The 72,089-nt window shown below is 46.3% G+C and overlaps 2 protein-coding genes across 2 annotated transcripts; both read right to left on the bottom strand.

Moving 5' to 3' along the window:
• Nucleotides 1-4,579: 4,579 nt before the first annotated feature.
• Nucleotides 4,580-10,138, bottom strand: LOC311108076 (serine/threonine-protein kinase pdik1l-B-like; the record flags this gene model as incomplete). The annotated part of the gene is made up of 3 exons (XM_084150722.1): nt 4,580-4,839; nt 7,551-7,791; nt 9,308-10,138. The coding sequence occupies 3 exons, from the start codon at nt 10,136-10,138 to the stop codon at nt 4,580-4,582; spliced, it is 1,332 nt and encodes a 443-aa protein (XP_084006848.1).
• A 22,302-nt stretch (nt 10,139-32,440) lies between these two features.
• elp3 (elongator acetyltransferase complex subunit 3) lies at nt 32,441-57,044 on the bottom strand. The gene is made up of 14 exons (XM_084150964.1): nt 56,898-57,044; nt 56,531-56,630; nt 54,092-54,230; nt 53,896-53,966; nt 53,663-53,726; nt 53,471-53,539; nt 53,129-53,283; nt 47,239-47,400; nt 45,042-45,168; nt 36,961-37,154; nt 35,101-35,191; nt 33,935-34,228; nt 33,576-33,657; nt 32,441-33,313 (listed from the first exon to the last, which is right to left on the bottom strand). The coding sequence occupies exons 1-14, from the start codon at nt 56,917-56,919 to the stop codon at nt 33,201-33,203; spliced, it is 1,683 nt and encodes a 560-aa protein (XP_084007090.1). The 5' UTR covers nt 56,920-57,044; the 3' UTR covers nt 32,441-33,200.
• Nucleotides 57,045-72,089: the final 15,045 nt, after the last annotated feature.

Below are 72,089 nucleotides of genomic sequence, written 5' to 3'. Positions count from 1 at the left end.
TCAGCCACCAATTGTGCAAGTTCTCCCACTTAAAAAGATGAGAGAGGCCTGTAATTTTCATCATAGGTACACGTCAACTATGACAGACAAAATGAGAAAAATAAATCCAGGAAATCACATTGTAGGATTTTTAATGAATTTATTTGCAAATTATGGAGGAAAATAAGTATTTGGTCAATAACAAAAGTTTCTCAATACTTTGTTATATACCCTTTGTTGGCAATGACACAGGTCAAACGTTTTCTGTAAGTCTTCACAAGGTTTTCACACACTGTTGCTGGTATTTTGGCCCATTCCTCCATGCAGATCTCCTCTAGAGCAGTGATGTTTTGGGGCTGTCGCTGGGCAACACAGACTTTCAACTCCCTCCAAAGATTTTCTATGGGGTTGAGATCTGGAGACTGGCTAGGCCACTCCAGGACCTTGAAATGCTTCTTACGAAGCCACTCCTTCGTTGCCCGGGTGGTGTGTTTGGGATCATTGTCATGCTGAAAGACCCAGCCACGTTTCATCTTCAATGCCCTTGCTGATGGAAGGAGGTTTTCACTCAAAATCTCACGATACATGGCCCCATTCATTCTTTCCTTTACACGGATCAGTCGTCCTGGTCCCTTTGCAGAAAAACAGCCCCAAAGCATGATGTTTCCACCCCCATGCTTCACAGTAGGTATGGTGTTCTTTGGATGCAACTCAGCATTCTTTGTCCTCCAAACACGACGAGTTGAGTTTTTACCAAAAAGTTATATTTTGGTTTCATCTGACCATATGACATTCTCCCAATCCTCTTCTGGATCATCCAAATGCACTCTAGCAAACTTCAGACGGGCCTGGATATGTACTGGCTTAAGCAGGGGGACACGTCTGGCACTGCAGGATTTGAGTCCCTGGCAGCGTAGTGTGTTACTGATGGTAGGCTTTGTTACTTAGGGCCCTGCTCTCTGCAGGTCATTCACTAGGTCCCCCCGTGTGGTTCTGGGATTTTTGCTCACCGTTCTTGTGATCATTTTGACCCCACGGGGTGAGATCTTGCTTGGAGCCCCAGATCGAGGGAAATTATCAGTGGTCTTGTATGTCTTCCATTTCCTAATAATTTGCTCCCACAGTTGATTTCTTCAAACCAAGCTGCTTACCTATTGCAGATTCAGTCTTCCCAGCCTGGTGCAGGTCTACAATTTTGTTTCTGGTGTCCTTTGACAGCTCTTTGGTCTTGGCCATAGTGGAGTTTGGAGTGTGACTGTTTGAGGTTGTGGACAGGTGTCTTTTATACTGATAACAAGTTCAAACAGGTGCCATTAATACAGGTAACGAGTGGAGGACAGAGGAGCCTCTTAAAGAAGAAGTTACAGGTCTGTGAGAGCCAGAAATCTTGCTTGTTTGTAGGTGACCAAATACTAATTTTCCACCATAATTTGCAAATAAATTCATAAAAAATCCTACAATGTGATTTTCTGGATTTTTTTTTCTCATTTCGTCTGTCATAGTTGACGTGTACCTATGATGAAAATTACAGGCCTCTCTCATCTTTTTAAGTGGGAGAACTTGCACAATTGGTGGCTGACTAAATACTTTTTTCCCCCACTGTACTGATCATTTCTTTGTCAGTGGGCAAACGTACAAAATCAGCAGGGGATCAAATACTTTTTTCCCTCACTGTATGCTGAGCACTTGTTGGCTGCTTTTCCTTCACTCTGCGGTCCAACTCATCCCAAACCATCTCAATTGGGTTGAGGTCGGGTGATTGTGGAGGCCAGGTCATCTGATGCAGCACTCCATCACTCTCCTTCTTGGTCAAATAGCCCTTACACAGCCTGGAGGTGTGTTTTGGGTCATTGTCCTGTTGAAAAATAAATGATAGTCCCACTAAGCGCAAACCAGATGGGATGGCGTATCGCTGCAGAATGCTGTGGCAGCCATGCTGGTTAAGTGTGCCTTGAATTCTAAATAAACCACAGACAGTGTCACCAGCAAAGCACCCCCACACCTCCTCCTCCATGCTTCACGGTGGGAACCACACATGTGGAGATCATCCGTTCACCTACTCTGCGTCTCACAAAGACACGGCGGTTGGAACACAAAATCTCAAATTTGGACTCATCAGTCCAAAGGACAGATTTCCATTTCCAAGGTCTAATGTCCATTGCTCGTGTTTCTTGGCCCAAGCAGGTCTCTTCTTATTATTGGTGTCCTTTAGTAGTGGTTTCTTTGCAGCAATTCAACCACAAAGGCCTGATTCACACAGTCTCCTCTGAACAGTTGATGTTGAGATGTGTCTGTTACTTGAACTCTGTGAAGCATTTATTTGGGCGGCAATCTGAGGTGCAGTTAACTCTAATGAACTTATCCTCTGCAGCAGAGGTAACTCTGGGTCTTCCTTTCCTGTGGCGGTCCTCATGAGAGCCAGTTTCATCACAGCGCTTGATCGTTTTTGTGACTGCACTTGAAGAAACTTTCAAAGTTCTTGACATTTCCATATTGACTGACCTTAATTAAAGTAATGATGGACTGTCGTTTCTCTTTGCTTATTTGAGCTGTTCTTGCCATAATATGGACTTTGTCTTTTACCAAATAGGACTATCTTCTGTATATCCCCCCAACCTTGTCACAACACAACTGATTGGCTCAAACGCATTAAGGAAAGAAATTCCACAAATTAATTTTTAACAAGGCACACCTGTTAATTGAAATGCATTCCAGGTGACTACCTCATGAAGCTGGTTGAGATAATGCCAAGAGTGTGCAAAGCTGTCATCAAGGCAAATGGTGGCTACTTTGAATAATATAAAATATATATTTGATTTGTTTAACACTTTTTTGGGTTACTACATGATTCCATATGTGTTATTTCATAGTTTTGTTGTCTTCACTATTATTCTACAATGTAGAAAATAGTAAAAAAAATAAAGACAAACCCTTGAATGAGTAGGTGTGTCCATACTTTTGACTGGTACTGTGTTTATGTTGTTAACTAAATAGTGTTTGATAGGATGGTTCATCTCTGTTCCGTCTTCCCTCCCCGAGGTTTACAACTAGACTGATGACCATTAATAACACCTCCAGTCACACAACGGCTATATCATCCAGACTGATCAAAATTGATGGGTTTCATTTCCTGTTGATGATGGAATGCTTTTTAAAAATACAGCCAGTGAACCACTGCAGTACGTTGGAAAAAACACACACACACCCCAAAAATCCAAACCAGAAAGAGAGAGAGAGAGAGAGAGAGAGAACATCGTTTTGGTGAGATGAGTTTAGGATTTATGTAAAATGGTGGTGATAATATCTGGGTGATTATTGCACACAGTGTACTCTCAGGCTTGCTGTGATTGGCCGAATCATAAAAACTAAAGCATAGCCCGGAGGGGTTGATGACAATAGCCCATTAAACACTATTGGACTCTCACAATGTCTGGGTTGCTCAGCAACAAGAGTTCATGACAGGACCGAAAATGTACTCGATCTAAACTGATACATTGAAAAAGACATGATGCTCGACTGACATAATAATAAAAAGACATAATAATAAAAAGACATGATGCTCGACTGACACAATAATGCCATTCTAAATATCTCAAATGCAAGAATGAACTGAGTATCATATCGATTAAAGTCACTGACAGACTCCATAAATACGTATTTATTAAATCACATTCCCTTAAAATAAAAATGTTACAGTTCAACACATGCACAGAAAGTGGTAGCTTCAAGCATCGCAATACACATATACTACGTCAATACATGTACACCATGATTAATGAAATAGTTGATGAAAGATCAAATATTTGGTGCAGATTGGGACAATTTCTGACCACAACGTAAGCCTATAGGCTAGCGAGCCAAAACAGTGAAAGCATACATACTGTTTGTGGCGTCGAGGACAGAAGTCCACTGACTCCCTGATACATACCTGGGGCGGCAGGTAGCTTAGTGGTTAAGAGCGTTGTACCAGTAACCGAAAGGTCGCTGGTTCTAATCCCCGAGCCGACTAGGTGAAAAACCTGTCGATGTGCCCTTGAGCAAGGCACTTAACCCTAATTGCTCCTGTAAGTCGCTCTGGATAAGAGCGTCTGCTAAATGACCAATTTATTTATTATTTATACATTAGTTATGTTGTCAGTGGTAAGCCGAAACAGCAGTAGCCCCCCCCCCTCAGTCAGTAGACTAGCACAGTGCGTCGGTTGCTGACGACTTGGTGCACGCATGCATGGTGTTGCTTTTGTGTTTTGAGATGACTAGAGCATTGGTCACCAAGGTTGTGGGTTCAATTCCCATAAAAAAGGACCACATAAGACTGAATATACTGAAAAGACAAAAAGAGCATCAGTTAGTTAGCGTGGCAACACCAACCCAAGGTTGTGGGTTCAACTCCCTCGTGGTCCCTCCTACAGCTAGTAGATGAGACTGAATATGAGTAGCTTTGGATATAGATGCCCTGTCACCATCACTGCATCCCAAATGGCACCCTATTCCCCATCTATTTCACTTATTTTGACCAGGGTCCATATCCCTATATGGCTCACTACTTTTGACAAAGATCCTATAGGGGGCCCTGGTCAAAAGTAGTGCGCTATGAAGGGGACTAGGTTGCCATCTGGGATGCTACCCGCGAGTCCTCCTCCATGGCAGAGCGGACCCCGTCTTCCAGCTGGGCGGCGGTGGGCCGGGCGTCAGGGTCGGAGGCCAGCATGTCCAGTAGCAGGGTGCAGACAGCCTGGCCAGGAGGGGGCGGTAGAGGTGGGGCGCGGCGGGACTTCATGGGGATACACACCTGGAGGTCCGGGTTCTCACACAACGCCTCGCCCAGGGGCATCAGCCAGCGGGCCTTACACACGTACGCACCTGTAGGCAGACACAGGTACAGGACAGATATCAGTATTACTGTCTGTGAGACTACAATCTTTGTATTTTGGACCAACAACCATCAACAAATCAAAATCACATTTTATTTGTCTCATACACGTGTTTAGCAGATGTTATTGCGGGTGTAGCGAAATGCTTGTGCTTCTAGCTCCGACAGTGCAGTAATATCTAACAAGTAATATCTAACAATTTCACAACATATACCCAATACACACAAATCTAGTAAGGAATGGAATTTAAGAGTATATACATATATGGACAAGCAATGACAGAGCGGCATGGACTAAGATACAGTAGAATATTATAGAATAGAATACAGTATATACATATGAGATGAGTAGTGCAAGATATGTAAACATTATTAAAGTGACTAGTGTTCCATTTCTTAAAGTGGCCAGTGATTTCAATAGGCAGCAGCAGCCTCTAATGTGCCAGTGATGGCTATTTAACAGTCTGATGGCCTTGAGATAGAAGCTGTTTTTCATTCTCTCGGTCCCAGCTTTGATGCACCTGTACTGACCTCGCCTTCTGGATGATAGCGGGGTGAACAGGCAGTGGCTCGGGTGTCCTTGATAATCTTTTTGGCGGGTAGTTTGCCCCTCGATAATGCGTTCGGCAGACCGCACCACCCTCTGGAGAGCCCTGCGGTTGCGGGCGGTGCAGTTGCCGTACCAGGCGGTGATACAGCCCGACAGGATGCTCTCAATTGTGCATCTGTAAAAGTTTGTGAGGGTTTTAGGTGCCAAGCTGAATTTCTTCAGCCTCCTGAGGTTGAAGAGGCACTGTTGTGCCTTCTTCACCACACTGTCTGCGTGGGTGGACCATTTCAGTCTGTCGGTGATGTGTACGCCAAGGAACTTGAAGCTTTCCACCTTCTCCACTGCGGTCCCGTCGATGTGGATACGGGGGGTGCACCCTCTGCTGTTTCCTGAAGGTGGACAAGCCATCAACTTGATCCTTCAACCAGGAGAACATGACCAACTGTAATAATGACTGTAGCAGAACTATCATCCATCCATGGGCTCTGGGAAGACTAAACTAAAGGAGGCAGGGGAGTAATGTGCCACTACTTTACCAGCCTGGGAAGTCTCCCTCCCTCCCTAACTTACCCACCAGACCACGGGGCAACATAATGGAGCCCTGGTTTCCCGTTTTATATTCAAATCCAGTATTCCCTCCGGTAACAGGGCCGTTTCCATTCAGGTTTTAATAACACACTTCAAACGAGGTGGGGAAGGAAGGTATTTTCTGTAGCAGTGTTTCCGTCCAACAGAGCTACTCGGAATTAAATCAGTCTGATTTATACGACGTCATCATCCTCAGAAGAGCCAAAATAACAGCAGAGCGTTCATATTCAGGGCTTTGCATAACTAACCCCTCTGAATCTAGGAAATAACCAACCTCCCTAGACATCGTTTTCTTACAGATATTCAACATAGATGAGTTTAGCATAGGGCACCACGGGTCGAGACGACACACACACACACACAAATACAACACACACACACACAGACACAAATACAACACACACACACACACACACACAGAGACACAAATACACCACACACACACACACACACAAATACAACACACACACAGATACAACACACACACACACACACACACAAATACAACACAGATAAAATCAATACAGTTACATATCCGGATATTACTATCATTTTGACAATATCCCAGTGCTAGTCGGCTGCACCAAAACTCCAGTATTTTTCTTTCATAGTTTGTTCTCCATCTTCTTTTTTTGTTTTTCATTTCCATAACTGATCAAAACCTGTTAAATCATGGCTCTCCTGTCCCTCTGCAGCAGACATATATACTGAGGACAAAACATTAAGAACACAGAGCTCTTTCCATGACATAGACTGACCAGGTGAAAGCTATGATCCCTTATTGATGTCACTTGTTAAATCCACTTCAATCAGTGTAGATGAAGGGGAGGAGACAGGTTAAAGAAGGATTTTTAAGCCTTGGGACAATTGAGATTTAAGTGCCTTTGAACAGGGTATGGTAGTAGGTGCCAGGCGCACCGTTTTGAGTGTCAAGAACTGCAACTCAATATTAGAAAGGTGTTCTTAATGTTTTCTATACTCAATGTGCAGAGCAATAGGTTTGGAACATCGAATCGCAATAAATCACAGCATTGAATCGCAACACATAAGTATCGAGAGGTCCCTGGCACTTCCCAGCTTTACTTCCCACCCTCCCCAACTCACCCAGTTGTTCCTGTGTGGAGCCCTCCCACCCTCCCCAACTCACCCAGTTGTTCCTGTGTGGAGCCCTCCCACCCTCCCCAACTCACCCAGTTGTTCCTGTGTGGAGCCCTCCCTCCCTCTCCCCAACTCACCCAGTTGTTCCTGTGTGGAGCCCTCCCACCCTCCCCAACTCACCCAGTTGTTCCTGTGTGGAGCCCTCCCACCCACCCTCCCCAACTCACCCAGTTGTTCCTGTGTGGAGCCCTCCCACCCTCCCCAACTCACCCAGTTGTTCCTGTGTGGATCCCTCCCTCCCTCCCTCCCTCTCTCTAACTCACCCAGTTGTTCCTGTGTGGAGCCCTCCCACCCTCCCCGTTGTTCCTGTGTGGAGCCCTCCCACCCTCCCCGTTGTTCCTGTGTGGATCCCTCCCACCCTCCCCGTTGTTCCTGTGTGGAGCCCTCCCACCCTCCCCAACTCACCCAGTTGTTCCTGTGTGGAGCCCTCCTCCAGGAAGGTGAGTCTCTCCAGGATGGCCCAGAACATCACCCCTAGGGAGAAGATGTCTGCCTGGGCCGTGTAGCTGAGGCCGCCCCACACCTCTGGAGCCATGTAGAAGTCAGAGCCACACGTAGAGGAGAAGTGCTGTCTGGTCAGACTAGTGTCTCCTTCCATCCCCAGGTCCCCCTCAACACTCATCTTGCTCAGGCCAAAGTCAGCCACCTAGAAGGAGGTAGTGTGGAATGGAAAAACAAAGTGAAAGACAGTGAATATTATTACAGTATCAAGATCAGGATTTAAATTAACCCATCCATGTCTTCGGCTGTTAAAAACATACACTATATATATATATATATATATATATATATATATATATATATATATATATATATATATATATATATATATATATATATATATACAAAAGTATGTGGACACCCCTTCAAATTAGTGGATTCTGCAATTTCAGCCACACCCGTTGCTGACAGGTGTATAAAGTCGAGCACACAGCCATGCAATCTCCATAGACAAACATTGGCAGTAGGATGGCCTTCCTGAAAAGCTCAGTGACTTTCAACGTGGCACCGTCATAAGATGCCACCTTTCCAACAAGTCAGTTCGTAAAATTTCTGCCCTGCTAGAGCTGCCCCGGTCAACTGTAAGTTCTGTTATTGTGAAGTGGAAACATCTAGGAGCAACAACGGCTCAGACGTGAAGTGGTAGGCCACACAATCTCACAGAACGGGACCGCCGAGTGCTGAAGCACTAAGTCTGTCCTCGGTTGCAAAACTCACCACCGAGTTCCAAACTGCCTCTGGAAGCAATGTCAGCACAAGAACTTTGTCGGGAGCTTCATGAAATGGGTTTCCATGGCCGAGCAGCCGCACACAAGCCTAAGATCACCATGTGCAATGCCAAGCGTCGGCTGGAGAGGTGTAAAGCTCGCCGCCATTGGACTCTGGAGCAGTGGAAACGTGTTCTCTGGAGTGATGAATCACGCTTCACCATCTGACAGTCCGACAGACTAATCTGGGTTTGGCGGCTGCCAGGAGAACGCTATCTGCCCCAATGCATAGTGCCAACTGTAAAGTGTGGTGGAGGAGGAATAATGGTCTGGGGCTGTTTTTCATGGTTCGGGCTAGGTCCATTATTTCCAGTGAAGGGAAATCTTAATGCTACAGCATACAACAACATTTTAGACTATTCTGTGCTTCCAACATGGTGGTAACAGTTTGGGGAAGGCCCTTTCCTGTTTCAGCATGACAATGCCCCTGTGCACAAAGCGAGGTCCATACAGAAATGGTTTGTCGAGATCGGTGTGGAAGAACTTGACTGGCCTGCACAGAGCCCTGACCTCAACCACATCGAACAACTTTGGGATGAATTGGAACGCCGACTGCGAATCAAGCCTAATTGCCCATCATCAGTGCCCGACCTCACTAATGCTCATGTGGCTGAATGGAAGCAAGTCCCCCGCAGCAATGTTCCCACATCTAGTGGAAAGCCTTCCCAGAAGAGTGGAGGCTGTTATAGCAGCAAAGGGGGGGGACCAACTCCATATTAATGGCCATGATTTTGGAATGAGATGTTTGTCGAGCAGGTCTCCACATACTTTGGTTTATGTAGTGTACTAGCCAAGGAACCTTTCACCCTTTTAGTATTACTTTTCTTACAGTCTGTCATCATACTTTTCAGTAAGGACCGTAGTAACACTGAAGTGTTCAGTCGGTGCACCTACCTTGACGAGAGGCCCGTCAGGGGTGAGAGAGACCAGCACGTTGTCTGGCTTCAGGTCTCTGTGTACGATGCGGAGGCGGTGGAGGAAGGCCATGGCTGAGCTGAGCTGTTGGACCACGCTGTGGTTCCGCTGGCTGTCTGGAGGTCTGGACAGCAGGTAGTGGTTCAGGTCTCCCCCATCACAGTACTCCATCACCAGCCACAGGGCCAAGCAGCGCCTGGGACCACGGTTCTCCTTCTCTCTTCTGGGGGCTGGTCTCTTTCTGGGCCTGGAGAGGCCAGAATTTGTCCTCACAGGCGTTTTGGACATGGACAAGTCAGAGTTAGTTCTTTTCTTGCTTTTAGACCTGGACAAGTCTGAGTTAGTGCTCTCCTGGGATTTGGACCTGAAGATGTCGGACTCTGAGTTAGTCCTCAATCTGTCCTTGGTTCTGTACCTGAAGAGACCACCTGAGTTAGTTCTGTTCTTAGTTTTAGACTGAGATGAGTGTGAATTTGTCATTTTCTCCTCCTGGTTGTGCTCTACCCCCACCACACTCCCCTTCAGGGCGCTCTCCACCAGGTTCAGAGGCAGCCTGCCTGGCCTGAGGGGCTGCAGGGTCTTGGGTCCAGTCTGCAGCAGGCAGCCATGGAGGGCGATGACGTTGGGGTGGATCTTGGCCGTAGCTCTCATGGCCCACAGCTCCTGGAGGTAAAGCTCGATGCACTCTGGGCTACTGCAGGGCAGGTGTTTTATGGCAACCCGCTGGCCTGTTCTGGCCATGTGGCCCTGGAAAACCACCCCGTAGCTGCCTCGTCCCACTTCCCTCTCAAGGGTGTACAACTCCTCCATCTTCTGACTCACTATATCAACAGGAACTTGGATTCGTCTTAGATTCTTGGTTTGAAGCCAGTGTTTGAGTTTACCCTGTTGTCTGCAAAAGGAAAACATTGTTGGCTAGCTGTAGCTATCATTTGTATTTATTACAGAACCCCTATTAACTGCTGCCAAGGCAGAAGCTACTCTTCCTGGGGTCCAAACAAAATGAAGGCAATTACATGTCTCGTCATGAAATTGATGAGACTCGTTATGATCTCAGTCTGGCCTGTTTGAGCAAATAAACGGATTAGACGTGTTATGATCTCAGTCTGGCCTGTTTGAGCAAATAAACTTAGCTAGTAGCTCTCCAGAACTCAATGGGGGCTTACAGATTTCCCCGTTTGGGTTCTCAGCTGATTGTATGAAGGACTGCTGGCTCCATGGGAACTTCAATTCAGATGCTCAGTTTTAAAATTTAGAAACGTTAATAATTGTTGGTGAAACCATACAGGAGAGGAAGTACAGAACCAACGACGCTAGACGGAGAGGAATATGTTTAAGCAAAAGGCAGTTTATTAAACACAGAGATAGCTGGTACTGCTCAAGCTACATGCATGGACCCATTCAGTTGCCTCTTATCGAGACAGTTGAAAGGGATCAAAAACAGAGTTTTCAGCATTACTTTATACAATGCAACACAAAGGAAGGGGTCCTTCTTCTAGTCCCTTGATTGGTTCCGGAGGCGTAGGAGGCGGGTCTGCTCTGTCCAGAGTAGAAGCCCCATTTTGTGCACGGCTGAGTCCTCTGCCCTAGGCACCCGACCAGTAGAAAAAAGTGCAGTGTGTGTGTGTGCGTAACTCGTGAGGCATGAGGATGAGTGTGCGTATGCATGGAGATGTGTGTGTGAATGTGTGTATGTTCTCAAAGGAAAGTCTCGTGGGGAGCAACCAGATTGTGGCCTGTGGCGTGGGAGTTGTCCTTGAGAAGATATTGGCTCTGTCCATTGTTCTTGCATAGGAACAGCATTGATTGAAAACAAGCTCCTAACATTAAAATGGGTCATGCACAAGATTTTAGTCAGACCAAGCTATAACATTTTAATATTTACTACGACATAATCCTCATTGCAATACGGTTTTGTAAACATTTGGAACTTAACTTTCATAACAGCGAAAAATAATATTTCAAATATAAAAGATTTTCCAGAGCTATGGATGCAAGGATTGACCATCCATGATATCAAATGTATAGTTGAGCATGTTTTGAGGCTATAGCTATATCATTAGTGCGTTTACTTTTTCTTCGCTTACAAACATTGGAGCAAAACAAGCCTACACTATATTTTGGGTTCTGATGTCGTACGATAGTTGAACTAAGCTCATGAAGCATTTATAAAAGTTATATTCTTCAAGAATCAAAGAGCACATATAATTAACGTATAAGTCCCAAAATGGATGTAGTAACCGCTGATTACTAAGGAGTAACGGTAGGCATCTTCTTGGGCTACTAGTGAAATGTGGGAAGCTACTGTAGCTATCAGTTTCTAGTTGAAAAGACCCTAAGGTTTTTCTTTCAACCGACTTCCACTTTTCAAAAATAATTTCGCAGTAACGTTATGATCGAATTTAGCACCAGAATTGCACATTTTAAATGGCTTGCCTAGGCAAACATTGAGCGTGTTTCTATGCTTGGAGTTACAGCTGGCTGGTTAGCTTGCTACACTTATCGTAACTTTAAATACTTAGCTACATTACGTAAATGACACTTACCCATGGAATTGATAGCTACATTTTTCACTAACAGTGTGTGTATCTGTTTACTTGGCTAAAGGATTCATCTGTATGAAAAATGTATGCACTCACTAACTGTAAGTCGCTCTGGATAAGAGCGTCTGCTAAATGACTAAAATGTAAAATGTAAATCTGAAACGGAATAAACGCCATCGTCGAGTCAAATGAAAACAACAAAGTTGGATTTGCAGAATTTCCGTTTCCCCTTTGAACTTCCCGCTTAGAAAGATCTGCGCTGTGATTGGCTACAGAACCGTACGTAAAAACATTTACTTGCATCATTGGCCAATCAACGAAGACGCATTTTTTATATAATTCGAAATGACCAAAATCAGAACAGTCCGTGCTATCCGGAATACTTGGGATGTCCCTACCCCATTGAAGTTACAATTTGAAATGGGTTAGGGATGTCCCAAGGATTCCGGATAGCACTGACCATGTCAGAACGTTTTATATAATTTAATCAAAGATGGTGGATAAATGAAGATACTGTAGCGACCCGCACAGACAGCGGTGTGTTATGTGTTAGGCTAGTAGATGGTTGTGTTGTACCTACCAGTACCCAGTGTTCGCGGGGTCCGACATGTCAATCAACCTGCTATCTTCCAATCACGGGAATGCCTGGAATGTTCTGATGCCGGGCATCCTGGCGGTTGGCGGAGTGGCGTGGAGGGGGGTTGGGCAGGGGGATGGAGCGTTGGAAGTTAAGACCAGGGTTAGCCTTTGTTCTCTCTCTTTTTACGTCTGGGCTTCACAAGAGAAGGTCACGATTGGCTTGTGGGTTATCTTACATTTTTATTTGGCGTGGGCTACGGCCAAACAGTAGCCTGTGTAAAGTTGGTTTAATAAACCGTCCATTCGTAAACTCAAGCCTCTGTCTGGACAGTTGTTCTTTTATGATCTAGTCAGGTCATTACATTGGTGTCAGAAGTAAAAACGTTGATAAAAGTTATCCAGCTAGCTAGCTGACTTCTGTGGCTAGCTACCGTAGGTGAGAACGGGGGTTGAAGATGCTTCGAGGGAATCCGAAAGTGAAGGTGGAGGTAGGGGACGATTATGGCCAAGGAGGTGCGTGTGCATGGACGTCGGGGGTTCTGGCTGAGGAGATCGCCAGGGCATCGGAGCCCAGAGGCCGCTTGAGGGAGGATGTTAGAGTGATGGCGGCTGAAGCGGGCATGAGTGCTTCGTCGACTGCGTTTCGCGGGGATTCTGGTGGGCGGACCGAAGGGGTGACGTCGACGCGGCGGGACGAGGAATCGGGGGCTCAGAATGTAAACAAACATGGCGGCGCCCAGTTCCCGGCTGCGCCCGTATCTATTAAGACCCCGAAGTATTCCGGTAAGGCGGATTGGGAAGCATTTCATGCTCAGTTTGAACTGTTAGCTCATTGTAGGGGGTGGTCGGATGAAGAAAGGGCACTGCAGTTGGCTTTATGCCTCACGGATGAAGCTCTGGCCTGTTTGATATTGATTAGCCCCGAGGACAGACGTGATTATGGTGCTTTAGTGGGAGCACTGAGGAGGCGCTATGGACAGTGTGTACAGCCCGGGCTACTGCGCTCCGAACTGAGTAATAGACGCAGGCAGCCTGGAGAGCCTCTACGGGTGCTAGCTAATGACATTGAGAGCCTCTCTCGGCGGGCATATGCTCACATGCCCCCCTCCGTGCAGAGCGAGCTAGCACGGGACCAGTTCATACAGGCGCTCTCTCCTACGGAGCTGCGCATACAGACCCAGCTGGCTCATCCTGAGTCATTGCAGGTAGCCTTGGAGATGGCTTTAGAGAGGGAGCTGGTGTGGGCTGGGGCTTCAGCTGGGGCTTTGGTGGGGGTGCAGGGAGACAGACCCTCTGTGCGAGCTGGGGGGCAGAACAGCCCGGAGCCGGAAAAGCCTGCATGGGTGGCTGAAATGACAGAACTCATTCGTGCTGTGACGCTACAGGCGGCACGAAACACATGCCCTGGTCCCAGGGTCTGCTGGGGTTGTGGCCAGCCAGGCCATCTGCGCAGAGATTGCCCCATGTCCTCCAGAGCTCAGGGAAACGGCTCGGGGTCCGCATAGACCGGGTAGTGCGGACCCCTGGCTTTCTATCCCAACCACCATCTTCTTCAGGAGGAGCCCACCGGCACAGACGGGGAAGCAAGGCTCCACTTCCCCCAGAAGCAGACGTGGACAAGCGGATGGAGCCTGTTGTTGTGGTGGGCCGGACCTGTGTTGGGGACTTTTGTCATGTCCCTGTCACTGTGGAGGGGGTGCCCTGCTCCGCCCTGGTGGACACTGGGTCCACAGTAACCCTGGTGAGGCCAGATATTGTGCCAGGTTGGACTCAGTGTGAGCCTACAACTGTGCAGCTCCGCACAGTCACAGGTGAGCTGGCACCCATGAAAGGGAAGGGAATAATGACTCTGACAGTAGGGGGCAGGACTGTGCGTCATCCTGTGTGGGTGGCGGCGGTGCAGGACCCTTGTATCCTGGGGTTGGACTTTCTTAGGAGCACAGGCTGCCAGTTAGACCTAAATAGGGGCACACTGAGCTTCCAGGGAGGGCCGGAGGTCACCATGGCCCCTAATGTCACATTCACTCAACCCAACAAACCCTTTACTCCAACAGTTAAAGCAGCAGAGACTCATGGCTGCCCCCCCTCCCCCACATCTGTGTGTGACTTTTCCCCAGCCCCCCTGTCACCTACGGCGTTGCGTTACATTCCCCCAGCTACCTCCACGACACAGCCCTCTGTGAGCCCGGGCCGCGCCCCCCCAGCCCAGCTACCCCAGATGGGAGGGGAGGGGACACTGTCTGCAGTGAGGGAGATATGGGGGAGGAACTGTGTTGGTCTTGACCCCGAGCAGCAGGAACGGTTGTGGCAGTTGCTGTTTGAATTCAGAGACAGCTTTGCGCTGAGTGAGGAAGAGGTGGGTCAGACTCATCTGGTGCAGCATGAGATCGACACAGGTGATGCTCGACCTATCAAGATGCGTCCCCGCCGTATCCCGCTGGCACGCCAGGAGGCGGCAGACAAGGCTGTGTTGGAGATGCAGCGGGCAGACTTCATTGAGCCCTCAGACAGCCCCTGGGCGGCGCCAGTCGTCATGGTTCCGAAGAAGGGGGGCAAGCTGAGGTTCTGTGCGGACTACAGGCGGCTGAATGAGGTAACCAGAAAGGACTCATACCCCATACCACGTATCGATGAGTCGCTGGACCTGGTTAGGGGGTCCTCCTGGTTCTCCTCACTAGACCTCCGCAGTGGCTACTGGCAGGTGCCCCTCTCCCCAGAGGCCAGAGCCAAAACTGCGTTCTCCACTAACAGAGGACACTGGCAGTTCAAGGTCCTGTGCTTTGGCCTGTGCAACGCTCCAGCTACTTTTGAGCGTTTGATGGACAGGGTGCTGGATGGCATCCCCCGACAGCAGTGTCTGGTATACCTCGATGACATCCTGGTCCATGGCAGCTCCTTCCAGTCAGCCCTGGGGGCGCTACGGTGTGTGCTGGAGAGGGTGGCTGCCGCAGGTCTGAAGCTCCACCCCGAGAAGTGCCACTTCATGAGGAGAGAGGTGTCCTTCTTGGGCCACCGAGTGGGGAAGGAGGGGATCAGCACCATGGAGGACAAGGTAGCGGCTGTCAGAGACTGGCCCACCCCCACCGACCAGCGTCAGCTGAAGAGCTTCCTGGGCCTGGCCTCGTACTACAGGAGGTTTGTACGGGGCTTCTCAAGCGTTGCTGCTCCACTGAACCGCCTGCTGCCGAAGGACAAGGCTTTCACTTGGACAGTGGAGTGTGAGGAGGCGTTCAACACCCTCAAACGTGCACTGATCGAGGCCCCCGTGCTCGCCCCCCCTGACCTCACATTGCCCTTTATCCTGGACACAGACGCGAGCAATGTGGGCATGGGTGGGGTGCTGGCCCAGGTGGGGCCAGAGGGGGAGAGAGTGGTGGCGTACTTCAGCAAAACATTTGACAAACATGAGCGCCGCTACTGTGTCACCCGGCGGGAGCTCTTGGCTGTTGTGGCTTCCGTCAAACACTTCAAGTACTACCTGGGTGGTCTGCCCTTTACTGTAAGAACTGACCACTCTGCTCTCCAGTGGCTCATGTCTTTCAGAGAGCCAGAGGGGCAGGTGGCACGCTGGTTGGAGGAGCTTCAGCCGTATGACTTCACGGTGGTGCACAGGGCAGGGGCACGCCACTCCAACGCCGACGCCATGTCCCGTCGGCCCTGTACTGCAGACGGTTGCCGCCACTGTGAACGGAGAGAGGGACGGGAGAGAGAGCTGTGTGCAGAGGAGGGGGTCTGTGCCACAGTGTGTCGGGCGAGCGGGCCTGTCTGCTGTGAGCTGCAGACTGTCGACGTGGCTGAATGGGGGCAGCAGCAGGGACGGGACACAGACCTACAGCCAGTGCTGCAGTGGGTAGAGGCGCAGGTGAGGCCACCATGGGAAGAGGTGACAGCGCTCTCACTCGCGACCAAAGGGTTGTGGTCAAAGTTTGAGCGACTGCGGCTGGCTGATGGCGTGTTACAGCGGGCATGGAAGGAGTCAGCTACGGGGGAGGAGAGGTGGCAGGTGGTGGTCCCAAAAGCATTGCGGGAGGCTGTGCTCCAGAGTACTCATGGGGGGGTGGGGACTGGACACTTTGGGGTCACAAAAACACTGCGCCGCCTCCGTCAGGGCTTTTACTGGGGGCAGCACAAGAGGGATGTGGAAGACTTTTGCCGCCGCTGTGACAACTGCACAGCGAGAAAGGGCCCCCCAGGCCGCTCTCATGCTCAGCTCCAACAGTTCCCAGTGGGGGCTCCCATGGAGAGGGTGGGAGTGGATGTAGTTGGGCCGTTCCCCACCACAGACAGTGGAAACCGCTGGGTGCTCACGGCCATGGACTATTTCACAAAATGGCCCGAGGCCTATGCTCTGCCTGACCAGGAGGCAGAGACCATCGTCGACGCCCTGACAGCGGGGATGTTCAGCAGGTTTGGAGCTGCAGAGTCCATCCACAGCGACCAAGGCAGAAACTTTGAGTCCCGTGTGTTCGCCACCATGTGTGAGAGGCTGGGTATGCACAAGACCCGCACTACTCCTCTCCATCCTCAAAGTGATGGCCTTGTGGAGCGCTTCAACAAAACGCTTGGACAGCAGCTGGCCATCGTCTCTTCCAAACACCAGCGTGACTGGGACAAGCACCTGCCTATGGTCCTCATGGCATGCCGCTCCGCTGTCCAAGACTCCACCTCCTGCACGCCTGCCCTCCTCATGCTGGGGAGAGAGATCCGTACCCCTGCGGAGATGGCGTTTGGTCGGCCCCTGGATAGCCCTCATGTTTCCCCGGGGCCGGAGTATGCCCGGAGACTCCAGGACCGCCTGGAGACAGCCCACACCTTTGCCAGAGAGCAGCTGCTGAATGCAGGTGTGAGGCAGAAGAGGAACTATGACGTGCACACCCGGGGAGCTGGTCTGGGTCTACAGCCCGCTAAGGAAAAAAGGCAGATGCCCCAAGTTGGACAGTCACTGGGTGGGACCCTGCAGTGTCCTGGAGAGGGTAGGGGAGGTTGTTTACCGGGTGCAGCTTCCTCCCAGGGGGAGAAAGGTGACACTGCACCGGGACAGGTTAGCCCCATATAGAGGGGCCTCTTCTCCCCAAACCCCAGGAACCCCCACAACTCCCCTCTCTGGCAATGACATTCTCCAGGCACCCACCCCCAGGTGCCGCAGACAAGGCTCCAGACAGCCCACTCCCCCTGTGTCACCGCGTGGTTCCCCAGAGCCACGGACTGTATTACCCGTTCCCGCTTCCTTGTCCCCCATGTCCTTGCCTTCATCCCCTGGTTCCCAGAGGGGCGCACTGCGGCCATCACAGCCACGCAGGCAAAGGAGACCTCCGGGTCGCTTCAGAGACTTTGTTTGTTCCCTCGGGGACGAGGGACTTTGTGGTGGGGGGGCTGTGTAGCGACCCGCACAGACAGCGGTGTGTTATGTGTTAGGCTAGTAGATGGTTGTGTTGTACCTACCAGTACCCAGTGTTCGCGGGGTCCGACATGTCAATCAACCTGCTATCTTCCAATCACGGGAATGCCTGGAATGTTCTGATGCCGGGCATCCTGGCGGTTGGCGGAGTGGCGTGGAGGGGGGTTGGGCAGGGGGATGGAGCATTGGAAGTTAAGACCAGGGTTAGCCTTTGTTCTCTCTCTTTTTACGTCTGGGCTTCACAAGAGAAGGTCACGATTGGCTTGTGGGTTATCTTACATTTTTATTTGGCGTGGGCTACGGCCAAACAGTAGCCTGTGTAAAGTTGGTTTAATAAACCGTCCATTCGTAAACTCAAGCCTCTGTCTGGACAGTTGTTCTTTTATGATCTAGTCAGGTCATTACAATACTGTAGTTCCCACACCACTCATAATATGCTGCCAGAGAGCTCATACAATCCCACTGCACTCACAGTACCCCAGTTTGAGTCACAATACCCATAAAACCTAGCGGTCAAACAGGGAAATGGTTCCAATCGTTTGTCCACCATTCATTTTTTCCCATAGGGGATTGTTGAAACACTTCAAGTAAGGGCTGTAGGCTTACCCTGGTGTGACGTTTTGATAACCCTGTAAAATCTCTCTAGTACAAGGTGACTTATCAATATGTACGCCCCCTCAATAACCCCCCCCCCCCCCCCCCCCGCTAATTAGCTGCTAATGTGGCTATCATAAAGAACTACAAATGCCATGATGATCTGGACTAGACTGCCGAATCGAGGCAAAGGTAAGAATATCTGGATTAACTATCTGTTAGCGAAATTTAAATCAAATCAAATGTTATTGGTCACATACACCTATTTAGCAGATGTTATTGCGGGTGTAGCGAAATGCTTGTGTTCCTAGCTCCAACAATGCAGTAGTATCTAACAATTCACAACTATAAACAAATCGAAAAGTAAAATAATGGAATAAATAAATAAATATTAGGATGAGCAATGTCGGAGTCGCATTGAATAAAATACAGTAGAATAGAATACAGTATATACATATGAGAGGAGTAAAGCAGTATGTAAACATTATTAAAGTGACTAGTGTTCCATTATTTTACCTTTATTTAACTAGGCAAGTCAGTTAAGAACAAATTCTTATTTACAATGATGGCCTGCCCCAGCCAAAGCCAGACGACACTGGGCCAATTGTGCGCTGCCCTATGGGAATCGAACCAGGGGGTCTGTAGTGACGTCTCTAGCGCTGAGATGCAGTGCCTTAGACCGCTGTGCCACTCGGGAGCCCAGTGATTCCATGTCTATGTATATAGGGCAGTAGCCTACATACATAGTGCCGGGTTGAGTAACCGGGTGGTAGCCGGCTAGTGATGGCTATTTAACAGTCTGATGGCCTTGAGATAGAAGCTGTTTTTCAGTCTCTTGAGGTTGAAGAGGTGCTGTTCCGCCTTCTTCACCACACTGTCTGTGTGGGTGGACCATTTCAGATTGTCAGTGATATGTACGCCGAGAAACTTGAAGCTTTCCACCTTCTCTACTACGGTCCCGTCGATGTGGATAGGGGGGTGCGCCCTCTGCTGTTTCCTGACGTCCACAATCAGCTCCTTCGTTTTGTTGACGTTGAGGGAGAGGTTCACATCAACACCATTATCCCAGAAACACTAGACCCACTCCAATTTGCATACCCCCCAACAGATCCACAGATGATGCAATCTCTATTGCACTCCACACTGCCCTTTCCCACCTGGACAAGAGGAACACCTACAGTTGAAGTCGCTAGCTCAGCTGGTAGAGCACAGCGCTTGTAACGCCAAGGTAGTGGGTTCGATCCCCGGGACCACCCATACACAAAAATGTATGCACGCATGACTGTAAGTCGCTTTGGATAAAAGCGTCTGCTAAATGGCATATTATTATTATTATTTTATTATAAGATTACATACACCTTAGCCAAATACATTTAAACTCAGTTTTTCACAATTCCTTACATTTAATCCTAGTAAAAATTCCCTGTCTTCTTTTAATTTGTAATTTTTTGCGGAGGGCAATGAGCTTAATTTTTTTGCGGGGGCAATGAGCTTAATATTGCAGATCGATTGTAACTTCCATCAATGTAATTGTCTGCATCACTTCCAATCCCCCATGTTTATATATATATATATATATATTTATATATATATATATATATATATATATATATATACAGTATATATATATATATATATATATATATATATATATATATATATATATACATACAGTGGGGAAAAAAAGTATTTAGTCAGCCACCAATTGTGCAAGTTCTCCCACTTAAAAAGATGAGAGAGGCCTGTAATTTTCATCATAGGTACACGTCAACTATGACAGACAAATTTAGGAAAAAATATCCAGAAAATCACATTGTAGGATTTTTAATGAATTTATTTGCAAATTATGGTGGAAAATAAGTATTTGGTCACCTACAAACAAGCAAGATTTCTGGCTCTCACAGACCTGTAACTTCTTCTTTAAGAGGCTCCTCTGTTCTCCACTCGTTACCTGTATTAATGGCACCTGTTTGAACTTGTTATCAGTATAAAAGACACCTGTCCACAACCTCAAACAGTCACACTCCAAACTCCACTATGGCCAAGACCAAATAGCTGTTAAAGGACACCAGAAACAAAATTGTAGACCTGCACCAGGCTGGGAAGACTGAATCTGCAATAGGTAAGCAGCTTGGTTTGAAGAAATCAACTGTGGGAGCAATTATTAGGAAATGGAAGACATACAAGACCACTGATAATCTCCCTCGATCTGGGGCTCCACGCAAGATCTCACCCCGTGGGGTCAAAATGATCACAAGAACGGTGAGCAAAAATCCCAGAACCACACGGGGGGACCTAGTGAATGACCTGCAGAGAGCTGGGACCAAAGTAACAAAGCCTACCATCAGTAACACACTACGCTGCCAGGGACTCAAATCCTGCAGTGCAGACGTGTCCCCCTGCTTAAGCCAGTACATGTCCAGGCCCGTCTGAAGTTTGCTAGAGTGCATTTGGATGATCCAGAAGAGGATTGGGAGAATGTCATATGGTCATATGAAACCAAAATAGAACTTTTTGGTAAAAACTCAACTCATCGTGTTTGGAGGACAAAGAATGCTGAGTTGCATCCAAAGAACACCATACCTACTGTGAAGCATGGGGGTGGAAACATCATGCTTTGGGGATGTTTTTCTGCAAAGGAACCAGTACGACTGATCCGTGTAAAGGAAAGAATGAATGGGGCCATGTATCATGAGATTTTGAGTGAAAACCTCCTTCCATCAGCAAGGGCATTGAAGATGAAACGTGGCTGGGTCTTTCAGCATGACAATGATCCCAAACACACCGCCCGGGCAACGAAGGAGTGGCTTCGTAAGAAGCATTTCAAGGTCCTGGAGTGGCCTAGCCAGTCTCCAGATCTCTACCCCATAGAAAATCTTTGGAGGGAGTTGAAAGTCCGTGTTGCCCAGCGACAGCCCCAAAACATCACTGCTCTAGAGGAGATCTGCATGGAGGAATGGGCCAAAATACCAGCAACAGTGTGTGAAAACCATGTGAAGACTTACAGAAAACATTTGACCTGTGTCATTGCCAACAAAGGGTATATAACAAAGTATTGAGAAACTTTTGTTATTGACCAAATACTTATTTTCCACCATAATTTGCAAATAAATTCATTAAAAATCCTACAATGTGATTTTCTGGATTTCTTTTCTGTCATTTTGTCTGTCATAGTTGACGTGTACCTATGATGAAAATTACAGGCCTCTCTCATCTTTTTAAGTGGGAGAACTTGCACAATTGGTGGCTGACTAAATACTTTTTTCCCCCACTGTATATACACATACATACATATATACACATACATACATACATGTACATACATACATATATATACACTGCTCAAAAAAATAAAGGGAACACTTAAACAACACAATGTAACTCCAAGTCAATCACACTTCTGTGAAATCAAACTGTCCACTTAGGAAGCAACACTGATTGACAATAAATTTCACATGCTGTTGTGCAAATGGAATAGACAACAGGTGGAAATTATAGGCAATTAGCAAGACACCCCCAATAAAGAAGTGGTTCTGCAGGTGGTGACCACAGACCACTTCTCAGTTCCTATGCTTCCTGGCTGATGTTTTGGTCACTTTTGAATGCTGGCAGTGCTTTCACTCTAGTGGTAGCATGAGACGGAGTCTACAACCCACACAAGTGGCTCAGGTAGTGCATCTCATCCAGGATGGCTCATCAATGCGAGCTGTGGCAAGAAGGTTTGCTGTGTCTGTCAGCGTAGTGTCCAGAGCATGGAGGCGCTACCAGGAGACAGGCCAGTACATCAGGAGACGTGGAGGAGGCCGTAGGAGGGCAACAACCCAGCAGCAGGACCGCTACTTCCGCCTTTGTGCAAGGAGGAGCAGGAGGAGCACTGCCAGAGCCCTGCAAAATGACCTCTAGCAGGCCACAAATGTGCATGTGTCTGCTCAAACAGTCAGAAACCGACTCCATGAGGGTGGTATGAGGGCCCGACGTCCACAGGTGGGGGTTGTGCTTACAGCCCAACACCGTGCAGGACGTTTGGCATTTGCCAGAGAACACCAAGATTGGCAAATTCGCCACTGGCGCCCTGTGCTCTTTACAGATGAAAGCAGGTTCACACTGAGCACGTGACAGACGTGACAGAGTCTGGAGACGCCGTGGAGAACGTTCTGCTGCCTGCAACATCCTCCAGCATGACCGGTTTGGCGGTGGGTCAGTCATGGTGTGGGGTGGCATTTCTTTGGGTGGCCGCACAGCCCCCCATGTGCTCGCCAGAGGTAGCCTGACTGCCATTAGATACCGAGATGAGATCCTCAGACCCCTTGTGAGACCATATGCTGGTGCGGTTGGCCCTGGGTTCCTCCTAATGCAAGACAATGCTAGACCTCATGTGGCTGGAGTGTGTCAGCAGTTCCTGCAAGAGGAAGGCATTGATGCTATGGACTGGCCCGCCCGTTCCCCAGACCTGAATCCAATTGAGCACATCTGGGACATCATGTCTCGCTCCATCCACCAACGCCACGTTGCACCACAGACTGTCCAGGAGTTGGCGGATGCTTTAGTCCAGGTCTGGGAGGAGATCCCTCAGGAGACCATCCGCCACCTCATCAGGAGCATGCCCAGGTGTTGTAGGGAGGTCATACAGGCACGTGGAGGCCACACACACTACTGAGCCTCATTTTGACTTGTTTTAAGGACATTACATCAAAGTTGGATCAGCCTGTAGTGTGGTTTTCCACTTTAATTTTGAGGGTGACTCCAAATCCAGACCTCCATGGGTTGATAAATTTGATTTCCATTGATAATTTGTGTGTGATTTTGTTGTCAGCACATTCAACTATGTAAAGAAAAAACTATTTAATAAGATTATTTCATTCATTCAGATCTAGGACGTGTTGTTTAAGTGTTCCCTTTATTTTTTTGAGCAGTGTATACAGTGGGGGAAAAAAGTATTTAGTCAGCCACCAATTGTGCAAGTTCTCCCATTTAAAAAGATGAGAGAGGCCTGTAATTTTCATCATAGGTACACGTCAACTATGACAGACAAAATGAGAAAAATCTTGCGGGCGCTGCAGGATTTCAGTCCTTCATGGCGTAGTGTGTTACCAATTGTTTTCTTGGTGACTATGGTCCCAGCTGCCTTGAGATCATTGACAAGATCCTCCCGTGTAGTTATGGGCTGATTCCTCACCGTTCTCATGATCATTGCAACTCCACGAGGTGAGATCTTGCATGGAGCCCCAGGCCGAGGGAGATTGACAGGTCTTTTGTGTTTTTTCCATTTGCGAATAATCACACCAACTGTTGTCACCTTCTCACCAAACTGCTTGACGATGGTCTTGTAGCCCATTCCAGCCTTGTGTAGGTCTACAATCTTGTCCCTGACATCCTTGGAGAGCTCTTTGGTCTTGGCCATGGTGGAGAGTTTGGAATCTGATTGATTGATTGCTTCTGTGGACAGGTGTCTTTTATACAGGTAACAAGCTGAGATTAGGAGCACTCCCTTTAAGAGTGTGCTCCTAATCTCAGCTCGTTACCTGTATAAAAGACACCTGGAAGCCAGAAATCTTTCTGATTGAGAGGGGGTCAAATACTTATTTCCCTCATTAAAATGCAAATCAATTTATAACATTTTTGACATGCGTTTTTCTGGATTTTTTTGTTGTTATTCTGTCTCTCACTGTTCAAATATACATACCATTAAAATTATAGACTGATAATTTATTTGTCAGTGGGCAAACGTACAAAATCAGCAGGGGATCAAATACTTTTTTCCCTCACATACACATACATATCCTTAAAAAATATATATATATTCCCCTTTATTACTTTCCAACCCCGCCACCCTTTCCCTAATTGGAGTAAACTAGTGAACAACAACGCTTAGGCCTCTACTTCCAGCTTATACATACTAAATACATTTGATGGACACAGTCAATTTAACAATAATTCTATTTTGTTTGTTTTTACTCCTGAACTTCCTCTACCCTCAACCTCTCCGATCATTTTCATGATGTCCATCCAGTTTGCTTCTATATGCCATATCTTTCTAACTGTGCTCCTTCACAAAAGCTCCCAACCTACAACCCATACACTTATTATGGACACAGTATGCCTACATTATTTGTTATCTTGTTATTGTTTGTTGTTAGTTGTTGTTAGTCCAATCCTTCAGCTCCATTCAACACCTCCCATCTATCTCTTAACACCATCCATATAGGATTTCTATTTGCCATATATATTTCAACTGTACTGTGATGTCTTACAAAAGTTCTGAACCTTTCTATTCTCTGTCTTAGGTCAGTTAGGATCACCACTTTATTTTAAGAACGTGAAATGTCAGAATAATAGTAGAGAGAATGATTTATTTCAGCTTTTATTTCTTTCATCACATTCCCAGTGGGTCAGAAGTTTACAAACACTCAATTAGTATTTGGTAGCATTGCCTTTAAATTGTTTAACTTGGGTCTAACGTTTCGGGTAGCCTTCCACAAGCTTCCCACAATAAGTTGGGTGAATTTTGGCCCATTCCTCCTGACAGAGCTGGTGTAACTGAGTCAGGTTTGTAAGGCCTCCTTTCTCGCACACGCTTTTTCAGTTCTGCCCACAAATGTTCTATAGGATTGAGGTCAGGGCTTTGTGATGGCCACTCCAATACCTTGACTTTGTTGTCCTTAAGCCATTTTGCCACAACATTGGAAGTATGCTTGGGGTCATTGTCCATTTGGAAGACCCATTTGCGACCAAGCTTTAACTTCCTGACTGATGTCTTGAGATGTTGCTTCAATATATCCACATAATTTTCCTTCCTCATGATGCCATCTATTTTGTGAAGTGCACTAGTCCCTCCTGCAGCAAAGCATGATGCTGCCACCCCCGTGCTTCACGGTTGGGATGGTGTTGTTCGGCTTGCAAGCGGCCCCCTTTTTCCTCCAAACATAACGATGGTCATTATGGCCAAACAGTTCTATTTTTATTTAATCAGACCAGAGGACATTTCTCTTAAAGTACGATCTTTGTCCCCATGTGCAGTTGCAAACCGTAGTCTGGCTTTTTTATGGCGGTTTTGGAGCAGTGGCTTCTTCCTTGCTGAGCGGCCTTTCAGGTTATGTCGATATAGGACTCGTTTTACTGTGGATATAGATACTTTTGTACCTGTTTCCTCCAGCATCTTCACAAAGTCCTTTGCTGTTGTTCTGGGATTGATTTGCACTTTTCGCACCAAAGTACGTTCATCTCTAGGAGACAGAACGTGTCTCCTTCCTGAGCGGTATGATGGCTGTGTGGTCCCATGGTGTTTATACTTGCGTACTATTGTTTGTACAGATGAACGTGGTACTTTCAGGCGTTTTGAAATTGCTCCCAAGGATGAACCAGACTTGCGGAGGTCTACAATTTTCTTTCTGAGATTTCTTTTGATTTTCCCATGATGTCAAGCAAAGATGCACTGAGTTTGAAGGTAGGCCTTGAAATACATCCACAGGTACACCTCCAATTGACTCAGATGATGTCAATTAGCCTATCAGAAGCTTCTAAAGCCATGACATCATTTTCTGGAGTTTTCCAAGCTGTTTAAAGGCACAGTCAACTTAGTGTATGTAAACTTCTGCCACTGGAATTGTGAAACAGTGAAATAATCTGTCTGTAAACAATTGTTGGAAAAATGACTTGTGTCATGCACAAAGTAGATGTCCTAACCGACTTGCCAAAACTATAGTTTGTTAACAAGACATTTGTGGAGTGGTTGAAAAACGAGTTTTAATGACTCCAACGTAAGTGTACATAAACTTCCAACTTCAACTGTACATCTTAAACCTTTCTAATCGCATCCACAGATTGTAAATTGGGTCTGAACTAGCCGCATTCCGCTACGTTTCACCTGATTCCGCTACGTTTCACCTGATTCCGCTACGTTTCACCTGATTCCGCTACGTTTCACCTGATTCCGCTACGTTTCATAACATTTCAAGCATTTCGCTGCACCTTTTATACCTGCTGAATACAATTTTATTTGATATGTTAATATGAAATCGTTTTTGGAACCCAGGCTACCAGTCTGCTTGCTCCAGAGCTCTTGTGGTGAAATGTTACATTACATTTTAGAGAATCATTTAGCAGACGCTCTTAACCAAAGTGACTTACAGGTAGTGCATTCATCTTAAGATAGCTAGGTAAGACAACCACATATCACAGTCATAGTAAGTACATTTTTCATCAATAAATTCACTATCAGCAAAGTCAGAGCTAGTAAGGGGGGAAAAGAAATCAAGTGCTAGTGTTAGTTCATTATTATTTATTTGTATGTGTTTATTTAATTTACTTGATTTTGTTAAATATTTTTGTTTAGAAAACCCCCCAAAAGATATGATATTAATATTAATTGGATACCAGTCTGCTTGCTTCAGACCTCAGTAGCCTCCTAGTCAGATGAATATTACATTAGAATTGAGACAGATGAGACAAATATAAGTTGGTATGCCAGGCTGGCAAACTGGGAGGCTGAGGTGGTGGTGCTGAGGAGGACAGATGGAGAGTTGGTGGTGCTGAGGAGGACAGATGGAGAGTTGGTGCTGCTGAGGTGGACAGATGGAGAGTTGGTGGAGCTGAGGAGGACAGATGGAGAGTTGGTGGAACTGAGGGGGGAAGATGGAGAGTTGGTGGTGCTGAGAGGGACAGATGGAGAGTTGGTGGAGCTGAGGAGGACAGATGGAGAGTTGGTGCTGCTGAGGGGGGCAGATGGAGAGTTGGTGCTGCTGAGGGGGACAGATGGAGAGTTGGTGGAGCTGAGGGGGGAAGATGGAGAGTTGGTGGAGCTGAGGAGGACAGATGGAGAGTTGGTGCTGCTGAGGGGGGCAGATGGAGAGTTGGTGGAGCTGAGGAGGACAGATGGAGAGTTGGTGGAGCTGAGGAGGACAGATGGAGAGTTGGTGGAGCTGAGGGGGGAAGATGGAGAGTTGGTGGTGCTGAGGGGGACAGATGGAGAGTTGGTGGAGCTGAGGAGGACAGATGGAGAATTGGTGGAGCTGAGAAGGACAGATGGAGAGTATTCACGTCTTATAACATGAAAACACTGTTGGGGAGAACGTTAGCAGTTAGGGATTCTGAGGGGAAAGTATTTTTAGATTTCACAGCTGATAGCAGACAGAAGCCCCGTTTCCATTGGCACTATAAATCAGGGCCAAATTCAAGCTGGGTCGGGGGAAACCCAAACCCGGGTTGACTTCAAAGTGACAATGGCCTAGAGAGAGAGAGAGAGCGAGAGAGAGGGAGCATAAGGTGTCTGACAACTTGGATGGAAAATTACTGAGGATAATAGCGGACGATATTGCCACTCCTATTTGCCATATCTTCAATCTAAGCCTACTAGAAAGTGTGTGCCCTCAGGCCTGGAGGGAAGCAAAAGTAATTCTGCTACCTAAGAATAGTAAAGCCCCTTTACTGGCTCAAATAGCCGACCAATCAGCCTGTTACCAACCCTTAATAAACTTTTGGAAAAAATGGTGTTTGACCAGATACAATGCTATTTTACTGTAAACAAATTGACAACAGACTTTCAGCACACTTATAGGGAAGGACATTCAACAAGCACAGCACTTATACAAATGACAGATGATTGGCTGAGAGAAATTGATGATAAAAAGATTGTGGGTGCTGTTTTGTTAGACTTCAGTGCGGCTTTTGACATTATCGATCATAGTCTGCTGATGGAAAAATGTATGTGTTGTGGCTTTACTCCACCTGCTATATCGTGGATAAAGAGTTACTTGTCTAACAGAACACAGAGGGTGTTCTTTAATGGAAGCCTTTTGTGTCTATGTATGCGGATGACTCAACACTATACACGTCAGCTACTACAGCAAGTGACATTTTCACATTTACATTTACATCATTTTGCAGACACTCTTATCCAGAGCGACTTACAAATTGTTGCAAAATGACTGCAACACTTAACAAAGAGCTGCAGTTAGTTTCAGAATGGGTGGCAAGGAATAAGTTAGTCCTAAATATTTCAAAAACTAAAAGCATTGTATTTGGGACAAATCATTCACTAAACACTAAACCTCAACTAAATATTGTAATAAATAATGTGGAAATTGAGCAAGTTGAGGTGACTAAACTGCTTGGAGTAACCCTGGAAAGTAAACTGTCATGGTCAAAACATATTGATACAACAGTAGCTAAGATGGGGAGAAGTCTGTCCATAATAAAGCGCTGCTCTGCCTTCTTAACAGCACTGTCAACAAGGCAGGTCCTACAGGCTCTAGTTGTGTCGCACCTAGACTACTGTTCAGTCATGTGGTCAGGTGCCACAAATAGGGACCTCGGAAAATTACAATTGGCTCAGAACAGGGCAGCACGGCCGGCCCTTGGATGTACACAGAGAGCTAACATTAATAATATGCATGTCAATCTCATGGCTCAAAGTGGAGGAGAGATTGACTTCATCACATACTTGTATTTGTGAGCGGTATTGACATGTTGAATGTACCGAGCTGTCTGTTTAAACTACTAACTCAGACACCCATGCATACCCCACAAAACATGCCACCAGAGGTCTCTTCACAGTCCCCAAGACCAGAACAGACTATGGGAGGCGCACAGTACTACACAGAGCCATGACTACATGGAACTCTATTCCACATCAAGTAACTGATGCAAGCAGTAGAATCAGATTTTTTTTAAAACTGGTAAAAATACACCTTATGGAACAGTGGGGACAGTGAAGAGACACAAACATAGGCACAGACACACATACACATAGACACTCACTCTACACACATTTACACATGGATGTTGTATGGTAGATATGTGATAGTGGAGTAGTGGCCTGAGGGAACACACTAAATGTATTGGGTAAAGTGTTCTGAAATATAATGTCATGTAATATTTTAAATTGTATATAACTGCCTTAATGTTGCTGGACCCCAGGAAGAGTAGCTGCTGCCTTGGCAGGAACTAAATGGGGATCCATAATAAACCCCAGGAAGAGTAGCTGCTGCCTTGGCAGGAACTAATGGGGATCCATAATAAACCCCAGGAAGAGTAGCTGCTGCCTTGGCAGGAACTAATGGGGATCCATAAGAAATACAAATAAGAAGAGACGCCACACCACTTGCTGGGAATATGAGACATTGGGGGAAGATCTAATTTTCATACGCCTCATGTCCTCTCACCTCAACTCCTTCTCAAAACCCATTGGAGGAGAAGGTAATAGGGGCGGGACCTCTGGCTTTCTCATCCAATGGGTTTTGAGAAGGAGGCGAGGAGAGAGGAAAGGACTCAAGGAGTATGCAAATGAGATCCTCCCATGGTCTCCTTGTATGAAGGTTTCCCATTTTATTGCCGGCCTTTAGGGAGACTGTGGGGTCGTCCCAAATGGCACCCTGCTCCCTTATATACAGTAGTGCACTATATAATAATAATAATAATAATATGCCATTTAGCAGACGCTTTTATCCAAAGCGACTTACAGTCATATATAGGGCCCTCAAACTCAACTCGAAGCCAGTTCCACTGCATTTTTTCATTGTTCCCCTCTAATCAGGGTCTGATTTAGACCTGGGACACCAGGTGGGTGTAATTAATTATCAGGTAGATCAGAGAACCAGCAGGCTCTGGATCTCGTAGGGTAAGAGTTACCCCTGATATAGGGCGCCATTTGGGATGCAATCAGTGGGACTGATCAGGCCACTCAGTGACAGTGCAGTGGATGGGGAACTGATAGAGATGTAATTGGACTGGCTCTGTGTCAAATGAGTAAAAGCCATCAGAGTACTCATCATCTGGGGTCTCCTGACCTGCACCGAGCACAACCTCTGATAGGCTACTCTAGATTCTAGAACACATCATCATCGGAAGTGCTGCCATGGTGATGGAGCCAGGTACTTTACCTCAATGGAGTTTCAGAGTCCAAGACAAAGGCTGATTTTATTTATTTATTATTTAAATGTTCTATTCTTTTCGGACAGCTGAAAAACGTTAGTTTTTTTTTTTTTTACAGGAAACTCATGGGGGATAGTTTGAGAATGTATCTTAACAAAGGCATTCTGACAGTCAAGTAGGCCTACATTTGTAAATGTTTTGTCATTTAGCAGAAACTCTAATCAAGAGTAAACACATTTAATAACAAAGGAAGGGCAAAAAGAGATGACAGTTGAAATTGAACTTAGACTCAGCGATATGATGTAAATGCAGGAAGTAAAACAGCATAGTGGGTCAATATCAGCAACAACTAAGAGTGTTGAAGGGCAAGGCTCAACTTCTCTGCTGTTTTGGTCAGGTACCTACCATGCTCTAAGGGCCTGATTCCAAGCAGAGTTAAGTGCGCGTAAATGGAACGTAAATCCCCTTTTTTTTGCCATTTTCTTTCTGTATATTTTGATCCTGAACTTAAGCATGAGAACAGCATGCTATTCACCTTTTCGTTTTTGGTGGAGATCGAATAAATGAAGGTGTGGTGTGTCTACGGATTTGCTGTATTCTGACCTTGACTTAATTCCCTAATAATTTCATCACCTTTACTAGCAAGGAAACCATGAATAAGGTCTAGCAAACCTACCGGTTCCAAGTGGAAAAAGCATCAACTTAATTTTTCCCGATAGAAATAACACCATTCTCCATGCGCTGTAATGTACAACTTGATAAGAGCTATTGATAAGAGCTAGGTAAATGAGCATTCCGTTTGGTTAAGGGAATTGTAAATATAAATGGCACTTGTTTTATATATATTGGACCTTAAAATTGCTGGAGACAAATGTGAAACCAGTCATATGTCAGCAAACTGAAGCATATCAACATATAAACGTTCTCACTGTAAAGTTTAATAAATGCTGTGCCTTTATGAATCATTTAAATTGTAAGGCCTTTTAACTTGCAGGGATGGGCACTCTCGAATGTCTTAATTATAGGCTACCCCTACTTTGTTTCCTATTTCTATGATGTTAAATATTATCCACTATCAGTATCGACCGTCAGTAGGCCTAACAACAACACATCTTCAACTGCCAATGTACTGTTAGTTCCCTTCAGTTGGTATAGCCTCCATTATCATTCCATTTAATTACGTTGTTTCATTTACTTCCCGTGTAAACGCCGTCATGGCCGCGTGGTTATTTTAGTAACAGTTGTATTTATATATATATAAAAAAATACATTTAGGCTAATTAAACCGTTATGGACCAGAGCGCAGACCAAGCAGTAGCAGTTTGAACCCGACACATGGTGCAATACTTGGCGGTGTCATCCCACTGTTCCATGGTTAGTGCAGACACTAGATGAGGGTATAGTCTACTAGTGTACACTATGCTCCCTATTATAATTATATGTACACTAATCTTCCAACATTACCATGGGGTTGAAGAACTGAATGTGGCACTTTTCAGAATGAATCAAACCACAGTTGTTTTTTTATTTCGTGCATTAAGGCTCGCCAAAACCCATGTTTTAGGATTAATACTTTCCTAACCCTAAATAATCTACAAGATGAGTATTTTTTATCTACCAATTGGTGCTGAAACGGAGATGAATATGCATGTATTTAGATGGCTTTCTTTCATAGATCCCTATATTCTGAACCCTTTCTCTCAATTCATTCTATTAAATCTGTCGCCAAAATTGTAATAAAAAAAGGTACACAGTATTTAAAGGGGTGGCTTAAGATAAATGTCCTGAAAACCCCCTATTGAATGAAAACTCCACGAGAAAATCTGTTGGCCAGCAAGTGGGAAGGTGTTCAGCGGTTGAATTACATTTACGCAGCAGGAGCAAGGGAACCATGCCAGCAAAACCCCCTTACTACCTTTATAAAAGGTACGTCTGAATACCAACTGAGAAGTGCATAAGAAAGGTGTAATTTCCTAAATCTGAATCGGGACCCAAACCGCGAAGCAATCCGTGCACATGCTCAGATAAAATATAAAGTTGAGTGACTGAGAGCGAAGTCTTGCATCTCGCTCATCTCTATATCTGCGGTGCTGCTCGTGGTAATGTCATTTCGCTGAGTCTACCTTTAAATAAACTGTTAAATATACTTTATTCCATGAAACATGAGCAGATGAAAGGGATTTCAAATGAAATATGTCCAACACCAAAACAAAAGTAACATTTATGTTTGAAATAAAACCAAAACAGGAAATCACGGATTAACAGAGAGGGTTTAAAAAGAAACATGTATATAACACTATTCAATTTCCTGCCCTATAAAACCATGTGATTATAAAACATGTTCAGAGAGAGAGAGGACTTCCCCACCCACTGTCCATTTAGATGCTGCCAGGTCTGTTAATGAAGGGTGATTCATACTGCTCTTCATCACCACCTTTCTGGTAACATGATGAATTAAAACCCGGAAGATAACTAGGAGGCTGTTTATCTCATAAAGCTGGAGGAGACTCTCACAAAGTACTCCCGAACTACGGCTGAATGACTGAGGAACCATAGACCACCGGTTTCTCAAAGTAAGCTTAAAGGGACACTTCGGGATTTTGGCAATGAGGCCCCTTTTTCTACTTCCCCAGAGTCAGATGAACTCGTGGGGAAGTAGATATAAAGGGCTCGTTGCCTAAATCCCCAAGTATCCCTTTAAAGACTCGTACGCTGTACTCTGGGTAGAAGTGATCTAGGATCAGCTTACCCCAAACAGACCTATTCACTCCGCCCTCTGATACCACAAGCATATTGTCGTTCATGTACTCTGCCGCATCTCCAAAGTAACAATCATGTACTAGTAATAAATAAAAAAATGTCTCGTGCGTGTATTGGTAAAACAATGACACTAAAACAGGTTTTCATTCCCCAGTCTGCCTACAGACACCTCCAGGTGTTTCACCATATATGGTCCCTCCAGCTCATAACCCATCTTCCTGTAGTAGTTCCTAGTTCCCACACCTGAAACACAGAGACATTTCATATATTACAGAATATTCAAAACGTTGTGTAGCATGACAATGTCCAACAGGGAGGAATTAGAATACCAGACAGCCTGGACCATCCCGTCTACCAGACAGCCTGGACCATCCCGTCTACCAGACAGCCTGGACCATCCCGTCTACCAGACAGCCTGGACCATCCCGTCTACCAGACAGCCTGGACCATCCCGTCTACGGCTTCCTCTGCATGGAGGAGACGGAGGCAGAGAGAGGAGACCCACCTGAGATGACGGCTAGTTTCCCGGAGCCGTGTTCCTCTGTGGCGATCCGCTCTGCTTCCTCCATCAGCATCATCCCGAAGCCCTGCAAACAGGAAGAACAACATAAAAAGATAAAAATCAACCACTGAGCTTAACAAAAACTCATCAGAGAGACTTTACACAGCACAAGAGACATTGATTCAGTTCATTTTAAAAACAGCCGATTCAACTTAAAAAAAAAAAAAAAAGGTATTGATGATTAGTTTAGTAGCTAGTAAATAGTGCTGGGTTGGAACAAGAACTTGAACTGTAGTTCTACACTTGTCCAGGGTCAGGGTCAGGGTCAGGGTCAGGGTCAGTGTGTGTGTGTACCTGGTTACCTGGTGCTGGAACTTGCTGGGGTCTCGGCTGCTGACCGGAACCACGCTGCCGTAGACGTGCAGCTCACGCACAATAGACACGCCCCCTTTCAGCTCGGGGCGAAACGATTGGGCGGAACAGCGCCGCAGACGCAGCAGACCAATCAGAATGTCCTGTTCTGGGTCCTCGTACGACAGGAAGGTCTCCCAGCCACCGTTGGCTACGTAGTCTCTACGGATCAGCTCCACCTGGTAGGGACGCACTTTGTGATGGATCTCCTGGATACCCACTTCTCTTGTTCTCACATCTCGACACTAAGGGATGACAGAAGTAAAATGTGATCATGTATTCTAACTAGCTAACTACCGGTATGTAAGACCAACCATGGTATGACCTAACATTTTATTGCAAATATACATTATTATAAAGCGGGTAGTTTAGATCGTGGATGCCGATTGGCTGAAACAGCATTCCAGCAGTGTGTATACCAGACAGTATACCACAGGTATGACACATAACTACTTGTTTACTGTTCTAATTACATTGGTAACCAGTTTATAAACAGCAATAAGGTACGTCGGGGGCTTGTGGTTTATGGACAATATACCACTTCTAATGGCTGTATACTCTGCTTCGCATCGTGGCTAAGAACAGCCCTTAGCCACGGTATATTTAAGCAATAAGGCCCGAGGGGGTGTGGTATATGGCCAATATACCACAGCAAATGGCTGTTCTTAAGCACGACGCAACGCAGAGTGCCTGGATACAGCCCTTAGCCGTGGTATATTGGCCATATACCACAAACCCCCTCGGGCCTTATTGCTGTTATAAAACTGGTTACCAACGTAATTATTAGAGAGGTACAAATAAATGGTTTTGTCATACGGTCTGATATACCCGATTTATAATGGCTGTCAGCCAATCAGCATTCAGGGCTCGAACGACTCCGTTTATAATGGCGATTATAAATCGTGTAGTTTGGGTCCTGGATGCTGATTGGCTGAAAAATGTGTAAATGAGACAACATACGAGTATGATGTAAAAAATACTTGTTTACTGTTCTATTCGAAGCATCATTACGAGCGTAAACGCAGTATTATTGGCCATATAGCACACGATCTCTGGTTTAATTGCTTAATAATACATTGTGTAAAAACATTGTATTTCCATGTGGTTTACGTCTCACCTCGGTCCCCATGTCTTTCATCCTGGCCAGAGCCAGCTCTCTGAGGTTACCATGCTCTACTCCAGAGCTCACCAGAGGCATGGGGATGTCCCTGAGACAGAGAGAGACGCATAGCGACAGAGAGAGACAGGAGTGTATTTACAGTGTGTTCCAATATCCAAAATAGCATACTACTTATCATACAACATGCATTGGTGGTATGGCATGGTAGCGATGTTTCAACGTCCAACATACCACTTAGAATGCATGTCTAATGCAGTACATTACTTTATACTAAGTGTTCTGATAGTGTGGATTTTGGAACCGAGCCGTACTGGGGAAGGGTACCCAAACATTTCTGCAGCATTGAAGATCCCCAAGAACACAGTGGCCTCCATCATTCTTAAATGTAAAAGGTTTGGAACCACCAGGACTCTACCTAGAACTGGCCGCCCGGCCAAACTGAGCAATCGTGGGGAGAAGGGCCTTGGTCAGGGAGGTGACCAAGAACCCGAGGGTCAGTCTGACAGAGCTCTTGAGTTCCTCTGTGGAGATGGGAGAACCTTCCAGAAGGACAACCATCTCTGCAGCACTCCACCAATCAGGCCTTTATGGTAGAGTGGCCAGACGGAAGCCAATCCTCAGTAAAAGGCACATGACTGCCTGCTTGGAGTTTGCCAAAAGGCACCTAAAGCACTCTCAGACCATGAGCAACAAGATTCTCTGTTCTGATGAAACCAAGATTGAACTCTTTGGCCTGAATGCCAAGCGTCACTTCTAGAGGAAACCTGGCACCATCCATACGGTGAAGCATGGTGGTGGCAGCATCATGCTGTGGGGATGTTTTTCAGCGGCAGGGACTGGGAGACTAGTCAGGATCGAGGCAAAGATGAACGGAGCAAAATACAGAGATCCTTGATGAAGTCCTGAGCGCTCTGGAGCAGGTTCTCAGACTGGGGCGAAGGTTCACCTTCCAACAGGACAACGACCCTAAGCACACAACCAAGACAATGCAGGAGTGGCTTCGGGACATGTCTCTTAATGTCTTTGAGTGGCACAGCCAGAGCCCAGACTTGAACCTGATCGAACATCTCTGGAGAGACCTGAAAATAGCTGTGCAGTGACACTCCCCATCCAACCTGACAGAGCTTGAGAGGATCTGCAGAGAAGAATGGGAGAAACTCCCCAAATACAGCTGTGCCAAGCTTGTAGCGTCATACCCAAGAGGACTCGAGGCTGTAATCGCTGCCAAAAAGGTGCTTCAACAAAGTACTGAGTAAAGGGTCTGAATACTTATGTAATAATAAATAATAATAATAAGCCATTTAGCAGACGCTTTTATCCAAAGCGACTTACAGTCATGCGTGCATACATTTTTGTGTATGGGTGGTCCCGGGGATCGAACCCACTACCTTGGCGTTACAAGCGCCGTGCTCTACCAGCTGAATTAGCATTATGGGGTATTGTGTGTAGTTTGATGAGATATTCTAAAATTGATTTTTTTAAATAAATAAATAAAATTATATATATATTTTTTTAAGGCTGTAATGTAACAAAATGTGGAAAAAGTCAAGGGGTCTGATTACTTTCCAAAGGCATTGTACTTAATTTAGGGGGTATAAAGCTGTTCTCTGTCTTGGCACCTCAAATGGTGGAACCAGCTTCCCCCTGAAGCTAGGACAGCAGAGTCTCTGCCCAAATTCCAAAAGACGTGGTTGTCCCAACCTTGCGATCTTAAGATGAATGCACTAACTAGGTGGCTCTGGATAAGAGCGTCTGCTAAAACGACTACAATGTACTATACTGTACATACTTTACATAGTGATTTAGGACTTACAGATCCTCTACCTCTCACGCACACACACACACACACACACACACCTCTGGACGCGGTAGACTCTGGTCCAGGGTGGCACCAGTGCCAGGATGCGAGCCACCAGGTCCACCAGGGCAGACGGGGAGTAACTCTTATAGCGGCCGGTCTTCCACAGCTCGTACAGACCCGTACCCCTGATCACCAGGGTTGGGTACAGCTTCAACCCATCCGGCCTGAACGCTGGGTTCTCAAAGAACTCCTGGAGGGCAGAGGGGTTACAGACACAACAAGTGTTAGAGATAAAGGGTTAAAAAGAGCCTCTCTGGCAGAATAGGACAACTCTTAGTTGAAATAGGATTTTGTGAGTTTGTCCTTGATTAAACTAGATGTGGTGGGTAGAAAAAAAAACAACAACTGAAGAACCAGGCCTGCAGCACACAAAACAACGTGTTAACCATGGTACCAACAAGTTGATCAAAGGACGTGCGCTGCAGCTTAAACAAACAAGTAATGAGGGACTATTTGGTCAGTCTGAACCAACCGGCCAGTCATCTTAGGACTTGAGCCTCATATTTCCCCTGAGAGGTAGATATGGTCTGTGAGCAGCACACAAAACAACTTTAACTAAGTGGACTGAGTGACGACAGATTATTTGGTCAGTCTGCGACAGACCGGTTCATATTTCTTATCCCCTTCCCCAGATGACACGTCCTGTATGGCTGAGGAGACTGGAGGAGCCTGCCTAGTGGTAGATACACGTCCTGTCTGGCTAAGGGGACTGGAGGAGCCTGCCTAGTGGTAGATACACGTCCTGTCTGGCTAAGGGGACTGGAGGAGCCTGCCTAGTGGTAGATACACGTCCTGTCTGGCTGAGGAGACTGGAGGAGCCTGCCTAGTGGTAGATACACGTCCTGTCTGGCTAAGGGGACTGGAGGAGCCTGCCTAGTGGTAGATACACGTCCTGTCTGGCTAAGGGGACTGGAGGAGCCTGCCTAGTGGTAGATACACGTCCTGTCTGGCTGAGGAGACTGGAGGAGCCTGCCTAGTGGTAGATACACGTCCTGTCTGGCTAAGGGGACTAGAGGAGCCTGCCTAGTGGTAGATACACGTCCTGTCTGGCTGAGGAGACTGGAGGAGCCTGCCTAGTGGTAGATACACGTCCTGTCTGGCTGAGGAGACTGGAGGAGCCTGCCTAGTGGTAGATACACGTCCTGTCTGGCTAAGGGGACTGGAGGAGCCTGCCTAGTGGTAGATACACGTCCTGTCTGGCTGAGGAGACTGGAGGAGCCTGCCTAGTGGTAGATACACGTCCTGTCTGGCTAAGGGGACTAGAGGAGCCTGCCTAGTGGTAGATACACGTCCTGTCTGGCTGAGGAGACTGGAGGAGCCTGCCTAGTGGTAGATACACGTCCTGTCTGGCTAAGGGGACTGGAGGAGCCTGCCTAGTGGTAGATACACGTCCTGTCTGGCTAAGGGGACTGGAGGAGCCTGCCTAGTGGTAGATCCATCTAGGGTTGCAAAATTCTCTGGTTTTCTGGAAATCCTGCTTATTCCAGGAATCTTTCTGGAAAACCGGGGAATTTTGGGAAAGTTACCGGAATTTTACAATCCTGTCCTGTTTGGGGCTTGGAAGAGCCAGGTGCACAGTGGTAGATAACAGAGAGCGAGAGAGAGCTTGGGAACTGAGACGTCTGCAGACATACTGTAATGAGATTCCATTATCACCCCTAGCTCCAAGCTACAGCCTCCCAGCTGGGTCCTGTGATAGTAGCACAGCAAAACACAGCAGAGGGATCTGTCTACAGTCCAGGGGAGGGGAGAGCTGATAAAGAACAGGAGCTCCCAGTGACGCAGGTGTGTGTCAGTACGATAGGAGAGCAGGACAGTGACTCGAAGGAGACGTTTGGCCAAATACACCATTAATATCCTGCGCTCACACACCGACACACTCCGATTACTATCATACCCACACGCACGCAAACACAGTGTGAGCACAATTCTTAAGGCCTCTTTACTGGGATACAGAGTATCTGATGCCTGATAGTTCTGGTAATGCCCGATAGAAGGTCTGATAGAGGGACTGGTAATGCCCGATAGAAGGCCTGGTAATGCCCGATAGAAGGCCTGGTAATGCCCGATAGAAGGCCTGCTAATGCCCGATAGAAGGTCTGGTAATGCCTGATAGAAGGCCTGGTAATGCCCGATAGAAGGCCTGGTAATGCCCGATAGAAGGCCTGATAGAAGGTCTGGTAATGCCTGATAGAAGGTCTGGTAATGCCCGATAGAAGGACTGGTAATGCCCGATAGAAGGTCTGGTAATGCCCGATAGAAGGCCTGGTAATGCCCGATAGAAGGCCTGATAGAAGGTCTGGTAATGCCTGATAGAAGGTCTGGTAATGCCCGATAGAAGGACTGGTAATGCCCGATAGAAGGTCTGGTAATGCCCGATAGAAGGTCTGGTAATGCCTGATAGAAGGTCTGGTAACTCTGGACCACCTTTACTCCACACACAGAGACGCGTACAAAGCTCTCCCTCGCCCTCCATTTGGCAAATCTGACCATAACTCTATCCTCCTGATTCCTGCTTATAAGCAAAAACTAAAGCAGGAAGAACCAGTGACTCGGTTAATAAAAAAAGTGGTCACATGACGCAGATGCTAAGCTACAGGACTGTTTTGCTAGCACAGACTGGAACATGTTCCGGGATTCTTCAGACAGCATTGAGGAGTACACCACATCAGTCACTGGCTTCATCAATAAGTGCATCGATGATGTCGTCCCCACAGTGACCGTACGTACATACCCCAACCAGAAGCCATGGATTACAGGCAACATCCGCACTGAGCTAAAGGGTAGAGCTTCCGCTTTCAAGGAGCGGGACTCTAACCCGGACGCTTATAAGAAATCCCGCTATGCCCTCCGACGAACCATCAAACAGGCAAAGAGTCAATACAGGACTAAGATTGAATCGTACTACACTGGCTCTGACGCTCGTCAGATGTGGCAGGGCTTGAAAACTATTGCAGACTACAAAGGGAAGCACAGCCGCGAGCTGCCCAGGTGACACAAGCCTACCAGACGAGCTAAACCACTTCTATGCTCGCTTCGAGGCAAGCAACACTGAAGCATGCATGAGAGCACCAGCTGTTCCGGATGACTATGTGATCACGCTCTCCGTAGCCGATGTGAGTAAGACTTTTAAGCAGGTCAACATTCACAAGGCCGCAGGGCCAGACGGATTACCAGGACGTGTACTCCGAGCATGTGCTGACCAACTGGCAAGTGTCTTCACTGACATTTTCAACATGTCCCTGACTGAGTCTGTAATACCAACATGTTTCAAGCAGACCACCATAGTCCCTGTGCCCAAGGACTCCAAGATAACCTGCCTAAATGACTACCGACCCGTAGCACTGACATCTGTAGCCATGAAGTGCTTTGAAAGGCTGGTCATGGCTCACATCAACAGCATTATCCCAGAAACCCTAGACCCACTCCAATTTGCATACTGCCCCAACAGATCCACAGATGATGCAATCTCTATTGCACTCCACAGTGCCCTTTCCCACCTGGACAAGAGGAACACCTACGTGAGAATGCTATTCATTGACTACAGCTCAGCATTCAACACCATAGTGCCCTCTAAGCTCATCACTAAGCTAAGGATCCTGGGACTAAACACCTCCCTCTGCAACTGGATCCTGGACTTCCTGACGGGCCGCCCCCAGGTGGTAAGGGTAGGTAACAACACATCTGCCACACTGATCCTCAACACGGGGGGCCCCTCAGGGGTGCGTGCTCAGTCCCCTCCTGTACTCCCTGTTCACCCATGACTGCATGGCCAGGCACGACTCCAACACCATCATTAAGTTTGCCGACGACACAACAGTGGTAGGCCTGATCACCGACAACGATGAGACAGCCTATAGGGAGGAGGTCAGAGACCTGGCCGTGTGGTGCCAGGACAACAACCTCTCCCTCAACGTGACCAAGACAAAGGAGATGATTGTGGACTACAGGAAAAAAAAAGAGGACTGAGCACACCCCCATTCTCATCGACGGGGCTGTAGTGGAACAGGTTGAGAGCTTCAAGTTCCTTGGTGTCCACATCACCAACAAACTATCATGGTCCAAACACACCAAGACAGTTGTGAAGAGAGCACGACAAAGCCTATTCCCCCTCAGGAGACTGAAAAGATTTGGCATGGGTCCTCAGATCCTCAAAAAATTCTACAGCTGCACCGTCGAGAGCATCCTGACTGGTTGCATCACCGCCTGGTATGGCAACTGCTTGGCCTCCGACCGCAAAGCACTACAGAGGGTAGTGCGTACGGCCCAGTACATCACTGGGGCCAAGCTTCCTGCCATCCAGGACCTCTATACCAGGCGGTGTCAGAGGAAGGCCCTCAAAATTGTCAAAGACTCCAGCCACCCTAGTCATAGACTGTTCTCTCTGCTACCGCACGGCAAGCGGTACCAGAGTGCCAAGTCTAGGTCCAAAAGACTTCTCAACAGCTTCTACCCCCAAGCCATAAGACTCCTGAACAGCTAATCATGGCTACCCGGACTATTTGCACTGCCCCCCCACCCCATCCTTTTACGCTGCTGCTACTCTGTTAATTATTTATGCATAGTCACTTTAACTCTACCCACATGTACATATTATTTCAACTACCTCAACTAGCCGGTGCCCCCGCACATTGACTCTGCACCGGTACCCCCCTGTATATATAGCCTCCCTACTGTTATTTTATTTTACTTCTGCTCTTTTTTTCTCAACACTTTTTTTGTTGTTGTTTATTTTTACTTAAAAAAAAGAAAAGAAATGCACTGTTGGTTAAGGGCTGTAAGTAAGCATTTCACTGTAATGTCTGCACCTGTTGTATTCGGCGCATGTGGCCAATAAAATTTGATTTGATTTGATAGAAGGACTGGTAATGCCCGATAGAAGATCTGATAATGCCCGATAGAAGGTCTGGTAATGCCCGATAGAAGGTCTGGTAATGCCCGATAGAAGGTCTGGTAATGCCCGATAGAAGGACTGGTAATGCCTGATAGAAGGACTGGTAATGCCTGATAGAAGGTCTGATAGAAGGACTGGTAATGCCCGATAGAAGGTCTGGTAATGTCCGATAGAAGGTCTGGTAATGCCTGATAGAAGGTCTGGTAATGCCTGATAGAAGGACTGGTAATGCCTGATAGAAGGCCTGATAGAAGATCTGGTAATGCCCGATAGAAGGTCTGGTAATGCCCAATAGAAGGTCTGGTAATGCCCGATAGAAGGTCTGGTAATGCCCGATAGAAGGTCTGGTAATGCCCGATAGAAGGTCCGGTAATGCCCGATAGAAGGTATGGTAATGCCCGATAGAAGGTCTGGTAATGCCTGATAGAAGGACTGGTAATGCCTGATAGAAAGTCTGATAGAAAGCCGGTAATGCCCGATAGAAGGTCTGGTAATGCCCGATAGAAGGTCTGGTAATGCCCGATAGAAGGTCTGGTAATGCCCGATAGAAGGTCTGGTAATGCCCGATAGAAGGTCCGGTAATGCCCGATAGAAGGTCTGGTAATGCCCGATAGAAGGTCTGGTAATGCCTGATAGAAGGTCTGGTAATGCCCGATAGAAGGTCTGGTAAAGATTGATAGAAGACCAGTTAGAGTGATGTACCTTCCATCTGGGCCCGTGTTTGGCTCCTGAGTGGCGCAGCGGTCTAAGGCACTGCATCTCAGTGCTTGAAGCGTCACTACAGACCCCCCTGGTTCGGTTCCAGGCTGTATCACAACCGGCCGTGATTGGGAGTCCCATAGGGCGATGCACAATTGGCCCAGCGTTGTCCGGGTTTGGCCGGTGTAGGCCGTCATTGTAAATAAGAATTTGTTCTTAACTGACTTGCCTAGTTAAATAACGTTTTTTTTTTTTTTTTTTTTTTATCACAAAGTGTCTTAGTATAGGAGTGCTGATCTAGGATGAGCTCCTGCCCTGTTCATGGAATCTTATTTATGATATTAAAGTAACTCCAGTGTTTCCAGATTTCTTTTAAATATAATGACAATATTAGTGAAATACTTTTCCTTCCAAATGTTTTTAATTAACCATGTTAAAAAGCAGCTTTTCTTTGTTGGAATGGTGTGGGTATACCCAACAAAATAATGGTGTGGGTGTTTTTCAGGCATTAAAATACATGATTTAACATACATTTCTATTGGGCACAAAATAAATCTGAAACAACCAAAACGAACTGCAAATGCATCCAACATATTTGTAGAGTCACAAGCTTGATGTAGTCAATGCGTGCTAGGAATATGGGACCAAATATTAAACTTTTGACTACTTTAAGGGTGTCAATAATTTTGACCTCTACCTTTGAGAAAAAAAAAAAGTACTTGTTAAACACAATCTTTCGCTGAGGAATTGTTTGTCTAAAATAATATAATTTCCCAAATTTCTTGAGCATACACAATTTAGCTCAGTATTTCAATTATTTATTTTATACAGTCATTATTGCTAATCTTTTTCAAATTTTCAATTTCAGACCCCACTGTATTAATATAAAATCCAATGATTGATTTTGATTGGATCCTTCACATTGTAAAAGGTTAGACTGAGTGAGTCATTGTCTAGTATAGGGGGACTTGATCATCCTCAGCTGTAACCTGTTATCCCTTCACAGCGTGACTCTTACGTCTGTAACAGGCAGCAACACTGATCAATGTCTTGGCAGCTCTTTGTAAATGAACAAAAGGAGGCAGACGTATCCAGAGGCCGTAGAAGAGAGATCATTTTACGCTAGCTGGCTCTGAATGGACTCCCATCCTAAACAATTCACACAAACCATACTGTTCTGGCTAGCTCAGATTCATGTTTGGTTCATTACTATAGCAACTATACACATGGTTCATTACTATAGCAACTATACACATGGTTCATTACTATAGCAACTATACACATGGTTCATTACTATAGCAACTATACACATGGTTCATTACTATAGCAACTATACACATGGTTCATTACTATAGCAACTATAGTGGACGTGTAACCAGGCTAGTGCAATGCAGCTCAGCAGTGTGAAAACGCTGTTCACACTCGCCCTTTTTCGATGAGTCTCTGACGCATGCATGCGTACAACCACACACGTACTGAACAGAGCCGAGCACGGGCACAGCAGTGAAGCCTCAGCACATTGTCTGACCTGCCACGGGATCATCCCAACCCGTAATGATCTACCCATTAAAAATCACTGTAATAGACTATTCTCTGTAATGGGAAGCTATGAGCCACCACAGGCTGACTGGCTGGCTGGCAGGGCGCCATTTGGGACGGAGATGGAGATGGAGAACCACGGCAGTGGGTTGGGTCCAGTCAGCATGCTGTGGAACAATTAGCTACCACACATTTAAAAAAATGGAGCTCTTTCAAAATCAGGGCCAGACCAATGTAGGAGAGGTTAGTTGGACTTGGCAACATTCTGCTCAAATATAAAAGTACAGTATATTTGTGCAAAATAGGTTTAGATCTTAACAAATCCTGACAAACTACAAACACATTTCATAGAATTTATCCTCTCCTGTAAAACGCTTGGCACTGAGTATTCTAAAACATTAGGAACACCTTCGTAATATTGAGTTGCACTTCCCCCTTTTGCCCTCAGAACAGCCTCAATTCATCTGGTCATGGACTCTACAAGGTGTCGAAAGCGTTCCACAGGGATGCTGGCCCATGTTGACTCCAACGCTTCCCACAGTTGTGTCAAGTTGGCTGGATGTCCTTTAGGTGGTGGACCATTCTTGATAAACCCAGCAGCGTTGCAGTTCTTGACACAAACCGGTGCGCCTGGCAACTACTACCATACCCCGTTCAAAGGCACTTCAATATTTTGTCTTGCCCATTCACCCTCTGAATGGCACACACACACAATCCATGTCTCAATTGTCTCAAGGCTTCAAAATCCTTCTTTAACCGGTCTCCTCCCCTTCATCTACACTGATTGAAGTGGATTTAACAAGTGACATCAATAAGGGATCATAGCTTTCACCTGGTCAGTCTGTCATGGAAAGAGCAGGTGTTTCTAATGTTTTGTATACTCAGTGTAGATACTGCTCCACGTCCCACTGTGTGTGTGTGTGTGTGTGTGTGTGTGTGACTCACTATGAACTGCTCCACATCCCTCTCCATACCAACGTTAGGGAGGTCAGGCATCATGTGGGAGACCACCTTGAAACCTGCGTCTTTAGAGAAGTGGAACGACTCACACACCGCCCTCACCGTGTGACCTCTGGAAACACACACACAAATATTACACAGTGAGCTTCACACACCGCCCTCACCGTGTGACCTCTGGAAACACACACACACACACACACACACACAGAGCATGTAAAAGACACACACACTACACACTACAATGTACTGAGTAAAGGGTCTGAATACTTATGTAAAATGTGATATCAGTTTAAAATGTTTTGTAAATTTGCAAACATTTCTAAAAACCTATTTTTGCTTTTATGATTATGGGGTATTGTGTGTAGCTTGATGAAGGGGGAAAAAACTATTGAATCCATTTTAGAAAAGGCTGTAACGTAACAAAATGTGGAAAAAGTAAAGGGTCTGAATACTTTCCGAATACACAGTATAACCAGTGGCTATGACTAACATTTACATGACCCATTTTAGTCATTTAGCAGACGCTCTTATTCAGTGCGAGTTAGTCGTGAGTGCAAACATTTTCATACTTCCCCCCCGTACTGGTCCCCCCGTGGGAATCGAACCCACAACCCCTGGCGTTGAAAGCACCATGCACTACCAACTGAGCTACACGGGACCAGTGGCTATGACTAAGACTACTGACATATGAGTGACATATGAGTCGTGACTAACACTAACATATGATTAGTAGCTATGACTCCATTCAAACCCCGGGTCTCTGCCCTTTAGATCAAATACAATTTTATTTGTGACCTGCTTGGCAAACAACAGGTGTAGACTAACAGTGAAATGCTTACTGACGGGTCCTTCCCCCCCAACAACACAGAGAGAACAGGAGAAATAACAGAAAGATAATAACACAAGGAATAAATACACAATTAGTAACGATAACTTGGCTATATACAGTACTGAGTACTGTACCAGTACTGAGTTGATGTGCAGTGGTACGAGGTAATGGAGGTAGATATGTACTACATATAGGGAGGGGTAAAGTGATATATAATAGATAGTAGCAGAGACAGTAACTAGGCAACAGGATAGATAATAAACGGTAACAGCAGTGTATGTGACGAGTCAAAAGAGTTGGTGCAAAAAGGGTCAATGCAGATAGTTAAATAGCTAACCAAAAGCTACCCGGACTAACTATTTAGCAGTCTTATGGCCTGGGGGTAGAAGCCGTTCAGGGTTCTGTTGGTTCCAGACTTGGTGCATCGGTACCGCTTGCCGTGCGGTAGCAGAGAGGACAGTCCATGACTTGGGTGGCTGGAGTCTTTGACCATTTATAGGGTCTTACTCTGACACCGCCTGGTATAGAGGTCCTGGATGGCAGGGAGCTCGGCACAGAGGAACTTGAAGCTCTCGACCCGCTCCACTACAGCCCTGTCGATGTGGATAGGGGCGTGCTCGGCCCTCCGATTCCTGTAGTCCACGATCAGTTCCTTTGTCTTACTGACGTTGAGGGAAAGGTTGTTGTCCTGGCACCACACTGCCAGGTCACTGGCCTCCTCCCTATAGGCTGTCTTATCGTTGTCTGTGATCAGGCCTACCACCGCTGTGTTGTCGGAGTCGTGCTTGGCCACACAGTCGTGGGTGAACAGGGAGTACAGGAGGGAACTAAGCACGCACCCCTGAGGGGCCCTGGTGTTGAGGGTCAGCGTGGCAGATGTGTTGTTGCCTGCCCTCATCACCTGGGGGCGGCAGGAAGTCCAGGATCCAGTTGAAGAGGGAGGTGTTCAGTCCCAGGGTCCTTAGCTTAGTGATGAGCTTGGAGGGGACTATGGTGTTGACCGCTGAGCTGTAGTCAATGATCAGTATTCTTACATAGGTGTTCCTCTTGTCCAGGTGGGAAAGGGCAGTGTGGAGTGCAATAGAGATTGCATCATCTGTGGATTTGTTGGGGCAGTATGCGAATTGGAGTGGGTCTAGAGTTTCTGGTGACATGACTAGCGGCTATGAGTTTTACTAATGACATATGACAAGTGACATATCACTAGCAGTCGCTATGACTCCATTCAAAACCCCTCTTGACCCTTAACCCCTGCCCTCTGACCTGTTGGTGTCTCGTGCTACGTCCTCGTAGACGCTCTGAACCCCTATCACTCACACACACACACACTCTCCAGTTACCTCGGACACTCACCTGTTGGTGTCTCGTGCTACGTCCTCGTAGACGCTCTGGACCCCTATCTCCAGCCGGGTACAGCCGTACCCCAGCATGTCACTGAGGTGTCTCTTCAGACAGTAGTCAGGACGCGTCTCAATGGTGATGCCAACACACTTGGTGTTACTGCGTTCTGAGTACCTAGACAGGAAAGGGAGGAGTGAGTTAGTTGTCAGTAACAGACCTCTGATACCAAAGAACTAGAATGAGATTCTATTTCTATGGCTGATAGGGTCAGATTGAGGGTATAGGTCATCTATCCAGCCCCCTGGGTCAGATTGAGGGTATAGGTCATCTATCCAGCCCCCTGGGTCAGATTGAGGGTATAGGTCATCTATCCAGCCCCCTGGGTCAGATTGAGGGTATAGGTCATCTATCCAGCCCCCTGGGTCAGATTGAGGGTATAGGTCATCTATCCAGCCTTCTGCTCCAACCTCTGTATGCCTGTCTGTCTTTCAGAGGGGTTGTGATAAAGCGGAACCCAAATTCCTGTTGGACCTTGTTTACAATTGGACAATAAAGGAATCTTAATCTGATTCTAGATCTGTGATTACATTAGGGGCAACTTCTATCTCAAGCGCAAGTACCTGGTCAACCCCACTTCAATTCACTGGCAGGAAAATCACATCATAAAACGGCAAAGTTAGATTTTCTCTGTGTATCTTCTGCCCCCTTGAAACTGTAGGGCCAAGGAGAGCAGATTCAGGATGTATTGAGATTAGACATCTACGTCTTCAGTCTGGCTGTCATTTTCTCCATTTGGAAAGGTTTGATAACGATCCTCCTCAATCTAGACCAGTCATCAGGTTTGATAACGATCATCCTCCTCATAATCTAGACCAGTCATCAGGTTTGATAACGATCCTCCTCAATCTAGACCAGTCATCAGGTTTGATAACGACCCTCCTCATAATCTAGACCAGTCATCAGGTTTGATAACGATCATCCTCCTCATAATCTAGACCAGTCATCAGGTTTGATAACGATCATCCTCCTCATAATCTAGACCAGTCATCAGGTTTGATAACGATCATCCTCCTCATAATCTAGACCAGTCATCAGGTTTGATAACGACCCTCCTCATAATCTAGACCAGCCATCAGGTTTGATAACGATCATCCTCCTCATAATCTAGACCAGCCATCAGGTTTGATAACGATCATCCTCCTCATAATCTAGACCAGCCATCAGGTTTGATAACGATCATCCTCCTCATAATCTAGACCAGCCATCAGGTTAGATAACGATCATCCTCCTCATAATCTAGACCAGCCATCAGGTTAGATAACGATCATCCTCCTCATAATCTAGACCAGCCATCAGGTTAGATAACGATCATCCTCCTCATAATCTAGACCAGCCATCAGGTTAGATAACGATCATCCTCCTCATAATCTAGACCAGCCATCAGGTTAGATAACGATCATCCTCCTCATAATCTAGACCAGCCATCAGGTTAGATAACGACCCTCCTCATAATCTAGACCAGCCATCTCAGCCCATACTCCTCCAACCTATTACTGGGAACATAATGTCCATTCTAACAATCTGATGACTGACTTAAGACAATCACAGGAGTTATTGCTCCGGAGAACACATCAGATTGGCTGATATTAGTCAATAGAAATGCTATTATCTGAATGGTTATTTGCAGGTTACATGCTGAAGCTTTTCTCATTAAGCGAACGGAGGCATAGTGGGACTCGGAGGAACAGGACTGCTTTCTCATACACACAAGCCAGTGAGCACACATGCTTACACTGGCAGAGAGGCGCTTAGACAGGCAGACAGGGAGACAGGTGCAGACACAGGCAGACACAGCAGAGAAGGGCCTCGAACGTCTCAGCCTGATAAACAGCCACAACAATTAGTGTAATCTGTCCTAACGAACCTGCTGATAACACTGCTGGATGAGCAATACAGGAGCGCGCCTTCTCAGCCACTAGGGACTAAATACCCTGACTAACAAACAAGCCCTCAGGGTCCAGACCTCCATTCCCCTACTCCTCGATCACATCCCTCGAACTTCTATTAATCTCCCTGAAGTCACACGAAACGTCTCTCTCCTACCGTATCGAAGGGCCAAAGCATGAGTCATGTTTTAACTCACAAAGATCCCCCGCTCAACAAAATACAAAATAAATAAAACCGTTTTTTGTGTGTTTTTTTTAAGGAACTCAGTCCAGCTTTAAACTTACTCTTGAAAGTTGTAATAGTAGAATGCACAAGGTGACATTTCTAAATTGGGTCGTGCATCATTTTCATTTTAGTCATTTAGCAGACGCTCTTATCCAGAGTGACTTACAGTTAAGTGAGTGCATACATTTTTCTAATTATTATTTTTTTTTTTCATACTGGTTCCCCGTGGGAAACGAACCCACAAACCTTGGTGTTGCAAACGCCATGCTCTACCAACTGAGCTACACGGGACAGTTCCTCTTGTCATGTTAGTCATTGCAAACCTCTATAACTTGTCAGAAATGTCCAGATCAACTAGCGTTTTTTTATTTATTTATAATATCACATGAAGACATTAGACATTGCAAAATGTATAGAATTGCAAGAAAATTAGCTTTAAACTGCAACATTTTCTTTGCACCCAGTGACAAAAATGTGTAGAATTGCAGGAAATAAGCTTTAAACTGCAACATGCTCTCCACCAACAAGAGGGGTGTGAACAGTTTGTGTCATGAACAGTGCTGGTGCCCATAGAATGGAAGGTTTGGGCACCCCCCAGGGTGAAAAGGTTTGGGAACCCCAGGGTGAAAAGGTTTGGGAACCCCAGGGTGAAAAGGTTTGGGAACCCCAGGGTGAAAAGGTTTGGGAACCCCATGGTGAAAAGGTTTGGGAACCCCAGGGTGAAAAGGTTTGGGAACCCCAGGGTGAAAAGGTTTGGGAACCCCAGGGTGAAAAGGTTTGGGAACCCCAGGGTGAAAAGGTTTGGGAACTCCAGGGTGAAAAGGTTTGGGAACCCCAGGGTGAAAAGGTTTGGGAACCCCAGGGTGAAAAGGTTTGGGAACCCCAGGGTGAAAAGGTTTGGGAACCCCAGGGTGAAAAGGTTTGGGAACCCCAGGGTGAAAAGGTTTGGGAACCCCAGGGTGAAAAGGTTTGGGAACCCCAGGGTGAAAAGGTTTGGGAACCCCAGGGTGAAAAGGTTTGGGAACCCCAGGGTGAAAAGGTTTGGGAACCCCAGGGTGAAAAGGTTTGGGAACCCCAGGGTGAAAAGGTTTGGGAACCCCAGGGTGAAAAGGTTTGGGAACCCATTGTCTACAGCATGTGCTCCATTTCAAGCTAGAGATCAGTGCCATCTGGTGGAACAAACTAACCATTACACTCCATTTTAGTCATTTAGCAGACACACACTTATCCAGAGCGACCTACAGTTTAGTGAGTGCATACATTTTCATACTGGCCCCCGTGGGAAACGAACCCACAACCCTGGCGTTGCAAGCGCCATGCACTACCAACTGAGCTACAGGAGGACTACAGAGAGCAACCATTTCACAAAGAGAGACCAGAGGGAGCAAAGAGTCCTCCATATAACATGAGATATATTGTAGGGTCTAGTTGGTACCTGACAGCCTCTGTTAGCTTGTTAGGGGCGCGTCCTGGCCGGGTTATGGGGCGCGTCCTGACCCGGTTATGGGGCGCGTCCTGACCCGGTTATGGGGCGCGTCCTGACCGGGTTATGGGGCGCGTCCTGACCGGGTTATGGGGCGCGTCCTGGCCGGGTTAGGGGGCGCGTCCTGGCCGGGTTAGGGGGCACGTCCTGGCCGGGTTAGGGGGCGCGTCCATCACCGGGTTATGGGGCGCGTCCTGACCGGGTTATGGGGCGCGTTCTGACCGGGTTATGGGGCGCGTCCTGGCCGGGTTAGGGGCGCGTCCTGGCCGGGTTATGGGGCGCGTCCTGGCCGGGTTATGGGGCGCGTCCTGGCCGGGTTATGGGGCGCGTCCTGACCGGGTTATGGGGCGCGTCCTGACCGGGTTATTATGTCCTGGCCGGGTTATGGGGCGCGTCCTGGCCGGGTTATGGGGCGCGTCCTGGCCGGGTTATGGGGCGCGTCCTGACCCGGTTATGGGGCGCGTCCTGACCGGGTTAGAGTGGGTAGTGGTAAAACCCGATGGCTTCAGCTACGTCGTTAGAGGCATAGAATTAGGAATACTAGAATGGACATGAACCTTCTTACGATGGTCCACAGGTCAGCCATGTTTGTCAGGGAGTTGGTCAACCATGGTTTGCCAGTGCCATGATAAGATTGTTTTACACTATGAATGTGAAGAATTGATTTGCTCTGTATGCATGTTAGCTAGCTAGCCAGTTTTAGAGGAATGATTCCATTAATTAGCCAATATGCTAACAGTCCACTCAAACAATGCAGTCAATCCACAGCCATACACTGACTCAAATCAGTTGATGATAGGACTTAAGACAAGTTGTAAATGCAACAAGTACTGATGTTGTATCATTTAACAGCAATCACAGATTTCTGTTTACATATATTTTAGACGTTATTTATACAGAAGATTTGTATAAAACCTGTATTTATAATTATATGACAACATTTTAGGTAATTCTATTACACAATTTGTGATACATCACATGCCGTACTTTTCTTTTCCAAGTAAAGCAGGAAAAGCATCACGTATGCCTCTCCTGCCATTCATTCCAACTGGACGGTAATTTTCCATGAAGAAAAATAGGTGGGACTTGCTTTAACTCTTTGCTTTAAGTATTTTTGTGGTAGTTTAAAATGTTTAACTAGAGCCAAGAAGTCAAATATAGTCAGTTACATTTAGTAAAATAATTGGTCTGATTACTTCGATAGACTACACAATCAATCTTATTACTTTGGATTGTGGGGCAGTTAGATCACATATAACTACACACACACACTAGCCTACTACACTTTTATACACTCTCCTACTAGAGTACCACCGTTTATGTAATACAGTACAGAAGACAAGGAGGCATTGTGGAAGTTTAAAATAAATTCAAAAAAACGTAATTTCTTAATCAAATGATGAAGCTGTTAAAAGAAAGTTATGACTGGATGGATAAAGGATACAGAGATGGATGGATGGAGGGGATGGAGGGGATGGAAGGATGAGGGGATGGAGGGATGAGGGGATGGAGGGATGAGGGGATGGATGGAGGGATGAGGGGATGGAAGGATGAAGGGATAGATGAGGGGATGGAGGGATGAGGGGATGGAGGGATGGATGAGGGGATGGAGGGATGAGGGGATGGATGGAGGGATGAGGGGATGGATGGAGGGATGAGGGGATGGATGGAGGGATGAGGGGATGGAGGGATGAAGGGATGGAGGGATGGAGGGATAGATGAGGGGATGGAGGGATGAAGGGATGGAGGGATGGATGAGGGGATGGAGGGATGAAACGAGGTTCAGTTGGACTGATTGGTATGATAAAAGTATGAATGTATGGTTGAAGGTGTGGGTGGTGTGTGTGGGGGGGGGGGGTGATTGGTAGACCAAGGTGCCATACCCTTTAAGTTGTCTACGACGCTTTGCAAGTCCCACCTAATTAGACTGGTTTGGATTTCTCCCTGACCAAGATAGCTGCCATTTTCACCCCCTTTATGGAACTTTGAGGGATTATGACATCACAGATCCCCCTCTTGTAAGTCATTTAATAGGATCTCTATGATTGGAGGTGTGTCCTGACAGGGTTAGGGGTGTGTCCTGACAGGGTTAGGGGTGTGTCCTGACAGGGTTAGGGGTGTGTCCTGACAGGGTTAGGGGTGTGTCCTGACAGGGTTAGGGGTGTGTCCTGACAGGGTTAGGGGTGTGTCCTGACAGGGTTAGGGGTGTGTCCTGACAGGGTTAGGGGGGGGGGTTAGTAGCATTACCTGACGGCCTCAGCTACGTTGTTAGAGGTGTGTCCTGACAGGGCGTCGTGGAGGTTCCTGATGAAGTGGTCTCTGTACTCCTCAGCCAGGGCCATGAAAGTCCCTCCCATCACTATGAACTCCACCTTGTCCACGCTGTGGCCCAGCTGCTTCAACTGGACAGGACAGACGGGAGAGACTTGGAAAAAGCGCTACGTAAAACGCAAGTCATTATTACTCTATGACAGCGGCAAGCACTTCTGTAGCGTGGGCCGTGACGGGAGACGGTACTGCTGGCGTGGGCCGTGACGGGAGACGGTACTGCTGGCTACCTAGAGGTGTGTGCGGGAACGTGTCACTGACCTGTTCCACTCGGTGTCTGGTCTGCAGGTAGGGATCATAACGTGCTCTGATGGCTCTCATAGATGTCGGCTGACAGGGGGAAGAATTATAGAAGACACCCTTTAGACTCAACACAATGCCTGAACGGCGTACAGGGAGTTGGTACTGAGCTTGTAGGCTTTAGGGAGAACCGTTTTTATTTTAATGGTTTACCTCATAGCCAGTGTAAGACTGTGTGGAGTATTCAAAGTCTGAGTCCGGACCACCTGGACAGTAGCTGTTGAAGTAGACACAGAGTCACAATTAAATAGCTGGTTGTTTTTCCTGATCAATAAATACATAGCTGTTTAGTTTTATAATCAAATGTATTTTTTTAAAATAATCAATAGGACACTGTGGCCAGAGTTCTTCTGGTCTCACTGAAGCTACATCATTTATGTACTCACACACAGATGTTTCCTGTGAAGTTGATGTGAGGGCAGCGATGGGGTTTACACATCACTGCCACTACTGCGATCTGGACAAAGAGACAAGCAACAACATCACATTCCTTGTGTTCTCTACAACTTCATTTCAAATTGTAAATGCTTGTGCACTGTAAGTAGCAGGACCCTGAAAACAGACAGATAGACAGGTACGTACCCCGCTGGCAGTTCGGATAGGTTTAGCCTTGAGTTTAGGCACCAGGGCACGTCGGTAGTGGGGTGGAACAGCAGCTATGATGTCTACCAGCCTAGGCTGGGCCGACAGACCATATTTAGCGGAGCACTTGGTCTTCACCCTGATAATGAAGTGTAAAGAAGAGTTTTAAAAAGGGAGGTTAGTGTAAGTCCATTCAGGGTTGTATTCATTAGTGCAAACCATAGCAAAACATTTTTTTTTCATCTGATATGAAAATTAAGAGTTTCTATTGGACAAATTTGAGCTTAAGACAGGTTTCTGGCATGACATAATGCTTTGTTTACTTGGTGGGTCACAAGACACCTCTCCCCCAGGGCTTTAGCAAGGTGGTGGACTGGGAGCTTTTAGATACACTACCTGACCAAAAGTATGTGGCCACCTGCTCGTCCAATATCTCCTTCCAAAATCATGGGCATTAATATGGAGTTGGTCCCCCCCTTTGCTGCTATAACAGCCTCCACTCTTCTGGGAAGGCCTTCCACTAAATGCTGTAACATATGGTCCTCTGTAGCTCAGCTGGTAGAGCACGGCGCTTGTAACGCCAAGGTAGTGGGTTCGATCCCAGGGACCACCCATACACACAAAAAAAAATAAAAAATGTTATGCACGCATGACTGTAAGTCGCTTTGGATAAAAGCATCTGCTAAATGGCATATTATTATTATTATAATATTGCTGCGGGGACTTGGTTCCAGTCAGCCACAGGCGCATTAGTGAGGTCGGGAACTGATGTTGGGCGATTAGGCCTGGCTCGCAGTCGGCGTTCCAATTCATCCCAAAGGTGTTCAATGGGGTTGAGGTCAGGGCTCTGTGCAGGCTAGTCAAGTTCTTCCACACCGATTTTGACGAACCATTTCTGTATGGACCTCGCTTTGTGCACGGGGGCATTGTCATGTTGAAACAGGAAAGGGTCTTCCCAAACTGTTGCCACAAAGTTGGAAGCACAGAATTGTCTAGAATGTCATTGTATGCTGTAGCGTTAAGATTTCCCTTCACTGGAACTAATGGACCTAGCCCGAACCATGAAAAACAGCCCAGACCATTATTCCTCCTCCACCAATCTTTACAGTTGGCACTATGAATTGGGACAGGTAGCGTTCTCCTGGCATCCACCAAACCAAGATTTGTCCATCGGACTGCCAGATGGTGAAGCGTGATTCATCACTCCAGAGAACATGTTTCCACTGCTCCAGAGTCCAATGGTGGCAAGCTTTACACCACTCCAGTCGACGCTTAGCATTGCGCATGTTGATCTGAGGCTTGTGTGTGGCTGATTGGCCATGGAAACCCATTTCATGAAGCTCCCGACGAACAGTTATTGTGCTGACGTTGCTTCCAGAGGCAGTTTGGAACTCGGTAGTGAGTGTTGCAACCGAGGACAGACAACTTTTACGTGCTACTCGCTTCAGCACTCGGTGGTCCGGTTCTGTGAGCTTGTGTGGCCTACGACTTTGCGGCTCAGCCGTTGTTGCTCCTAGACGTTTACACTTCACAGTAACAGCACTTACAGTTGACTGGGGCAGCTCTACCAGGGCAGAAATTTGACAAACTAACTTATTGGAAAGGTGGCATCCTATGAAGGTGACATGTTGAAAGTCACTGAGCTCTTCAGTAAGGCCATTCAACTGCCAATGTTTGTCTATGGAGATTTCATGCTGTGTGCTCGATTTTATACACCTGTCAGCAATGGGTGTGGCTGAAATAGCAGAATCCACAATTTTGAAGGTGTGTCCACATACTTTTGCTTAGTGGTTAAGAGCATTGTGCCAGTAACCGAAAGGTCGCTGGTTCTAATCCCCCAGCCGACTAGGTGAAAAATCTGCCGATGTGCCCTTGAGCAAGGCACTTAACCCTAAATGCTCCTGTAAGTCGCTCATCTGCTAAATGACAAAAATATATATATATATATATATATATATATATATATATATATATAGTGTAGATGCGAATCGTAACCAATTACCAAATGCAGTCCTTGGAGAGCTGTTGATTAGGGTTAGGTAGCTAACGTTTGGTTAGGTTGAGGTTAGGGTTAGGTAGCTAACATTTGGTTAGGTTGAGGTTAGGGTTAGGTAGCTAACGTTTGGTTAGGTTGAGGTTAGGGAGCTAACATTAGGTTAGGTTGAGGTTAGGGTTAGGTAGCTAACATTTGGTTAGGTTGAGGTTAGGTAGCTAACGTTTGGTTAGGTTGAGGTTAGGGTTAGGTAGCTAACGTTTGGTTAGGTTGAGGTTAGGGTTAGGTAGCTAACATTTGGTTAGGTTGAGGTTAGGGTTAGGTAGCTAACATTTGGTTAGGTTGAGGTTAGGGAGCTAACATTTGGTTAGGTTGAGGTTAGGGTTAGGTAGCTAACGTTTGGTTAGGTTGAGGTTAGGTAGCTAACATTAGGTTGAGGTTCTTACTTGTTGAGGTTGATGTCTTTTCCTTCTTCATGCGCCTCGACCAGCTGATTGATGACATCAGCAATGGTCATCATCATCAACTCTGCTCGGCTCAGATCAGCTGGCAAAGTAGTTCGGTAACATTAGCTAGCTAACGTTACATAGTAACAACATAGATACATAGCAAGCTTTTTACATACTCAACCCATACCTAGCGTTCTCATTTTTTGTATGAGTCTACAAAAATGGAGATCGGGTTGGTTGTTTATATAGAAATGCAGCTTTGCCTAGCTAGTTAGCTGAATGGTAAGTTAGCAGCAAGGCTAATTTAGCAAACCAAGCAGAGAGAACCATTTCTGAAATGTAGAAGGTAGTTCCACAAGCTTACTCTTTTTCTTTGGCTTCCCCATATCTTCGGTTACGTCGACACTCTCAATTCACAATATGAAACGCGTTATAAAACCTACAATAACTTAGAGAAGGGAGAGAATTGTCAACAACACCACCACGCAATCATGCTTGCACGAGTCATGCCGTCCGCTGCTGGAAACTGTCGTAAAATAACATCAACGCACAGCGCTTCTTTTTTTATTCCCAAAGATTCCCTGTCAATAAAAAAATAATGTCAAATGTTGGACGCTGTCTCAATTGAAAGGAGCTTTTGAAAAATGCATCCGACATCAATAATTCTAATATTTTCCACGAACTTTTACTATAAACAGACAGAATATTTTCTGATACAAATGTAAGAAAAAAAAAAGATCTTCAATAAATCAGGATATTCTCGAACAGTTATTCCTGAGGATCAGGCCTTTGCACAAATCTACAAGTGTGGCGTAATTTGGATCCCAACTAAATCGGGTTAAGGTTTCAGGACAGTTTAGGATGACTTCAGTGACCTCTACGGGCGGTATCAGGAAATGCAACAGGTGGAACCCTTGAATCATCAGCTATTCCTGGACCCATCATAGCCAGGCACAGAAATTAGACGTGTCTCAACCATCACAACTGTTCTTGTTTACTGTTGTTGTATACTGCATGTCTTGTGTGTTCCCCACCAGAAAAGGATCTGAAGACTAAATGTGTGGTGGAGATGGAGGGGAACCAGACCGTGTTGAATCCAGCTAGTCAGAACCTGAGCAAGGGAGATCCCAGGTAGGACCAAACCCACACATTTACATAATCATTTAGCAGACGCTCTTATCCAGAGCGACTTACAAATTGGCGCATTCAATTTATGATAGCCAGTGGGACAACCACTTTTATTTAGAAGGATTACTTTATACTATTCCAGGTATTCCTTAAAGAGGTAGGGTTTCAAGTGTCTCCGAAACACACACGTACCTTTCAGCGGGAGCTCCTGGAATGCTGCTATCAGCTCAAGGTACGAGGACAGCGACAAGCAACGGCTCATCGTCTTCCAGCTATTATATATCACTAGGGCTACATTCCAATATTTAGCCTACGACTTAGAATACAGCCAGATAGAGGCGTGGAAAAGTATTTGCCCCCTTTTCTCTATTTTTCCATATTTCTGATACTGAATGTTATCAGATCTTCAACCAAAACCTAATATTAGATAAAGGGAACCTGAGTGAATAAATAACACAACAATTACATAGTTTTTCTCACATTTATGAAATAAATGAAGTAATTGCCCCCTTACACTCAATAACTGGTTGTGCCACCTTTAGCTGCAATGACTCCAACCTATACGCTTCATGTAGTTGTTGACCAGTCTCTCATGTCGCTGTGGATGAATTTTGGCCCACTCTTCCATGCAGAACTGCTGTAACTCAGTGACATTTGTGAGTTTTCAACCATGAACTGCTCGTTTCAAGTCCTGCCACAACATCTCAATTAGCATTAGGTCTGGACTTTGTTGCTTTTTAGCCATTTTTATGTAGACTTGATTGTGTGTTTTCAATCATTGTCTTGCTGCATGACCCAGCTGCGCTTCAGCTTCAGCTCACAGACTGATGGCCTGACATTCTCCTGTAGAATTCTCTGATACAGAGCAGAATTCATGGTTCCTTCTATTAAGGCAAGTCGTCCAGGTCCTGAGGCAGCAAAGCATCCCCAAACCATCACACTACCACCACCATGCTTGACCGTTGGTATGAGGTTCTTACTGTGGAATGCAGTGTTTTGGTTTTCGCCAGGCATAGTGGGACCCATGTCATCCAAAAAGGTATACTTTTGACTCATCTGTCCATAGAACATCCTTCCAAGAGTCTTGATGATGTCCAGGTGCTTTTTGGTAAACATGAGTCAACCTTTTCGACGACATGGACCCATTATGCCTGGCGAAAACCAAACACTGCATTCCACAGTAAGAACCTCTCTCTTTCCTTCTGCCACGCTCTTTGCCTCTCTCTGCCTCCCTCCATCCCTCTGTCTTTCTCTCTCTCTCTCTTTTTTTCTCTTCTCTCTTCTCTCTCTCTCTCTAGCGTGATGCTGTGCTGAGTGAGCCCGCAGTGAGGCTTAAGGGGAAAGGGAAACAGATCTGGGCTCTGGAGAAGATGAAGAACAGACTGGTGGACATGAGAGAACTCTACCAGGAGTGGAAGAACTACGACGAAGAAAACCCTGTGAGTTTACAACCCTGTGAGTTTACAACCCTGTGAGTTTACAACCGTGTGAGAGATGTGGTTAACTACTTCTATCTAAGGCTCTAGACTCTTTCTGAATCTTTCCCTGCTCTCCTTCATTGTTCTGATCTAAAAGAACTGACCAGGTGTAACGTAATGACCAACTTTCACCATATTGTTTTCACTGGTCAAGTCTTTTCAGATGAAGGTGAGAAGGAGGAGAGCATTTAAAAAAAAAAGTGGATCGAGCCCTAGTCTACCGTCTCACGCTTTCTCCCCTCTTCCCTCTACTCTCTCCCCATCTCCCCTGTCTCCCTCTCTCCCCCTGTCTCCCTCTCCCCCCCGTCTCTCCCCCTGTCTCCCTCTCTCCCCGTCTCCCTCTCCCCCCCTGTCTTCCTCCTGTCTCCCTCTCTCCCCCTGTCTCCCTCTCTCCCCCTGTCTCCCTCCTGTCTCCCTCTCTCCCCCTGTCTCCCTCTCTCCCCGTCTCCCCCTTCCCCTCTCGCTCTCCCCCTCTTGCCTCGCTACCTCCCTCCTCTCTCCCCCTCCCCCTGTCTAGGTGATGCCGACCTGTTCTTTGACGAGCAGGAGAACCACAGTCTGATAGGAGTGGCCAACGTGTTTCTGGCCTGTCTCTTCTACGACGTCAAGCTGCAATATGCTGTACCTATCATCAACCAGAAGGGAGAGGTACGGGTGTGTGTGTGTGTGTGTGTGTGTGTGTGTTCTATGACATTAAGCTGCAGTATCCGTCATTAATCAGATTACATGGGTGACATGTCTGAAAAACACACTAAATGTTCAGCCATTAGTTAACCCTATACACTCGTACCCGTATACAGGTTGAAAATGGCAGATTTGGGCAACTGACAAATGCTTAAATTGGAGCTCAGTGGCTGTACAGTAACATGCTAAACGTTTCAATTTAGCCCTATCCATATAGGGCAATTCCCACGAGTGTAAAGGGTTAATGAGATTGTGTGTATTTCTCTCTGTTAGGAGGCAGGGGCGTCTCCATGTAGAGGCGTGGCGGGGGAGCGAGGGGCTGGAGGAGACCTCTCAGAGCACTGTGGATGGAGAGACTCCCACAGAGACACTGAAACCTTCAGTTTCCTGAAGCGCATACTGTGGAAGGTGCGTCTAGTGTGTTTGACTTAATTTAGCCATCGCTACTGTGTCCTCTGCAAACATTCCGAAATCAGTTCCCACCACATTTTTACACCCCAAAAACTGAAAATGTTGTTCTTATTGGACAAGTTCAGATAGTACCAGGGCTGAGGGGTGTGTCTGTGTCTGAATAGGAGAAGACAGTCTAACTATATAGGAGGGATAGAGCCTGAGCTGAGCTGTGTGTGTGTGTGTGTGTGTGTGTGTGTGTGTGTGTGTGTGTGTGTGTGTGTGTGTGTGTGTAGGAAGGTGACCTGGAGAGGTTGATGGAACAGTGGCTGACCACCCCTCACTAAGAGACAGGAGTACCTGGACCAGCACCTGCAGAAGATGGTCCAAAAGCCAGGTCAGCCTGTCGAACACTCACACCATGACCTCCTCCCGACACACATTACATTACACACAGAGCATATTCATGACCTCCTCCACGACACACATTACATTACACACAGAGCATATTCATGACCTCCTCACGACGACACACATTACATTACACACAGAGCATATTCATGACCTCCTCCACGACACACATTACATTACACACAGAGCATATTCATGACCTCCTCCACGACACACATTACATTACACACAGAGCATATTCATGACCTCCTCCACGACACACATTACATTACACACAGAGCATATTCATGACCTCCTCCACGACACACATTACATTACACACAGAGCATATTCATGACCTCCTCCACGACACACATTACATTACACACAGAGCATATTCATGACCTCCTCCACGACACACATTACATTACACACAGAGCATATTCATGACCTCCTCCCGACACACATTACATTACACACAGAGCATATTCATGACCTCCTCCACGACACACATTACATTACACACAGAGCATATTCATGACCTCCTCCACGACACACATTACATTACACACAGAGCATATTCATGACCTCCTCCCGACACACATTACATTACACACAGAGCATATTCATGACCTCCTCCACGACACACATTACATTACACACAGAGCATATTCATGACCTCCTCCACGACACACATTACATTACACACAGAGCATATTCATGACCTCCTCCACGACACACATTACATTACACACAGAGCATATTCATGACCTCCTCACGACACACATTACATTACACACAGAGCATATTCAGGACCTCCTCACGACACACATTACATTATATTTCAGACAGAGCATATTCATGACCTGTACTCTGACTGCTGTCTCAAGTCCAGTCAGATTCAAATCCTCTGTCTGATTGCTCTCTTTGGAGCTTTCTGTTGAGCAGTTTGACAAAAGACTATAATCAGTGATATAGTAAAGTGTGTGTGTGTGTGTGTGTGTGTGTGTGTGTGTGTGTAGATAAGTCAGAGGATGACGTGGAGCGGGAGGCCCAGCTGTTGGAGTGTCGTCTGACCCTGACAGAGGAACGTAACGCCGTCCTGGTACCTTCAGCTGGTAGCGGCATCCCTGGATCCCCTGCAGAGAGGTAGTGGTGTGGTGTGTGAGTGTGTGTGTGTGAGTGTGTGTGTGTGAGTGTGTGTGTGTGTGTGTGTGTGTGTCTGTGTGTGTGTGTGTGTGTGTGTGTGTGTGTGTGTAGATAAGTCAGAGGATGACGTGCAGAGGGAGACCCAGCTGTTGGAGTGTCGTCTGACCCTGACAGAGGAACGTAACGCCGTCCTGGTACCTTCAGCTGGTAGCGGCATCCCTGGATCCCCTGCAGAGAGGTAGTGGTGTGGTGTGTGAGTGTGTGTGTGTGAGTGTGTGTGTGTGAGTGTGTGTGTGTGTGTGTGTTGGAGCTGTGAGCTCCCAGTGTTCTGATTGGTTAATTTCCCCTGTTCCAGAGTTCCTGTTCCTGGGATGGAGACTCACATTCCTGTCCTCTTCTTGGACCTTAGTGGTACGTTCTGCTATTTCTCTTCTCTCCTCCTCTCCTCTTCTCTCCTCTTTCATTTTACATTTACATTTTAGTCATTTAGCAGACGCTCTTATCCAGAGCGACTTACATGAGCAATTAGGGTTAAGTGCCTTGCTCAAGGGCACATCGACAGATTCTTCACCTAGTCGGCTCTGGGGATTAGAACCAGCAACCTTTCGGTTACTGGCACAACACTCTTAACCCTTCCCTTCTCCTCTTCTCTTCTCTCTTCTCCTCTCCTCCTCTCTCCCTTTTCCTTCCCTTCTCCTCCTCCCTTCTTCATGTTATAAAAACTGATTGGCAGCATTTCAGGCAATTTGAGAAATAGATGTACATCCTCAATTAAGAAAGCTAAATCAAGCTACTTTCTAAGTTCTGTCTCAGACTGCTGGTGATTCATCTACATTTTCTAAACAGTTAATGCACTGAAGCATGGAAATGATTCAACTGCCCTGCCTAAGAAAGTTGTCAGACTCTAGCATCATTACTTGAAAAAATGAGATAAGTGATGCTTTTAATCAGTATTTTATTTTTCGTCAGGCTTTTTATTTGAAAGAAACTGTGGTTTAATTGACCCTGGTCAGCCAGTCAGTTGACTGCCTGCCCCTCTCCCAGCCTCTAGTTGGCTCATTGGAAGGTCAGTCAACTTCTAGTGAACCTTTGTTTTCATTTCAACAACTTTCTACTTGATGTGCTAGATGCCTTGCGCAAGATGTATGTAAAAAAAAAAATATCCACTGTGGCTGATTTCCTTGATATTTTCTCGCTGCAGCTTTCAGCTCCCCTGATTGCGGAGTCATTGACACATATTTCTTTATCTGACGATTACCTCAAGAGTTTCTGACGAGTATCCCCAGAGTTTGGAAGGCGGCCCATGTGCTCCCTCTCTGCAAAGGTGGTGACCCCTCATGCCGATTTTAATTATTTAGGTCGACCTCAAAATTGTCTTGCCTAGCAAAAATGTTAGAATCATTAATCAACTGTCAGTTTAGATCCTTCGTAGATATGAGATGTTGTCACGCCCTGACATAGAGATCTCTTGTTGGTTTGGTCAGGGTGTGAATATCTATGTGTAGAGCTATGTTATCTATTTCTATGTTGGCCGGGTGTGGTTCCCAATCAGAGGCAGCTGTCGATCGTTGTCTCTGATTGGGGATCATACTTAGGAAGCCATTTTGCCTACCTTTAGTTGTGGGATCTTGTTTCAGTTGGGCTTGTTGGAGGTTTAGCCGTTTGAACGTCACGTTCTGTTGGATTTTGTTATTTTGTCTGTGTTTTAATATAATAAATGACTACGTACGCATACCACGCTGCACCTTGGTCCGATCCTTTTACTCAACGAACGTGACAGAAGATCCCACCACCAACGGACCAAGCAGCGTGAACAGGAAGAGCAGACAACATGGACATGGGAGGATATTTTGGACGGTAAGGGATCCTGGACTTGGGAAGAGATCCAGGCAGGTATGGATCGCCTTCCTTGGGAGCAGACGGAGGTGAAGGGTAGGATAGGAGGAAGCTGCCCTGTTTGACTTATCGAAGGCTTTTGATACTGTTGACCGCTCTTTATTGATTTCAAAGTTTGTCTGCAATCGGTATGGATCAGGCGTCATGTAAATGGTTAGAAAATTACTTGATAGACAGGACACAGTGTTTTTTTTCTGATGGTGTTAAGACGGGTTTCCTTGATATTACCAAAGGTGTCCCACAGGGAAAGATTTTAGATCCTGTACTTTTACTGTCTGTGTAAACTGTTGGTCTATCTGCAAAAACATTTTTTTACATACCCCTGTATGCAGAGGATACTGCTGTGTGCTATTGCCCCCATGGTTGACCAGGCTCTGTCAGAGCTTCAGTCTTCCTTTATTGCCCTGCAGAAAGCCTTTGTTGAACTGAAATTGGGACTTAATGCAGGTAAAAACCAAGTATGTTAGTCTCCGAATCACGTAAAAATCTGTACATTGGATGGTGACCTCATTGGTTATTGACTATGGGGATATTGTCTATATGAATGCAACTGTAATGGTTTATCATAGCTCACTATGCTTTATCATGTCACTTTATCACACGCTTTATCACTATGCGTTAGTTAGCCTAGCGGTTAGAGAGGACCGCCAGTAACCAGAGGGTTGCCAGTTCGAATCCTTTGTCCGACAGGAAAAATCTGTCGGGAAGTGAGCTGGCAACCGGAGGGTTGCTGGTATCAAATCCTAGATTCCATTGCCTGCCGTTTGTGCCATTGAGCAAGGCACTTAACTCTCCACAACAACAGCTCCCCCGGGCACCCAGTGTGGCAGCGCCCTGCACCTCCCCCCCCCCCCCCCCCCCCCCCCCCCCCCCCCAAAAAAAAAAAAACTACCTGTATGGGTATGCATGTGTGCCTTTTCGGAGGGGTTGGGTTAAAAGCGGAAAGTAAAATTTAGGTTGGACCTTGTGTGCAAATGACCAATAAAGGGATCTTAATTACGGGCTATGGGTTCAGTACACATCACTGCATTCTGTATCATAAAGTAGGCTGGCCCTCTTTTGAAGTCTTGTAGATGGAAACGTTGCACTCGTTTTGTTTATAAAGCGCCTCCTGCATAAACTTCCACCATACCTTAACTCGTTGTTAACCTATAGATGTACAGGGTACCAGACTGGGGCTCAGGGACGGCTAACTCTGGAGGTCCCTTCCATCCCCACTGAGTTGGGTAGATCTGCTTTTAGGTTTTTTGCACCTTACGTGTGGAATGATCTACAATGCACTTTAACATTGGAGGAATTGGTGCCTCTGGGGGGCATTTCAGATGGTTGTTATGGGACCTTTTTTAATGAAGAATGTCGTGTTTTTTTCTTTTTGTGTATTGTTGTGTATAATAACGTGTAGTTTATTGTATTGTGGTGTTATACAGGTCTCATCTGGAAAAGAGACCTTGGTCTCAGCATTGACAAAATAAAGGTTAAATCAAAAGTATTTTGGCTGTGTGACTCAGAACCCTCTCGCTCTCTCTCTAGCTGATGACTTTTCCAGGATAGCTCGGCTGGTTGGGGGTCCAGATGCCATGCTGAACCAGGAGGTTGAGGAGTTCTTCGACCTGCACATCGTCAAACATTACGACGGAGAGGTGAGCTAACGGTCTTAAAGACAACAAACTGGGGCTGAAACAGACTGAGGCTCCACAACACTAGTAGTGATCTCTTGGTCCAAAGCAACACCTAGTCTTTTTTCTTTAGAAACTTCTCATAGATCTAAAAGGAACTACCGGCCCATTGGAATATATGCCAAGCTGCTTACTCACTTTAGACCCCTTTTTAAGGTCTACCAGAAGTAACTAGGGGACTAGATGTTGAACCAGGCATATCATCCCCCCTCCCCAGGTTTGCGCGGAGGCGTCGTGGGACTCTACAGTGCATGACTGTCCCCAGTTGAGTCGGCTGACCTCGGGGTGTACCTGACAGTCGGGGTCGAAGTTCAGCTCTCACCCCCTGCTAACATGCAGCTGGTCCTCAGAAAACGCATCTGTGTCAACCTCAGCCGGACAACAGGTAGGAGACACACACACACACACACACGCACACACACCGGACGACATGTCAGACATGCACACACCAAACGTCAGAACACACACACACACTGGACAACAGGTCAAAGTTGCTCAGTAACTTGCTCCTGTATAATGCAGTTGTACATGTTTTTTTTTAAGCATGTACAACTAAAATATTCATTCATTTCTGGGCATAATAATTAATTATTAGTATCCAGTCTATACCAATGATGATTTTGTATGATGTAACTTAATTGGGTATAGTTGGATGTTTATATCATGGTTATGTATCAGGGTTGGGGTCAGAGTCTGTTGAAGAGGATTTCTCATCGCATATATATCTCATATATGTTTCAAACGTTTTATAATAATAATAATAATAATATGCCATTTAGCAGACGCTTTTATCCAAAGCGACTTACAGTCATGCGTGCATAAATTTTTTGTATGGGTGGTCCCGGGGATTGAACCCACTACCCTGGCGTTACAAGCGCCGTGCTCTACCAGCTGAGCTACAGAGGACCACATGTGAATTCGATCTGATCTGACTATGAATGTTTTAAGACAGCCATAAAAAAAAAAAATATGGAGGAAGAGACAAATCTACATGATTTGTTTATATCAATATGGTGTTACAATAAACTTTGACCTGTAGATACATCTTTACCAAGTTGTCGGCAAAAAATTGTTTGACTTTTTGTAGACAACTGGATTTTGTATTGTGGAACTTTACACTTCTATATGGCTAGGAACCAATGCTCAGAACTCTTCGCAGGCTCCATTTGTCGGTGGGACTTGTGGTTCCTATCGCTCAAAACTTCTGTCCCTTGTGACAAAGACTAAACTACATCTCCCATTTAACTATCATTCATCTTCCAAGGTTTTTCAATCAATATTGCTGTTGTCCGGTAGTCATGGGGAACTGCACAACTCCAATATAGTGTTTTTTTCTCAAAATTGCCTGGATATCACATGACCTACTTATATCAGTAATTTCATAATTTAAGCATTACGAAACTTCTATTCGATCAAATAAACTTCACATAGCAAATAAGCCATAAAAAAATAAAATGTTTTTACTCTCATTGCCCTCATACAAAAACTCCTTGCTTGGTGGCCAAACAACGAAAAAACGCCACCTGCTGGAAGGAGTTGTGCCTCACTTCCTCTTCCTCTCTGCTAAGTGCATACGTGGAGTGTGTCTGGAAGAGGGCGTGTCAACAGGAGTGGGAGGATCAACAGAATTATGTGTCTGGAAAGCTAATCAGCTAATTGGGCAGATTTGTTGGCAACTCAAGACCGTTTTGCGTGGCTGCTGAGCTTTCAAATGTACGGTGTGTGGCATTGGTCGGCAGAGATGACGGTAAGGAGTTTGAAGTTAGGCTAACATTTTTGCCGTTCACGTTGAGCTGTGTCTTTTGGTGTAGCTACCTAAGTTCTTGGGAACTGTACACGACTTGCTGTCTAACATTTTAACGTAGCTATCATCACCGTAGCTATCATCACCGTAGCTATCATCACCGTAGCTATCATCACCGTAGCTATCATCACCGAGAGTCCTGTTTGCTGTGGGCGAACACAGGAGGCTGGTGTCACCTTAATTGGGGAGGACAGGCTTGTGGTAATGGCTGGAGTGGAATGGTATCAAACACATGGTTTCCATGTGTTTGATGCCATTTCAATTTCTCAGTTCAGGCCATTATTATGAGCCAACCTCCCCTCAGCAGCCACCACTGGAGCTAACGTTATCAACTTATCTAACTAGCTAGCTAACTAGCTTATTAAGCTATTTGTCATTGTTTGTGTTTGACAGCATATCACACTTTTTAAAGCTGCCGATGTCCGCACGGTTTTATCCCATCATTGCCCCTTGTCACGATCGTCAGGGTAAGGAGTAGACCAAGGCGCAGCGTTGCAGGCAAACATACTCATTTATTAGCGAAATGTGATCAAAACAACAAAAGACGGTAACGTGACAGTACACGGTAAAACACAACCAACTCGAAACAAGAACCCACAAAACACAAAGGAAAACCGACAGTTTAAATATGGCTCCCAATCAGAGACAACCAGCAAACAGCTGACACTCGTTGCCTCTGATTGGGAGTCACTCAGGCCAACATAGAAAATGACAAACTAGAACCCCCCAACATAGAAATATAACACATAGAATAAACACACCCTGGCTCAACAAATAGAGTCCCAGAGCCAGGGTGTGACACCCCTTCTGCCAGCCGTCCAGACCTATGCCAGTTTGTGGGCACACATTGAGTCTCACATACCAAAGGCTGTGTCACATAGAGGTAAGAACATGTAGCCACAGTAATTGTGCCAACATATCAAAAAAATCTAATATGAAAATTATGATTTCCCAGTAGGGGGGGAATGAATAATGTTACAGCTAGTCCTACTAGACTTAGTGTTCCGTTTTTTCCATTTGAGGGATCTGTGGACGCTGGTGGCGTCTCTGGGTCTGAAGCCATTCGACGTGAGAGAGTGGTGGAACAGAGTCCTGCAGACACCGGTCAGACAGGGAGGGGAAGAATCGGCCTTCAGAATCTGCAGGCCTCGGTGAAGTGTATCACGCTGCGTCGTGGACGGCCTCCGCCGGAGAGGAGCGTCAGAAGAGGTGGAGCTGACAGAAAGCGAGGGAGTAATACGAGCTGCGGCACGCACAGTGACACTAGCATCAGCAGGTGTATCGCAGAGGGGGACCGTCCTCAGGAACTACGCAGGTGTCAGGCTGAGACGGTTCTGCTGCCACCTACTGGTCAAGACCACTACACACAGGTGGGGTAGCTGTTACTCCTCCTGATGGAGAGGCTGGTGTTGGGCAGTGGCTCTGATGGAGAGGCTGGTGTTGGGCAGTGGCTCTGATGGAGAGGCTGGTGTTGGGCAGTGGCTCTGATGGAGTGGCTCTGATAAGTGTGTCTGGACTGTCGGCGTCTGCCCGTCATCACACACTGCACACATCTACTGCAGACACTGCGTCGTAGAGGTCATATGTACCGAGCAGGCGCAGGGCCCTTTGCGCAGAGGCTGGATCAAGGCTAGTGAGCTGGTGGAGTTTCCTCAAGAAGAGGAGGAGCAGCTCCAAGATGGAGGCTCTGTTTAGCCTGCTCAGACTGCACAGTGAGGACAACGGCATCAAGAGCCAGAAGCAGGATCTGTTGGAGAAGGCTTTTGGCCTCCCCAGTGAGAGGAAGACGTCGTGGACCTCTAGACATCTTGCTGTTTTAAAGACTGTTGGAAGAAGACTGTCCAACTGGTTTAGTTTAGTCATGATAACACTGATTAAACATAATGCCAGCCCTCCGAATCAACACCTACAGTACCTCATGGAGCGGGAGGTAGCTTATAATATAATAATATGCCATTTAGCAGACGCTTTTATCCAAAGCGACTTACAGTCATGCGTGCATACATTTTTTGTGTATGGGTGGTCCCGGGGATCGAACCCACTACCTTGGCGTTACAAGCGCCGTGCTCTACCAGCTGAGCTACAGAGGACCACACAGCTTAGTGGTTAAGAGCGTTGTGCCAGTAACCGAAAGGTCGCTGGTTCTAATCCCCGAGCCGACTAGGTGAAAAATCTGTCGGTGCCCTTGAGCAAGGCACTTAACCCTAATTGCTCATGTAAGTCGCTCTGGAAAAGAGCGTCTGCTAAATGACTAAAATGTAAATGTATACTCCACATGCCATTCTGTTTGGGCTGTAGTTTGGTAGATGAATATCTCGCACTAAAAATGCCCTCTTTCATTATTCTCCTACATAAGTTTTGGATGCTGTTCACATGGGAAACCATCAGACCAGGCTGAACATTTTGTGATTTTGAGAGTCCATCTATCATCACTGTGGTTCAGGATTGTTTATCTTGGCAATATGTATTATTTATAAAGTTTATTTGGCAGGGACAATGTACAGCAAAACATACAGTACCAGTCAAAAGTTTGGACACCTACTCATTCAAGGGTTTTTCTTTATTTTTACAAGTTTCTACATTGTAGAATAATAGTGAAGACATCAAAACTATGAAATAACACATGGAATCATGAAGTTACCAAAAAAGTGTTAAACAAATCAAAATATATTTTAGGTTCTTCAAAGTAGCCACCCTTTGCCTTGATGACAGCTTTGCACACTCTTGGCATTCTCTCAACCAGCTTCATAAGGAATGATTTTCCAACAGTCTTGAAGGAGTTCCCACATATTCTGAGCACTTGTTGGCTGCTTTTCCTTCACGCTACGGTCCAACTCATCCCAAACCATCTCAATGTGGCTGAGGTCAGGGGATTGTGGAGGCCAGGTCATCTGATGCAGCACTCCATCACTCTCCTTCTTGGTCAAATAGCCCTTACACAGCCTGGAGGTGCGTTTTGGGTCATTGTCCTGTTGAAAAACCAATGATAGTCCCACTAAGCGCAAACCAGATGAGATGGCGTATCACTTCAGAATGCTGTGGTAGCCATGCTGGTTAAGTGTGCCTTGAATTCTAAATAAATCTTAGTGTCACCAGCAAAGCACCATTACACCACCACCTCCGTGCGTCATGCTGGGAACCACACATGCGGAGATCATCCGTTCACCTATTCTGCGTCTCACAAAGATACGGCGGTTGGAACCAAAAATCTTGAATTTGGACTCCAGACCAGGGACGGCCTGTTCAATAGGGCGATATGGGCGACGCACTGCCAAACGGGAAAAGGAAGGGATTTTTTTTCTAATCAATTATATCACGGCAACAGTAGTTATCAGTGTTCTAATCTGATCTGACTGCCACTAAATGTCAAATCAGGCTAAAGTCGTGCTTCAAATGGCCCGCCCGTTTTTGGGGCGATTTCAGTCAGGTTGAAAATCGCCCAGAAGTCTCTCATAGCCTGTCATGTAAAATCTATTTTTTTCAAATTTCAAAGCTTTCAATACAATCTCTATGGGGGTCTGTGGGCTTGCACTTACGCGCTTTCGTCATACGTGACGTAACCATGAACGTAACTAAGCAAATAGCGGCTAGCAGCGTCTCTGTTGCGACCTGCAGTGTGGCGTTATCTTATGTTTTTAATTTGTACACTTAGTTTACAAACATTCTGCCAACCATGGATTTCCAGTGGTGGGTTTTGGACTGATCTTGTTGATCGTGTACATACCCGCTACGAACGGACTAAATAATGAAAACGCTGCTGGCAGCGGAATCCAATACAGCTGGGAGACTTGGCTGGATGACAGAGTCCCGGACAGAGAAGTGGAGCCGGCCGGTCTGACAGTCACAGGGAAAATCGATCCTGGTAAGAGAGCGACTCTGTACCCCCGACATTGAACTGCTTTCTGTGTCACTGCGACCTTACTATCTGCCCCGTGAGTTCCCCCAATTGTTTGTTACCGTTGTGTACTGTTGATAATCACAAGTTTACTGGAGAACTGAGACCAAGTAGAGACTTTGGACAGGGTGGATATGGTATAATAAAGGCAGTTTATTCAGAGGTAAAGATATCTGGAATCGCGTGCACGGACTCGTTCGTCAAACTCTTAGGGAGCTATCTGAAGAGAGCCCCGAAAACATTGTGTGCAGACATTTTATACAATAAATGATGTAGGTTGAATCTAGTAGTTCTGATCTTCTGATTGGTCCTGATGAGTTGGGCGAGGTCCCCTCCACTGTTGCATTGGCTCTGAGTCGGGTTCTCTGTCTTCAAATGTTCAGCCTAAAGAGAGGGGATTTTTGTGTGTGTGTGTGTGTGTGTGTGTGTGTTTAACAGTGATGATGTGTGTGTGTGTGTGTGTGTTTAACAGTGATGATGTGTGTGTGTGTGTGTGTCCTCAGAGCAAGAACTCGTGAGTTGGAAGAACTGAGAGACCTATGGCGTGGGTGTTGTCCTTGGCCACCTGCTGACAAGGCTGACAAGATAGGACTCTTTTGTCCATTGTTATAGGATAGGAACAGCATTGATTGAAAACAAACGCCCAACACAAAATGGGTCATGCACAAGATTTTAGTCAGACCAAGCTATAACATTATATATTTACTACGACAGTACATTCAACCAAAAGCTAATATAACAAAGGCATCAGAGATTATTTATAATCTGTCACAGAAACTGGAATCCATCTCCCCAGATCAGTCAATAAATGCTTCTGGTATTGACTTATATGCTGCCCCTGTCTTCATGTTGTTGCTGGACATATCTTTTTTTAAATGTGTGTAGGTCACCTAAATAATCAGAAAAATTGCCCCTCCTGAGAATTTTTTCAGGAGCCGCCACTGCTCCAGACCAAAGGACAGAGTTCCACCAGTCTAATGTCCATTGCTCGTGTTTCTTAGCCCATGCAAGTCTCTTCTTCTTATTGGTGTCCTTTGGTAGTGGTTTCTTTGCAGCAATTCGACCA

Source organism: Coregonus lavaretus (assembly GCF_964263955.1).
Source record: "Coregonus lavaretus genome assembly, chromosome: 33".
Taxonomy (NCBI): domain Eukaryota; kingdom Metazoa; phylum Chordata; class Actinopteri; order Salmoniformes; family Salmonidae; genus Coregonus; species Coregonus lavaretus.
Note: the sequence above shows the minus strand (reverse complement) of the source record. Positions and strands in the feature narration are given on the sequence as shown.

Excerpts from the sequence above, each read along its gene's own strand:
- elp3 (XM_084150964.1), bottom strand. The coding sequence starts at position 56,919 with ATGGGGAAGCCAAAGAAAAAGA. Across the intron at positions 53,967-54,091 it reads CTATCCGAACTGCCAGCGGG|ATCGCAGTAGTGGCAGTGAT; the intron begins GTACGTACCTGT and ends CTCTTTGTCCAG. Across the intron at positions 45,169-47,238 it reads GTAGCACGAGACACCAACAG|AGGTCACACGGTGAGGGCGG; the intron begins GTGAGTGTCCGA and ends GTGTGTTTCCAG.